A 72,089-nucleotide genomic window follows, 5' to 3' on the forward strand; every position below is an offset into this window, starting at 1 on the left:
GTTGAGTGGAGGTCCCAGGCTGAGTATCCAGCTCCATTCAGTGGGGCCTCCTGCAAGACTTTGAATGTTTGATGATTGACTATTTTAGATTTTATTTTGTTCATATTAGGAAACCATTTAAGATTTAAACAGTGGGATAATTTTTTTAAAGATTTATTTATTTATGCATACAAGAGCTGGGGAAGGTACAGGCCAGAGATGTGGAGGGTAGGAAGAGGGTTGAGAGGATTCACCAGAGATAGAGCAGGGAGCAGAACAGGCAGATTGACTGAAATGCACTGCTGAGGGGAGCAGCGGGCGAGACAGGAGAGGTCTGCTGCGCCATGTGGGTTGCTCCCTTGCCGGCCAGGTATTGAACTTGTGCTTCAGAGATTGTGGATTGCTTCTTAGTGCAATGCTTAACCCCTTGCACCACCAGGGAGGCCCCCCCACCAAGGAATAATATTCTTAAGGAAAATAACTGACCAGGACTGGGTTGGGAGGCACAGTGATGGTGTACTCATTTATCCACAGTTTGGTGAAGAGTTGAAGATTGCCTGTAATTCACTAGATGTGTATGTATCTGCAGGAGCAAAATAAGCAGCGCATCTTGATGCACAAAACCGCCTACCATATAGGCATATTTTTTTTTTTTTATCATTGAGCCAAATATTTGGCAGCCAAGTTATCTTTAAAGTAATAAGAGCAAAAGCTATTTGGAATAAATGTTTCAGAACCATTTGTTACTCTGCACAGACCTATGAGCAAATAGGATTGAGCTAAAAGCATTTACCATAGCATGTGGTTCTGCAGGGGCTGCCATGATATTATATATATTTTTATCTTGGCTAATCTCTAGCTGTTGCCTCCACTATTACTCAAAGACCTGAAGTGTCAACAAGATAATCGAAACAGTGAAGTGGGAGGCAGGAGTATTTCCTCCTGTTTCTTAGGAAGATTGTGTCCTTTATATTCCTAGAACTCCGAATATATAAGGCTCCCAAACATCTATTCTTTACTAGGTCAAACATTTCACTGAAATTATTTTCCAGTTGTCTTTCAGTGTAAGGCAAATTTTTCTGGGTTTGTCACATCCTGCCTCTTGAATCCACTTATATAAAAGAAACAAGACAAAAGCAAACTAAGTAACTATCCTATAATCCAAATATCTTGTCCTGGTGTAAAATTTCTAACATATCATGGTGGGAAAAGATTTTGAGTTACAGACCTAGTTTTGTGAATGAGTAGTTGGATGGTTTTTTAAAATCTCGTATTTAATGAAGAAGAATTAATATTTTTCTGTATGGTTTTCTGTACAGTCCAGTAATACCATTCATAATTATTTCTGGCTCAAGAGTCTAGAAAATGGGGAGATACAAGGTAAGATTATGGTCAATGATTTTAATGGAAATGATGCGTGTTACTTTTGGGTCAGAACATTTAATTCCAGTGTAAGGCTCCTCAGAATTCATTCTTTCTGCTATGATGATTTACAATTTTTCAGGTAGTGGTGGATTTATTAACTGAGATCCAGGGATGAGAACAGTGAGAAGTAGAAGTCCTAGTCAGCCCAAAAGGGGTATAGACAAAGAATCAGAAATAAACCCCTATCATTTTAAACCACTGAGATTTTGAGGGGGTTATTTATTACAATGAAATAATCCATTTAATTTTGATTGATCTGGTCTCCAAAGAGTAAAACTGTGTGAATGGGGGAAATTCCTGGGGTCCTTTCTTAAGGTAAATTTTTTCTATGATTTCTATAGATATATGTCAAATCAGATTTGGGCTTGCTGTGGTCATCCCCACTTGCCCTTGATTAGACAACCTGAGCTGGTAACATTGAAATGGTTTCCCCTTTGTTTTTTGAAGATTTATTTATTTATGCATACAAGAACTGGGGTATAGGCCAGAGGTGTGGGAGGTGAGAGGATTCACCAGAGAATCGTGGGGAGCAGAACAGGCCAATGTACTGAAATACACTGCTGAGGGGAGCAGCGGGCGAGACAGGAGGGTCTCCTGTGCCATGTGGATCTGCTCCCTGGCTGGCCAGTCATCGAATTTGTGCTGCTGAAGCTGCTCAGAGCTTCACAGTGCTTGCTTAACCCCTTGAGCTACCAGGAGGCCCTGATTTTCCTTTTCTGAAGAGAGGTTCAATTATTTGAGAAATTCAGCATCTTACAAACATGCTTTAGAATCACTTTCCTTGGAATGATGGAATTAGATTTCCTTTTTTTTTTTTTTAAAGATTTATTTGTTTTTATACAAGAACTGGGGTACAGGCCAGAGGCACACAAGGGTGAGAGGATTAACCAGAGACAGAGCAGGGAGCAGAACAGGCATTCTCACTATACAATTGTTGTGTAGAATTTAAATTTGTAAATTTTTATCACAGCATGTTTCTTAAAAATCCACCTTGTCCCTTCTTTTCTAGGATTTCTCTATGAAAAGGGAAGTTTTCATCTCATCAACAAATCCTCACAAGACTGCTCTTGTCCTGCCTTTGCTCTCCTTCTGTCTTTATGACATCTGCAACACCCTTTCTAATTTGGAGTCCACTGAGGATTTCTAATGTCCCCAGCGACTTCTGGGAATCCACCTCATCCCTGCACCTCTATCCTCCTACCAGATCACGGCCACTGCCTCAAAATGAGGTATCTCTAATTTTAAATTGCAATCAGGAGGGTCCAGATGGATTGCAACGGGTGTACATTTCAACCTGCAAGAAAGAATAAGACTGTTTTATAACTCCACTTAATTTGTATGTAAGCCTTCATCCCACTGGTGTCCTGGTTATATTGCTACCCGCTGCTGTTGGGAAATCATTCAGAGCAAAAGATTTGAGACTGGGGGACAGAGTATGGACCATTACTGGAGCACACAGCTGTGATGTTGAAGTCCAGCAGCTCAGTCAGTCGCCTTGCTTCCTTAGGTTTGGTGGCTCCTCCTGTGAGATGCCCAGGTTCCTTGATTCCTCTTGTCTGTGTCCTATGGCCGTCTCCTCTTAGAGTTTTGCCACATCTGCCCCTCCAGCTACACTGCAGGGTCCTTTTCTCCTACATGAGCCACAGAACTCTCTCTCTCTCTCTCTCGCTCTGACTTATCAGAACCTCTCAGTACTTTAAGGTTCAGAAGTGACTGCTTGATTTCAGCAGGATTAAAGAATTCCTGCTTGTCTTTGTGCTCAAGTATCTTCTCATTTCTCGGGAGTTTGGGGTTTTAGAAATAAAGGCCAAGGCTATCCATATGCTATTTGCTATTTTCAGTCCTTCTGTGCCCCTCCTCAGGCTTCTTCTTGAACGCTGAAGGGAAAGGATGGAATAGAAGTCAAAAAGAAATAAATTTAGACAGAGACAAATTAACATCTCCCCAAAATTCTGTCACCTATGGAAGATGTGGAGAAGGAATCATACTTGACAAGGGTGTGTGTACATTTGCAGGTCCACAGAATGCGCCAATGTCATTGCTGATGTCATCCCTGAGGTCAGAGAATGCTGCTGCGGGCCTGGTGACCTTTGAACCTTAACAGCCCTGCTCTGTAGTGACCACTGGGCGGTGCTGCTGCTTCCCTCAGTGATCTGAGTTCCTCAGCCATTTGGGAGACTTGACCATTTTCATTTGTATTGAATCATTTCAGCAGATTTCCTGAGAACCAGGGAGGGCAAAGGGAGAGAGCTGCAGCTTACGTGTCTTCTCAGGGACTCTGCTAGGGGGTCGTATGAAACGGCGACAAAAGAGGAAACATCTGGAAAATGAAGAATCCCAAGAAAGTGTCGAGAAGGGAGGAGGTAGGTGCTTGGCACGCATCTGGACACAAGGGTGCTGGCCAGTCTGAGGCTGGTCCAGGAAGGAGGATGAAGCCACCCTGCTGGAGGAGGGGGGACCGATATGGGCTGGAGGATCAGATCCACCCCAAGGGTCCCTGTGGGAAGGGCAGCACAGATGTTCTTTATGGGCAGAAAGTCTGCTGGCCGCGGGCTTCTCCCCTCAGCTGGTGGTCCCTGGAGCTCCGTTAGCCTCTGAGCAGGCGGCCTGCTGCTGTGTGGCCTTGGATGTGTAGCATTTCTCAGTCCCCTTCTTGCCCTCTGAGACCACATGGGTGGGACTGTGTGGTGACTGAATGCACGTAAACAAGTAGTTTGTGCTGAGAGAGGGCCTGGAAACATGGAAGAAAGGTGCCTACCCCAGATATACAGCCCACGGGTTCCCAAATTAGAGCTCCAGTTAGCACCCAGCAGTAGCAGGGGTCTGGGGTCCCCACCATCATGAGGTCGCCAGACACGTTCCAGGCACAATGGGCCAGAGCAGGAAAGACAGTGATGGCTCCTGCTCTTTGCACTTGAGAATATCTTTGTGTGTGTGTGGTGTGGGGGGAGCACTGGGGAGAAGGGTTTAGAGAGCTCACGAAGGGTGACACCCGCGTGGTCATGCTCCCATTGCTGTACCTGGGCCCGCGCCACTCAAGGTACAGGTAAGAGCATCTGTGGAATCTTTGTGGGAGTCTTTCCTGACGCAAACACCCTCATACCCACATATGCTCCGAAACAGAAAAAAAAATCACACACAACTTCTTTAATCACACAGGACCCATGTGGGCCTATCTATACATCACCCCTCTACTGTGTTCACACATGTGATACATATGTGGGCACCATAGTCTTCCTGCACCAAAGCCTGATATATATATATATATATATATATATATATATATATATACACATATATATATATCAAGGCTTGCCAGATAAAATGTAGGATATTCAGTTCAATTGAATTCAGGTAAACAATGGATACTTTTTTGCTATGAGTATGTCCCAAATATTGCATGGGAAGATTGGCACTAGAAAACTAATCCTGGTTTATCCGAAATTCAAATAAAATTTGACTTTATTTGAAATTCTGTATTTTGGTTTGCAAGACCTGGCAACCCCAATATTCTTTTTTTTTTTTTAGATTATTTATTTATATAGGAACTGGGGTACAGGCAGATGCATGGGAGGGTGAGAGGATTCACCAGAGACAGAACGGGGAACAGAACAGGCAGACTGACGAAATACACTGCTGAGGGGAGCAGTGGGCAAGACAGGAGAGGCCTGCCGTGCAATGTGGGACCCTCGCCGGCCAGCAGGGATTGAACCGGTGCTGCAGAGGCTGCTGACACCTTCACAGCACAGTGCTCAACCACCTGCTCCACCAGGGGAGGCCCTCAACCCTGATATTCTTACCCCCATCTGACCCTCCTGTTTGGTGTCTGTCTCCTTCTCCTAGATGGTTAAGCGTTATTGGAGCCTGAAATAGGGGAATAGTGCCTGACCCGGAGTAGATACTGACTGTTGTTGAACGAGTAAATGAATGAATTCCCACCACAAATACAAGACATGCCGTGTGATCAGGGGAAGTTACATGAGGCTTAATCCTGAGCTGTCCTCATAAATGCTGCTCGCCACACCAACACCACCAGCCCTGCCCTTATCAAAGGCTTAGCTGATTCGTATCCCTCTCACCCTTCAGACATATTCATTCTCCACTCATGCTGGCACTATTAACAAGACACTAATAAAATGGATATTGATTGAATTAAACACTGCTGGATCCACCAGGAAGCAGCCTGTAGGTCCTGTGTATTTGCTGCACCTCACATATGTCAGACGCTCAGTAAATTTTTGTTGGATGGATGAACGATGCACAAACATGCCCAGCCCATCTCTGAGGTTCTCCTTCCTCCCTCAGGAATCTCAAAGACACAAGAGGATGTCTCTCAGCCCGAATCCACCGGTGTGCCCAAAGGCTGTGGCCTAGGGGTAGGGGAGGTCTCTTCTGCTTCTGAATACTTCTCTTGTGTTTCTTCTCCACGCAAGTTCATCCATGTTGGTAAGGGGTGTGGGGTCCCTTGGGTGTGGGGCATGAGGCTGAGAGGAAACCAAATCAGACGGAGGTGATCAAGGCTCTGTGGAGGAGTCTGGCAGAATTGTTAGGAGGGCATGACCCCATGGGGGAGTTCATAATCAGGGGCCAGAAAGGTCTGGGTTTGAGATATAGGCAGAAGGCCAGATTAAGCACTTTTGGGGGAACTGTGTATGGTTGCCATTGCTTTACTTCCAGGTAGGGACAGAATTCCTCAGCACAGCCTCCGGCACTGGAGCAGGATACACAGCTCCAGCCTACACACCTAGCATAGCCAACTGCACTCCACACACATCTGTTCTCAGCATACACCCAAGCCCGCGCCCAGGATGCGCAGTGCCATCTTCCTACACCACAGTCCACATTCCACAAAAAGGCACACCAATGGCATCACACGCTCGCATCCGCCTCATAGCACACCTGCCCCATCAACCGCCCCCACTACAGCCCTCACCACCAGACAACATACCCCTCAACGCAGACACCCATCCAGAATTCCTGCTCACACATGTGAAGGACCATAGACGCAGCCTCTCATAAAATGAACAACAAACACCAGGCTCCTCACACAGCTACCCACACCACAATTCCCCTTCGAGGTGCCGCACGGATGAGCACTGTTCCTTCAGCTTCAGTCCTGCTTCTCAGCCCCACACCCCATTCTTTTTTTTTCGAAACTTTTTTCCTTAAAATTTTATTTATTTATGCATACAAGAACTGGGATACAGGCCAGTGGTGTGGGGTGGGGAGAGAGGATTCACCAGAGACAGAGTGGGGGACAGAACAGGCAGTCTGACGAAATACACTAATGAAGGGAGCAGTGGGTGAGACAGGAGAGGTCTGCTGCACCGTGTGGGTAGCTCCCTGGCCGGCCGGGAATCAAATCGGTGCTGCAGAGGCTGTGGACAGCTTCACAGCGCTGCACTCAACCCCTTGTGCTACCAGGGAGGCCCGCCCCAAGGCCCCCCACCACCATTTTTATGTCTCTAATTTCCTTTCCCAGGAATGCGGAGATTACATCGAGACAGTCCCCAGCCTAGATCTCCCCTAGTCCAGTTTCAGGAACAAGGGGAGTTGGCTCCCCCCTCACAGCATGTCTCCTTCTCGTCCCCTTCATCCTATAAGACCTGCGTGTCCTCTGTGTTTATAAGCAAAGAGGAAAGGGGCATGAAAATATACTACATGAAGGTACAAATGCAAAAAGGTGTGGCTGTCTCCTGGGAGACCAAAGAAACCTCCGAGTCACTAGAAAAAGAGCTGAAGATGGAAGAAGTGACCCTTCCCGAGAAAGTGCGGGTAGGTGCCCCCCCCTCTGATGTGTCCACCAGAAACCTCCTGTCTGACAGCGAGCCCGGCGGGGAGGAGAAAGAGCATGAGGAACGGGCAGAGCCAGACAGCCCACTGGGGTCCCCTGCAGTGGAGGAGAGACCCAGGGCCAAGACACCGGACTGGCTGGTGACCACAGAGACTGGCTTCAGGTGCATGGCCTGCTGCCGGGTCTTCTCCACCTTGGAGATCCTCCAGGAGCACGTGCGGTTTGGGATCAGGGAGGGCTTCAGCTGCCACGTCTTTCATCTGACCATGGCTCAGCTGGCAGGCAGTGTGGAATCAAGGAGCATCCAGGAGGAGGAGGAGGAGGAGGAGGATCAGGAGCAGGAACTGGAGCATGAGCAGGAGCAGGAACTGGAGCATGAGCAGGAGCAGGAACTGGAGCAGGAGCAGGAGCAGGAGCAGGAACGGGAACAGGAAAAGGAACAGGAACAGAAAAAGGATCAGGATCGTGAACAGGAGCAGGAGCAGGAGCAGAAGAAAGAGAAGCAAGAACAAAAGGAGAATGAGGATGAGCAGCCCATAGGGGAAGACCTTGGCATGAGGAGACCTTGGAGCCAGTGTCCTGGCTATGTGTTTCAATCTCCAAAGGACAGGAAGTGAGCAAGGGCTGGGTCCACTGAGGGACTGTGCCTTCTCCAAGCCAGTGCTATCTCTCCAGTCCAGGCTCATGCCTCCAGGAGGGAGATTTGGGAGCTTTGTCAGCTCAGGGGACAACTGAAGGGGGTGGGGGATAGACAGGCCCTTGCTTCTTGCCCAGGCATTCCATAAATCATGCCTGTAAGTGGAATTTTTTCCTGAGCTTTCAGCTCCTGCAAGAAGTTCTAAGAATTTCCAAGGGCTAACAGAACACTTCCTCTTTGACTAAGAAGTGTCTTTCTCTGTTTTGTTTTCCACACAGCAATTGAGTTACATGGCCCAGAAGATCCTGGAAGATGGTGTGGTCTTCTCTTGGGAGAGGTAAAGCCTGAGACTGGCACAGTCTTCTGAGTCTGCATCATGAGGGCCTAGAAGAATCTAAGGGCAGGGCTGGGAGCGCTGCAGCTGCATCAGCTTTGGCATACCCAACACTTTGGGGAATTGAACTCCATTTATTTGACTGAGAAAGTGAAGAGGTTGGACTCTTACTTTCTCAGTGTGTCCTTGATTGACCTCAACTCGAAGAGGAAATAGAGCCAGAAGCCCTTCTAGAGAGGTCAGCACAGTCTCAAGGGTCAGGAGCAGTGTGAAGAAAAGACAGGGAACTATTAGGACCAGAGGTGTGAGGTCTGAGAGCTTTCACCTGGGCTGGGATGACACTCTGGCCCATGTACATTGTCCTTGGAGAGAAAGGGACATTTGGAGAGGGGGGTCAACATGGAAATGAGGTCCCAAGGTATCTTGCAAGGTTCCATTTGCTGGAAACAAGCTCCTTATGTTGTGCCTGGCTTTGACCTTTGACACTAAAGTAAAGGGCAGTTGCCCAGCAGAGCTCATATCATTGTGTTTTTTTTTTTTTTTGTTTTCTGCTTCATTTGTTTCTCACTTCCAGGGAGAAGATAGAACCATGGAGATAGTGGCAGACAGAATGCCAGTGGTATGATGGAGGATGAAGGGACCAATACTCAGTGTTACATATAAGAGTCATATGCAATAAAGGCTATTTTCCAAACCTGTGTTGGATATAGTCTGTAATTAAATATATGTATGCATGTATGTATGTTTGTTTGTATATCTCCATGCATCCATCCCTCTCCATCCATCATCCATCCATCCATCATCCATCCATCCATCCATCCATCCATCATCCATCCATCCATCCATCCATCCATCCATCCATCCATCCATCCATCCATATTTGTCTATATCGTGGCTTGTGAATGAGTTTCCTCATAAGCACCAACGAGATGTACCAGCCTTACTAGAAGCAGAAGATCCCAAGCTCCTGGGGTTGACTAGGCTTTTGTGTGAACTGTTTTCCAAAACTGGATACCATATATCACATGAGACCATGCCAAGCTGCACTGCATTCAGATGAAGTGCCTGGGAAGCGCTATGGAAGCAGTGTCCAGTGGAATGGTGTCTGAAACCCTGAAAATGTCTCCCCAAGTCTGGCCTGGAAGAGGGGCTGTAAGTGGTGGCTTCACTTGGAAACACCAGGACAGAAGAGGACTTCCTGTTGTGAATATTTCCATAGAACAATTTCACCCTGCGGTGGTACGGCCTTGTTCCAGTGCTTAGAGAAGAGGCCATCTGATCACAGTCAGGAATTTCGGTAAGAAATAATTCTATTAGGAGTTTCACCCTAATAGGGGCTAATATTTCCAGTTTGACACTGGTATTTCAATTTTGAAATAAATTGGCATTTTAGTGTCTCAAGATTTGACCCTGACAACCTCATCCTTACACCATTGCTTCTACCCCCTAGACCCAAGGCATGTAGGAGAAAGGGTCATTTTGATGCATGAGGTTTTACATGGTCTTCAAGGTGACTGGGTGGGGGCATGTGTCTCCCTAGTCCAATCAGGAGGCCAAACCAGGCCTTTGAGGGGCTGATGGAATTAGAAGGAAATGATTTGATGTTCAGAGATTTTTTTTCAATCCAAGCAGAATAAGTTCTAATTACAATGTTCCGTGGATTAAATTTTTTTTTGACTCTGTAAGGGAACTTCCACATTGTTAATATTCTTTCAGTAATAAGTCAGCTTCCTTACTGGCTTCATATTCCCAGCCTCTCCTCCTGCAACGTCACCTGCATGGGCACATCCCTTGTCTCCAGATGCATAGTACCCCCTTCAGCTGTCACTCCAAACAATTAGGCATTTGGGGCTTATCCTCAAATTACCCTTCCATACTCACAACACTGTCTGGGGGGTCCACACTCTCTGACAACCTCTGTAGTGTTTCCCCTCTGCTCCTTTTTACCACGACTGAGCCCACCAGGAGTGGTCCCTCTCCCCTCTTTTCCCAGACTCGCATCATTTCCTGCCCTTTCCACTGACTGATTCAGACCACGAGGGCTTTTGCCACTGCTGTTTCTGCTGGAATAGCCAGAAAGTCCGGGGGCAGAGGAGGTAACATGAAGCCTGCAGGTTGATTGCGCATTGCTGGCTGCAGTTCTTGCTGAGTCACAGATGCTCACAGGGAAGCCCTGTGGCTTGAATGCTTCTCTGATGAAGACAAGTGCACACATCCGTCGCACCAGGTCCTCTTTGTGGGACCACTGACAAAACAGATTTTGAATGAGGCCCTGAGGACCTGCTGAGAGTAAGGTAACCTCAGAGCAGTTGGAAGCCATGCTCCAACTCCGCTTTTTAGCCAGTGGGGGAAAGTCTAGTAAAGTAGATGTAATTCACCTTTCTTCCTGAAATTCACTGGCATGTGAATTAGAACAGAACGTGAAATTATATAGGGATTTATCACAAATAGGGAGTGAGCACAACCTTTGCCCACAGACTGTGTGGGAGGTGTGGCCAAGTGTGACCCCCCTGATACTTTTGGGGGACAGGGTTCCAAGGAGGAGGAACTCAGTGTGGCCCCTGCTGTGTCAGAGGATCTCCTCTCTTCATGCCTCCCTGGTTGGTAGACTATTTAGTCAAGACTGCCTGGAATCTGGGGGCTAAAAAGATACAGGTTAAAGAACCCATATCCCCATTGCTGAGTCCTTTCTGGCTTTTTGAGGATGATAAATATTAAGATTCTGTGATTAGCATTTTCTTCAAAATTTCATTGATTTGCTATTCATTTACAAAAAGGTAATGGTTTGGCAGTGCAGAATAACCCGCAGCCTGTGCCACACTGACCTGTCCTCCACAGCTCCAGTGCCAACGTGACCTCACCCACGCCGCCCCTGCTGGTAAGCACCGTAGTTTTTAAACACTAAGTGGGTTTTGGTTGTGGTTGTATGAGGCCAATATCATCTAATTATCAATTAAAAAATTTTTTTTAAAGATCTACTTATTTATGCATACAAGATCTGGGGTACAGGCCAGACGTGTGTGTGTTGTGGGGTGAGAGGATTCACCAGAGACAGAGGGGGGAACAGAACAGGCAGACTGATGAAATACACTGCTGAGGGGAGCAGTAGGTGAGTCAGGAGAGGTCTGCTGCACAATGTGGGTAGCTCCCTGGCTGGGGATTGAACTCATGCTGCAGTGGCTGCAGACAGCGTCATAAGTTGTGTCTTAACCCCTTGTGCCACCAGGGAGGCCCCTCATTATCAATTTTTTCAAATCACTCTACATTACACCTTAAACATTATTTGCTTCTTTCCCACTAATACAGTGACAGAAATTTTCCCATGTTATCAGGACATGATTGAAAGTCTCTCAGCAGGTAAAAAGTATTTGCAGAAATTATCTTTCAATTTCATCAAAAATACATTGACTTTTAGATGGAGGGCGAGGTTTCTGTCCCAGCTTTGGAGCACAGGTGGAGAGATAACCACCTTGACACCAGCATTTTAGAGCATTCCCTTCTTCATCCCAAAGTCCCAGATATCAACACAGAGGACACTTGTCCTAAAGCTTAACTTGAAGCTGAATCTTTTTGCTGCGAAATATTTCAAACACAAGATTTTTGATAATAAAATAATACCTGCATACCTACCATCGGGCATAAGTAGGTCTTATGCCACATTTGCTTCAGATCACCTTAAAGTAAAAATGGCTACCAATATAACAAGGTGATTTTATTGCCTTACCTGTCCAGAACTTGTGGTTTATTAGTCCAATGCAGGTTTTGTGATGTTGTGATAGGGACATTTATAAGATGCATGTATGTATGTAGTGTTTTAAGTACTTCAAAAACATTTTACAAATAGTGTCATATTCCATGTTAATTTGCAACTCATTTTATTGTTCAAAATCATGTTTTTAAGATTATCCATGGTTTTGCATCTATCATTAATTTTATACATGCTCATCCATTTTTACTGTTGTATTATGGTCTATTCTATAAAAATGCCAGGTTTCTGTTATTCTGTTTTGAAGACAATTTTGCTTGTGCCCAAATTTTCTCTTTTACAAAAAGAATCAAGAGTCTTCCTCAAGAATAAATGCCCAAAATACACCGCTGGGTCAATGTCTATATTGTTACGTTTACATGTTACATCCCTCTCTTAATTTTCGTATAATACTTTGTTGTTCAGTAATGACTAATGTCTTTCTCTACGGTCAAGAAGGACTGGGCTGTTTGGAAAAATGGCTACTTGCTTTTACCTACCTCCCAACAGGCCATCTGCATCCAGCACTTGGAAGCCCAAGGTGAAACAAGAACTCTCTTAAATGGGGTGATCTAAGGCATTTTCCAGAAGGTAGACAGTTAATAGTAGTCGACTGGTTGGGACTCTGGGGGATTCTGGCATGGTCTGGGCCTTCTCCCACTCCAAGACAAATATAGAGGAAAAGAGAGTCCAAAAACTGTGAGTAAGACAGAGCAAGAGATGTCTGGGGTTTCTAAGTGGACTGTAAGTGGCAGAGTATCCAGATAGCCTGATGTTGCTGTCTCAGAACTTCTAAGAATCCTTGCAATTAAGATGATGCCAGACTCACACTGCTGACTTGGACCTCGCTGTCTCAGAAAGCTGCTGCTTTGTCAGCATCTCTTCTTGTTCACATGCTCTTGTCTCCAATTACTTGGTTAATGTCACTTGAAGCTTCACTGATGTGAACCACAGTAACTAGGGTGTTGGAGACACCAAAGCCCCACCTTGCTAAGCAGTCTTAGTTCACTGCTGAAGGGTGAGAAACGAGGCCAGATCTGCTCAAGAAGGAAAGATGGTGTTTGTAGAAGTCTGAGTTGAGGATATTTTCTCAAGTCTTGATGAATGGAATCTAGCTGCACTGCCAAATGATTTCCTGAAGTCCTGCTTGTTTTCAAGACTGCCCAGGGGGCTGGGTTCACTCAGGAAAGGAACCATGTACCTACTGTATTTTGTTGGTTGCTCACACTTTTCTCCCTCTGATATATACTCTGGAAGACTGACCTTCTTCTAAAAGCCTTTTCCACCTTAAGTGACAGCTCCTGAACATGACTACCCCTCCCCGACGCTCCCCTAAAATGCCATTGTGGTGAATTTGTCATTTGATCATCATACTTCCTATCATCCTATTCTCATCAGCTTCTCATAAATTTGATCCATTCTGTGCCATAGTTCTTAATTTTGTAACTGTGGGTTAGCCCATTAGAAATCTCTTCCCCTCCCCTGTTTTCTTTGGCAAGTTCTTTCTATCTTTTAAGGTGTTTTTTTGTTTTTTTTATTTTTTTGTTTTTCTTCCATCACGACCTTTTTTATTCCTGCTATTTCAGTAACCTTTCGATATCTTTCTCCAGTTTCCTCCCATTTAGAATTTAATCCTTGCAAATTAATTGATGTTTGAGGGTTGAAAAGGGATAATCTCCCTGGTGTGGTTACAATTATGGAGGCTTCCTGAAGAGCCACTCATATAGCGGGTCCACATAGGCCTGCAGTTGAGTTCTAAGCCCTTCCAAGAACAAAGAACAGACCGAGAACACCTCTCAGCAATTGGAGTCCCTGGACAACTGCCCGAACTCAGCTTGGAATTCACATCCAATTAAGATGATTTAGAGAAAACTTGTGGGGTAAATGTAGCCCCAGACCCACCTAAATAGAAAAAAAAAATACAAAAGCAAAAATTGGAAAGAAATCACGCAAAAAATGAATTAGGGAAAAGTACCATTTTACAAACTGTGAAGAATATCTGTTGCACAGTATAAAGGTTCCCTCTTCTTCATGTATACCAAGGGGTGTGTGTGTGTGTGTGTGTGTGTGTGTGTGAAAGAGAGAGAGAGAGAGAGAGAGAGACATATTAGGGAAAGGATATTAAGGTCTTTATGAACTCTTAAAGGCCTTATGAACTCTTCTTAGCCGTAAGATTCAGTGGATATTCTGTTGTCTTGTCTGCTGTAGTTGCACCAGGTCTCATAGGTTCCTGCTGTAGCTACCTTCCTTTCTGGGGCAACCTGTAAGGTCTGAGGCCAGGAGTTCCCTTCCCAATTTTCTGAGTCATTGCTCTTTTCTGCAATTTCCTGCCCTGGGGCCCTAGGACACCCTCTTCCTATTCCTACAAATGTTGTTCCTACTATCTTGGCCAAGCTCTTCCCTCTCTGAAATCCTTTATTTTTTCTGCAAAAGTTTTAAGCCCTTTGTTTTTTAATGAGTATCTTTTGATGGCGTGTTATGCCGAGAATCAGACTCATTATCAATAGGAAAATATCTCTAGTTTAACTTTTCTGAGGTGTTAAGAGAACTTAGTCTTTCAACTTCTTTAATAAGGAAGGGAGGGCCTCCCCAGTGGCGCAGCAGGTTGAGTGCCATGCTGTGAAGCTGTCTGTAGCCTCTGCAGCGCGGGTTCGATTCCCAGCCGGCCAGGGAGAAACCCACATGGCACGGCAGACCTCTCCTGTCTCACCCACTGCTCCCCTCAGCAGTGTGTTTTGGTCGGTCTGCCTGTTCTGCTTCCCAGTCTTTCTCTGGTGAATCCTCTCACCCTCCCATGCCTCTGACTGTACCCCAGTTCTTGTACATATAAATACATAAATTTTTAAAAAAATAAGGAAGGGAAATGGAATAATAGCATTAGCAAGCAATAATCGAGAAAGCTTCTGGAGCCAGGTACTCTTCCAAGGGTTTGTGTGGACTATTTAAGTAGCTTGCGGAATGGCCGCATGAGCAAGATGTCATTATCATATCATGGAGTACACCCCGTATGGTCTAAGGCAATGGAGTTGCAACTCCTAGACCCATCCAGGAACTTTGTTCTTGTTCTCAGCTGGGATCAGATCATACTCACTGGGGGCATATGAAGGGGCAACAGAAGAATTTCTTCATACCCAAGGTTATAGCACACTTCAATCATATCACATACTGCACAATCACAACATCACTGAGGGACACCAATTCAAATGATTCTGTGTGCAGAAATCCTCTGGCTTACAGGAGTTCAGATCTGGTCCTATTTGTTCCCACCAAATGCAGGTGCTGGTGCTTCCCTCCAAATCACCCCCTCCCTCCCTGTTGGCAGTGCTACCCCCCAACTCAGGGGTTTGAGTGTCCTGCCATTGTGGATACCTAAGTCATCTCCAGTGTCCTCTAATTCCGTGACTTACTTTCTCCCACCAACACTTCCACTGGTAAAGTGGTCCTTTTCATGGAGAAATATTTCAAATGGCTAATAGTTTATTTCTGTTGCATCGTTACTTTGTGAGACTCTTTTCTAGCTACTTAGTATGTAATTGTCAAATGTAAGTTTTTTCTTTTTTAAAGATTTACTTATCTATGCATCAATGACTGGGGTACAGGCCAGAGGTTTGGGGGGTGAGAGGATTCACCAGAAACAGAGTGGGGAGCAGAACAGGCAGATCAACTGAAATACACTGCTGAGGGGAGCAGTGGGCCAGTAAGGAGATGTCTGCTGTGCCCTGTGGTTATCTCCCTGCCCGGGGATTGAACTCATGCTGCAGTGGCGTGGATAGCTTCATAGATTGTGTCTGAACCCCTTGTGCCACCAGGGAGGCCCTCAAATTTAAGTTTCATAACGTATCTTTGGAGTTGGCACAGCCATAGACCCCATATGACAGATAACTGCAGATACGTGTACAGAGACCAAGTGACTTGCCCAAGACTTTGGAACAAGTTAAAATTCATGCCCTCAATCACTGCTTTATTGTGGGTCTCCATCTGGTAGCCTGGATGATTTTGCCACTAAACCTTGTAAGTATCTTTCCATCTCTAAAATATCTGTAAAGTATCTTTCCATCTCTAAAATAAGCTTGAAGTTGTTATATGGGATAACTACTATTTTTAAAAACCCTTATGCAGCTGAATGAAGGTAAGCCAGGGACTATCAGCTACAGATTCAAGACTTCCTACCAACCTCTAAAAATAGTTTCTGGAATACCATTTTATGTAATGTCAGGTCTAGAATGTAGTCCAAATAGTAACCAAAAAAGAAAATAAGTAGAAAAGTTCTTAAAGCTGACACGCACAAAGAGGGTAGTATGAATGGGACCAAGGTGGAGACCCATAGAAAAAAATGCTATTTCAGCCCCAGGAAGAGATCCATCAACTGCCAAGTCCTCCTGGGTAGTTATTTTGTTCACTTCTTTGATCTGAAGCATCCCCAATTTGATAGAAGTATAAAGAAGGCATAAATTTGCTTGGCAGTTCTACACTCTTGATGCAGTGATATTTTCAGAGTGTGGGAGGGTATCAAGCTATGAAAACATCCGTGGAGAGATTTGCTTATTAAGTTTGGCTCTTTCAATCTTCCTAATACTTACACTAAACACCAGGAGGTTCTCTTCACTTTTCAGACTCATGTTGTTTTTCCTTTGTCTCATAAACTTCCAAATACTTTTTGATGAGCAGCTGAGGTTGGAACAAAAATAAACAACTCTTTAAAATAAAGAAGACAGTGATGATGATGAACAGTACAGAAAGCCCTGATGTTTGGGACAGACCTCATTATAGTTGACTAATTGGGAATGCAAAGTTCGTGCTCACTCTTCTGAGTATATAAATAAAAGTCCAGAGTTCTCTAGGCCATCTCTGGGATCTGTTTGAGCTTCCACCTTTTGTGACCAGTAAGGTTGACCGATAACATATAGAATGTTTAGTTAAATTTGAATTTCAGAATGTCAGAAAACAGTGAATACATTTAGTGTATCCCAAACATTACATGAGCTGTACCTGTACTAAAGTTATTTTTTTGATTACATGAAATTCAGCTGGGTGTCCTGTATTTTACTGACTAAATCTGACAACTCTACTAATTGGGCACAGTGGAGGTAACTGATAAATAAATAGACAATTACAATGTAGCAAATAAGTCATTTGGTCTCAGTGGGGGCCAAAAAAGGGCCAATTAGCTAAGCCCAATGGTGGGACAGGGGACAGGGGATGCAGGAGGACCTCCAAGGAAATGACAGTGGAGATCTAGAGGATGAGTAAAAATTTTCTGGGACCTTCCGAGATAAAGAGGGCAAGCAAGAAAGCATCAGGCAGAGGAACTGGTTAACATCAATCCTTAAGATGAGGAGAATATTACATGTCCTTCAGTATGGCTGGCACATGAAAGCAATGAAGGGAACTTCAACTTTGTTCTGTGGACTGTGGGCTTCCACCGAAGGTATTAGGCTGAGGACTGACTCATCAGATGTGTGTTTTGCAAAAGTTGCATCAGTGACTGTTGAGGGGATTTAACTGGGCAACAGCAAGGGCCCTCTGCGAGGACCAGTGTCACGCTCGCTTCTGTCCAGGTCTCTGGTGTTCCTGTACAGTGTCTTGTTTTCCTTCATTCTATAAGGCTAGACCAGAGGCTGTGATGTCTTCATCAATTAAGAGCGACACGCATTCAGAGAACTAATCTAAGATTCTGAAAAGCAAATCATTCTTTCTAGGATTTTTAATTATGTTAAGTCCCCAAAGGGCCATCACTTTGGAAAAAAGGTCTGTCACATACAATGGCAATAACTGCTAGAGGAAAAAAAAAAAAAACAACCCAAGGAATTGAGGAATTCTAGGGCATAGTACTTGAGATAGCTAAAGATATTCCCAACTCACAGACTGTTCAAACTCTTCATCCTCTTTGTCTTCTTGTCTTCCCAACAAGCAGCCTCATGATACAACAAAGCATTCTATAGATGTTTGGTTGAATTCCTTGTTATGGAAACTTCCTGTACAGATAATAGCTTTTTGTTGTTGTTCTCTTGGGGAAAAAAAAGATGATAAAATGAGTTGTAAGATCTGAAATGTGTGCTACAGGTGGTAAGAGGTGAGGAACATACACTCCTTGTCAGTTTCTTCAAAGAAATCGCTCTAGTCTAAACCCAGGCTAGCTCACTATGCCGGGCTGTTTCCCTTAGAAGAGAGAGGGCCATCCCTTTTTAACTAGTCTCAACCAAGAGACAATAGAGTTGTGACTATACCTTATTACAGACCGCCATTTTTGCTTCAGAAGAAATTATAAAAATGCCAGAATATCCCTTTTTTCCTTTTTCTCTTCCACCAAAGTGTATGGGTGTGTGTGTGTGTGTGTGTGTGTGTGTCTTCTAGGTCTACACAGGTATTTAAGAAATAATCAAAATCAGAAAGACGTCTTTATATGAATAAATATAATGCTTATTTGTGTATAGAGTGATGTAAGTCTCTTGGCAGCCTCCAACATTTTCCCAGCTATTTATTTTAAAAAGAAAATTTCACCACTTTGCCTTGCTCAAAGGAGTATGCCACTCCTGGAAGCCTCTTTAGCTTCATTTTAAATTAAAACACAAATTTCTTTATTTCTTTTTATTATAAATATAGCCCATACACAAAGTAAAAATTTCCATTTCTAAAAGGAGTAAGTAAAAAGTAACACTCTTGCATCACAAACCAATGTCCCACAGCCTCTCATTTTATTTATTTATTTATTTATTTTTTTATTTTTAAAGATTTATTTATTTATTTATACAAGCACTGGGTACTGTCAGAAGCACGGGAGGGTGAGAGAATTCACCAGAGCCAGAGCAGGGAGCAGAGCAGGCAGAAGGACTGAAGTACACACTGCTGAGGGGAGCAGCGGGCGTCAGGAGAGGTCTGCGCGCCATGCGGGACCCTCTTCCGGTGTCCGGGAAGCAGCCGGGGATCGAACTGGAGCTGCAAAGGCTGCGGGCAGCTTCGCAACCCAGGGCTCAACCGCTGCACCACCGGGGAGGCCCCACAGCCTCTCATTTTAGAGGTAACCAATGTGCTCTTTTGTAAAAAAAAAAAAAAAAAGTGCTCTTTTGTTAAAAAAAAAATAGTATACACAAATTCTGTAAACAATAGTATACACAAATATACTTCAGAAGTATATTTGTGTATACTATTGTTTACAGAATTTGTGTATACTATTTTTTTTTTAACAAAAGAGCACATTTTTTTTTTGTTAAAAAAAAAATAGTATACACAAATTCTGTAAACAATAGTATACACAAATATACTTCTGAAAAATGCAAGGAACTTGTAAGACTAGAATGTTATCATACTAAGGATGAATTAACTTCTTGGTAATGCCACTCCAAATACAAACCATTTATTAATGTAAGAGATGGTCACATAACAAATGAATGATATATGCATTTATAATTCATTAATTTTGCTTTTGAGGAACTAGTTCCAGGATACACAGGAAGCTCTAGTTCCAGAACCAGAAAGACTGTTTGTTCTTTGGATCAGATACCCTAGGAAAGGTTACTTTTTCTCAGTGTGTGTGTGTGTGTGTCTATCTACAGTTATATTGAAGCTTAAGTATGTGTCACAAAGTTCAAGAAGGAAGCCTAACCTTGGCAGATGCCCTCAGCCCCCCTCCAGCACCCCATGGTTTGAAAGTAACGTAACTCCCTGAGTCCTGATATGCTGCTAATCTTCCTTATTTCACTTGGCACCATTTCTAAAGTCTAAGCAGCTACTATTTGTAGAACATACTTGCTTTTTATGAGTGTGTTTCATCACTATCCCTTTTATTTTGCAAATGTAATCTTTAACAAATCACCAATTACTGTGAAATGTCACTACAACAAAACATATTCGTATTCTCCATGGAATTTGTTGTATAAGGATTTAACCTTCATTGCTAATTCTTAAACTGTTTTCCCAGTTTTCGCTTATTTGGATTCATTCCTTATGCTTGTTGGCCACTTCAAAGCCATTTTCTAGAAATTAAGCTGGTCCCTTCTTGTGATACAAATAACTGAAAATGGGCTAGAAAAGTGTTAGAAGATTTAAAGTTTGGACATTTTAAGAATAATTTGGAGGATCAGAAGTAAAAAGGGATTAATGCATATAAGAATGAAATATTTTCTTTAAAATACTACTTAAGACTAGAATTTTGGTATGTCATAGAAAATGGTTATAATTTAGCTGTTAAAAGTTATAACCCTTAGATGTTCTTGGCACATCTGTTTTATAGTTCCAACTGGGGAGCTGAGAATAAAATTGCCACTGGGTAGAAAGTAGCATGTGAAGAGGTGAAAGAAAAGTCTGAGGGGAGGGCGGGATGAAAGAGAAACAGCCCTGTTTACGATAAGGCAGAGTGAATGACAGTCTCTCGGGAAGGGAAACAGATCAGAGATGGTTTGTAATTCAGGCGCAAGTGCCAGAAAGGCCAGGTGCAGAAGTCTTAGCAGGAGCTACTGGTCAGAGTCTATACTGCAGACATGAAGGGCCAGCTGGTTGGGAAATCTCTATTTTTCATACATAGCCTGAAATCTCAAAGATATGAAGACATGGGTCTTTCTCTGAAAATGGTAAACTCTGATTTATTATTTTTTTATAGAATTTCCAGAGTTAACTACATATCATTGTGAGCTAAGATCTGTCAATCTAGACATCTTTGAAAGCAAGGAGAGTCAAAAAGAGTGTATGCGTTGGGTTCTGAGAGAACTGGGTTGGAGTCTGTTACTTCAGTAAATTGGTTAATCCTTCCCTCTGAATCCTTCAGTCTTTTCTAGCCTCATCATCTGTAAATAATTGATGAAAACACTAGGACTGTGAACATTAAATGAGATCATGGGCATCGAGTACTCAGTGCACAACTTGGCTGACAGTTACTGTTTGATAGAAGATATGTACATATACACAATGGAATATTACTCAGCAATCAAAAAGATAAACTGATGCCATTTGCAGCAACACGGATGGAGCTGGAAGGGATCATGCTCAGTGAAATAAGCCAGAAAGAAAAAGAAAAATACCAGATGGTCTCACTCATAGCAGGAATGTAGAGGATCCAAATAAGGGATCAGGAAAAAAACTAATTATAATAAAGTAAAAATCAAAAGCAACAGACAACTATAAATCAGAGATACACTGCAAGAGGAAATAAGGGAGTAGGATCAAAACAAGAGTGGGAAGACATCAAGGGACTATGGTGATAGTTCATGGGTGAATGTGTGGTGGGAATTTTACAGGGACTATAGCCAAGATGAAAATACATGCATTGTACAAAAATGATGTAAACGATATATAAAACGATTTTAAAAATAAATTAAAAAAAAGATAACCAGCAGCCATGAATGATCAAAAATAGCAAATTTCATGCTCTCATTAAGAGAGATTTAGTATTATCTTTACTCAGTTGCTAGGATCATTTGTGAAACCCTCTGAATTTGCTTTCTCTATTTGTCTTCCATCTGCATTTTTTTTCACTGACTCCCTCATATCTCTGATACCTAGCATTTTGACCCACTAGTAGACTTCCAGCTTTGGGTGTCTGCTGTCTTCTGGCCCAAGAGCTTCTACTCTGCCTGTGATGACTGCACGGGGGAAATGAAGGGAATTCGTAGCTACCAGGAATAGCCTGCAACTGATCGATGGGAGTGGATCCATTGATACCCCAGCCTTCTTATCTTCAGGTAGGATAATTATTTCCAGAGTTTCTCTGTGAAGTAGGTCCTCTTATCGACACTACTACCTGGCTAATAACATATCCTTTAATACTGCCTTCCTCTTTCCTGTATCACTTCTTACTTCCTACTAGGGTTTCTTCCAAACTAACTATTTGGACCCACGTGTTTTTTTTACTGAGTTTGATTCTAGGAAAATAAATTTGAAGTCATTTCCTCAAAAAAACATTGTCGAGATTTTTGCCACCAAATGATGTTAAATAATAGAAAAAAAAAAAAGAAAATTGGGCCTCCCCTGGTGGTGCAGGTGGTTGAGCGCAGTGCTGTGAAGCTGTCCACAGCCTCTGCAGCACGGGTTCGATCCCGGACAGCTGGTGAGAATCCCACATGGCATGGCAGACCTCTCCTGTCTCGCCCGCTGCTCCCCTCAGCAGTGTTTTTCAGTCAGTCTGCTTGTTTTGCTTCCCGCTCTGTCTCTGGTGAATCCTCTCACCCTCCCACACATCTGGCCTGTACCCCGTTCTTGTATGCCTGGATAAATAAATCTTAAAAAAAATTATCTTTATGGTTAACTCATGTCCCAAACATATTATTTTGCTATGATACAGTGTAAATGATATAGAAAAATAATGATGCTATTGATTGTATAATGAAATGCATTCCCTTTAAGTATCTCAGGTATCAGTTGTGTGAAATGTTAAGGAAAAAATAACTGAGTTAAAGCAGTTAGTGATTTAAGAAAAATTACAGTGTCATTTGCAATAATTGAGTCCTATCCACACACAATAGAGATAGTTGTTACAAGAATACTAGATTAAGTTGACAGCTATTCACCAAGTTTAGAAGAATGAACTTGGGAGGAGGAAGGGTGATGAGTTCATATTCATTTACTTCTTAGTTTTTAAAAATGTATCCTAAAAAGTGCTACTCTCTACTTTTTTCACATTGCTACCTTATTTGAGGAACAAAAGGAAGAAAATAGAAACCAACTGTCAGTTCTTTCTTAATGAAAGGTACTTTATCGATATTCTTTTTTTTTTTTTCAAGATTTATTTATTTATTTATACAAGCACTGGGTACAGTCAGAAGTGCGGGAGGGTGAGAAGATTCACCAGAGACAGGGTGGGGAACAGAACAGGCAGGCTGATGAAACACACTGCTGAGGGGAGCAGTGGGCACGGCAGGAGAGGTCTGTCGTGCCATGTGGGACCCTTGCTGGTGGCCGGGGATCTAACCGGCGCTGCAGAGGCTGCGGGCAGCTTCGCAGTCCAGTGCTCAACTGCTGCACCACCATTATCGATATTCTTAATGACAACTTTTTGTTGGGAAGTCATAACTACATAACTTATAAGAAGAGCTTGGTTTTGAATTTGGAACCCGTCTTTAGGGTGCAAATGAATAGAGAAAAAAGGAAAAGAATTGAATGGGACAGTAAGTTAAGAGCATGGCTGGAATCTATAAGCAAGCCTCAAGCCTTAACAACTGCTTTAATTCCTTATTTTAAATATAAAAGCCAGGACAAAAGTACCCAAAACTTGCAATTAAACGTGGATAACCAGATATTATCTTCAGGAGACCTGTTTATATTCTCTGTGATGCAGACAAAACCCAAATTGCATGTCTTCCCAGTTTTACTTTTCTGTTGTCATATTCTGACCATGTATTTGATTTTGGAGCCTTCTGGGTGTCAGGTTGGCATGATGTTAGAATATTCCTCTCACTGGTGATTCTTAATCATAACTTGGACAAAATATAGCCCGGACTATGTATAGGCTGTTTTGCCTACTCACTAGGATAGTTTACTAATAATATCACTGATTATATGTTCAAATTATCAGTTTTCAGAATTTACCCCCCAGCAATTCATTCCCTTCTTTCAAATAGAACATTCTGTGGAACTCCAAAGTGTAAAAAAGATTATAAAAAAATACTAATATGAAAGACAAGTAGCTGAAAATGGTAACAGATTGCTGTATGCGCTTGATATATCTACAGTTATTATTTATCCAGAAGCCTAAGGGAGGTGTAGTGGGAAATTTCATACCAAAATGTAATCAACCTTTGGTGGTAGGCATGGTTTGATGACATAAATTTGTAGAGGTATAAACCTATACCTCTAAAACAAATACAAATTTATAAACCACCATTACCTCAAAAACATAAAAAATATTTAACCCCCCCAACCAAAATTGAACCACCAACAGTATCTATGTATGACTTGTATACTTTTTTTTTAAAGGAAAAGTACCAGATTTTTTTTTTTTTAAGATTTATTTTTATTTATGCATACAAGAACTGGAGTGTAGGTCAGAGGTGCTGGGGGTGAGAAGATTCACCAGAGACAGAGTAGGGAGCAGAACAGGTGGATCTACTGAAACACACTGCTGAGGGGAGCAGCAAGTGAAACAGGACAGGTCTGCTGCACCATGTGGGTTAGCTCACAAGCCAACGATCGAACTCAGATTGCAATGGCTGGCAAAAGCTTGATAGCACCTCAACTAACCCTGTGCCACCAGGGAGGCCCCTGACTTGTGTTTTTTATAAACATCGAAGCTAGACAGGAAGCCCAGAAAATTTCTAATAACTACCAAAAGATTTATAATTCAGTATTATTAAGACATGATCTATTAAAAATTAATTTGTTTTTAAATGACTGCCTGTGATATACTAAGCCTTTGTCCTAAGCAGAGGAGTCTGAATTTTACATAGTATTTAAAAGGGGGTGCATGTTATTGGTACTGGAAAACTGAATTCTCTTGTGTAAACTTACTGAAGATTTATTTTATTGTGATAAAGGATGTTGTACTTAGCAAATTATATAGAGGTGTTAGGCTAGGAATGTTTCAAGGATCTTAAATTCTCTATTCTCATCATTTCTACTGTCTAAGATCCCATCTGGTTGCTAAACACCCAGAGTGAGGTCTCATCTAACTCTGTATAATCCCAGTTTATCACCCCAAAAAATCCTGCATGATTCTTCAATTTGATTGCAAAATTTGTTGTTAACCAATTAGCCCTTGTAACTTGGATCTGCTAATCTCTTACTTATATCACTATCATCTTGCTACATTGCCCACAGGTTACACATTAAAGCCAGAAATTCCCATGCTCAATATGGACTGGTTTAGCACGCAGACCTTAACACACCCTTTCTTATATTTGGGGACTTGATTACACATCTTTAGAAATAAGAGAAAGCCAAGCACTAGCTTTACAAAAAAAAAAAAAAAAAGGCCAAGACTAATCTACATCTTTACTAATATATAGTATTATTAAAGGAATGTCATATTTAAAGGAATGTCATTTATTAATATCTGTATGGATTTGGGAGAATGAGCTTAATAATGAGGCTTGCATACATAAATGAGTTAACCATGCAAAATCTTGGAAGGCAGTTCACCAAAATGTGTTAAAATCTGATCTATATGTATTTGTGTATATATATTTGTTACTACACACACATACATATATATAGTGTACATGAATTGGTGGTTCCTACTATATTCTCACAGTATTAAAAGAGACATTAAAATTTTTGGACCAAATTATTTGTATGTACCATTTGAAAAAATGTGCAGGATTTTAAGGTTTCTAGAAGCATAGCTTGAAAATAAATCTGAAAATGAGGTCCCTAACTTGGAGAACTTGGATTGTTACCATTGAACAAATGGAGACAAAGCAAAAACATCAACCAAAATAAAAGGACAAAGCACCTCAAAAGGATTTCAGCTCATAGGCATGACTCCATTGTAACTTAGTTGCACAGCTGAAAACTCAAGCTTAGGTTTTTTTTCTGCTGAAGTTCAGGAACGTAATGAACACAACTTCCAGTAAATAGAGTAAAGCACTGAAGTTCCAGACTAGAGCTGTATTATTGAATTTGGTGTAAGATAAAAATTCATTTCATTCAAGTGGGAACTATTAGTGGCTCAAAAATCATTGTGGAATATAACTTCCTATTATTTTGACTTTAGTCCTTTTCCATGTCTAATGGTAATGATAAAAAATTAAAGCGTAAGGCCATGTGCAGGGATAATCATTAGGTATGAGGACAGGACCAGTAATAGGTAGGAATTGTAGGCCACTGTCTTACGCTATGAAGTCATCTATAATAATCTTCCTAATAGTTTTTGGGCCATCATGTTGTGCTGAATTCAAACATTAACTGACTCAGTTTGTAGGCTATAAAGTGTATGTAGGGAACAGAATGTCATTAGCTTTTCCCTAAAGTGATACTCAAGTACATTATCATTTTAAACGACCACCACTTAAGGAAATCCTTTTCTTCAAAGAGTAAAATTCAGAGCATTTCTCTAGACTGATATTTAGGTGATTTTTTGCTGGGAAGTTTTGATCTTTGCTCTCTGCCATCATGGGGAGTTAGAGGGATCCCAGACCAGGTGCTTGCCTTGGAAAGGGATGCCAAGGTTTGGGTAGTGAAGGAAGACATAGGGGTGAGAATTCACTATGTAGTTTGCTCATTCAAAGAGAAACTCGCTTTCTCCCAAAGGATGGGAAATTAACTACAAATGCGAGATAATCAAGAGTAGAAGTGGGACAGTGTGAGGTCTGGTTGATGTGGAACATGGAGGAGTCTACACTTTTCTGTTCATTTATTTGTTTTGAAGGGTAAGTGTGAACATATACATCTTGTGTGTTCAATCTTTTTTCCTTTTATTGAGACTCCCTGGTCAGGGTGGGATTTAGAGTGGGTGATAGTTGGTGGGTATGAATCAACAAAGGAGTAGATCTCAAGAAGGAATTCAATGAAAGAACTTGAATACTTACTAATGATTACATGAGAAGATAGAGCACATTTCAGCCAATGTATACAAACAAAGGAAACTATTGATGTGAAAAATACGCTCTTCGTGATACATGCTTGCACACATTGGGGGAATCTTGCATTTAGTCCTTTGCAGTTGTTCGGGTTGTTACAAGGTTTCTGCCACTTTGCCTGAAAAGACTTTTCTTACATTTTTCTTTTTGATAAGAATATATATAGACTGTGCAGTGTAGATATAGTGACCTAGGCTGTATATTCTCAGCAGATAAAATAAATTGTGTAGCTAAAGTATCTCACAGTGGTACAGGACCACAATGCATCATATTGTAACTGAGTATTCATTTAATTGCAAGGAGGATGTGGGGTAAATGACTCTGGGACAGATGTTGTTTAACAAGCTACCCTAGTAGAAGCAGAGACTTGCGGTGTCATTTCAGAAAGGATGTATGGACTGACACCGTCACTCTTGCTGGTGATGATCTTTCTTGTCACTTGCTATCGCCGAGATGGGAGGCATCTCTCACAAAGTTGTTCAGATGACAGATGCTTCTTGCATGGAAGCTCTGGGTTAACTATCTTTCTAGAGATTGTTCCTCAACTCAAGCTGGGGTGACAGAAGCTATTCGGCAAATGAACATGGACTGGACCAGCTGTTCTATCTACAACACACCGAGACTCTTCAGCTTGTCTGAAGCCTGGTACAATTTGTCTGAACAGGTGCTGCAGGTGGAAAGCTATTAAATTTTCATTTATGCTGGCATTTCACTAAAGGCAGTCAAGTCTCCCAGAGATGGAAAGGGCTGAACTCTTAAATGCTATAATTCAAAGAAAGTTTAAACCTTATGCAGAGAAGCAGGAGCAGGCAGGCAATGACCCTGATTGTTCGTAATGTCTTCTTGGCTTCTGAACTCATGCCATGTCTTGTCCTCACCAACCCCTCCAAATGCCGGTGTGCCAAATTCATTAACTGGCTAACCCTCACTTTCCTTTTCATGTCAAAAGATTTCTAATGTTGAAGTAATAAACATGGGTCTCACTGATCTGCTGCTAACCCTGGGCTGGTCATGAATTTGCCGGTTGGCTGCAAATTTGTTCTTCAAGCCTTACCCCAAGTCATCATTCTGCAATGGAATATGAAGAAAAGGATTAGAAATGGCCCCAAAGAATAGACCAACTTGCAAATGGATGATTTTTTTTCCCTCCTAAATACAGATAGAAAGGAGAAGATGGAAAAATATATCTGATTGGCATAGCATGTCTAAAGTGAGAAAGGGAGACAAATATGGAAATCCTCTAGCCCTGAGGTTGGAAATTCAAGGGGGTGATGAAAGAAAGGACATCTTTAAAACCTTTCAATTTATTTGTTTAAGAAGTGCTTTTGTCCTTGCATCTGAATGTGTCTCAACACAAACCCAGGTTAAAAACAATGAAACTTACAGGACTTCTGATGTGGTGGCAGATTATTCTGCCACTTTAAGAGATGGCTCCATAAGATCAGTTTTCTTAATTGTTTTTTTTTTTTATTGGAAACAATGTTCAGATCAGGCACTTGTAATAGAGTTTGTGTTCCTTCTCCTCTTTTTTCTTTCTCTCCCAATTCTCCTCACAACATAGAGAACACAGGAATTCCCTAAACTCCTTTTTCTTTCAGTTTTAAAAATAGTTACCATGTGTCTGACCCCGTGCAAGCATAGAGGTTTCTTCCCCTTGTTTAATGCCCCCAGGAGCAGCAGAGGTAACCACATCAGCATCAGCACACAGAGGGGAGACTGAGGGGTCAGACAGGTGAAGAAACCCATGTCAGCTGATGGCAGTGATAGAGCTGAAGTCCAGGTTTATGTCTCATTACAAAAGTCACCCACCCTCACGTGTCTGATCTGCATTAACTCTGAATCCATATTTGTTTTTCTTTTAAAAGTTTTGTTTTCAAAAGAGAATAAGTCCTTGAGTCAGGTCACAAAAAAATTTCACAGGCCTGAATCTCAAAATGCTTTAAAATTAATGAAATCAGAAACAGTAAGTGCTGGTGTTCTCAGCGACTAGAATTGTTGTCATTCCTATCGTCTTATATCTGTTTCATTCAAGATGAGTTGATTATGTTTCGATAGAAAAGACCACTGGAACATAAAGCTGGAAAATTTTAAATCATTTGAGGGTTGACAGTCAGTGAATGTTTTATTTTCTTCTCTTGCTATGTCATAGGGCAAATATAGATCTGATTACAAAATGTGGTTTTATTCCGTAGAAAATGCATTAAGCTGTGGTGACCTCTGCTAAAAAGAAACATGGTTGGTAAGTCACAGTCAGGGAGAGCAATTGCTCACCCAGGAAGCACTGGTGCTTGCACTGCAAGACATCTTTTGGATAAAATGTCACAGCTGTCTAGGAGGTCTTAGGAAGGTTGAGAAATAATAGTTGAGTGGGTTTTGTGGGTGGCGGTTGTGCTGCCGCTTATTATTAAGGTAGGGATTTGTTTAAATCCCATTCAAATAGCCATTTCTGTGACATGGAATGCAGCTGCTATCATGTGACTGTTCAGTCACTGGAGGCCAGGAGGAGTTGCCCACCTACCCTCAAGCAAGCTTAGCTTGTCTTTGGACACAGCACATCCTTCTGGTGCGTGCTTTGGGCCTATGGTTTAGTTACTACACTGCCAGTGAATTTGGGGGGGCTGCTTATGTTTCTTCCTGATGTTCTGAGTGCCCCCCACCCATAAATCTTCTGTCTTGACTGCTCAACTCAGTATAGCAGGGGCTGGGAACCCCTGGTCGTACCATGATCTTGAGAGCTTCACATCTCATTTCAAGGGTAGACAATTTTTCATCAAAAGCTTAATTAGCACAGTGTTTCTTGAAAATGTCTCTTCACTTGCAAATTGGTTCTTTTAGCTTTCCCCACCTTATTTTGGTGGAAATTTCTTATTCGTTATGAATTTGCTAACAATTCTTAATTTATGAGAGTATCAATTTTGGTGTGCCCTTGATTCACTGCGTGTTTTACATAACTCACTATTCACTGACACGGAAAAGGCTTTAAGCAGACTGGATGATGGCATTGGCCATCGCAAGCAAGTTTGAGGCTCTCTGAGTCCTCTGAAGGGGGAGGATGAAAAGACAAAATGAGAATCTGCATTTTCAGAGAAGTGGAGGACAGACTTTCAGTATTCCAAAATGGGTAAAATTATTGCGATCCAAAATCACAAGATAGTTTAAGCATCCCATGAGGCAGCTTTGTGTATTTTGGAAGGATAATGTTTAGTTTCTCTCCATTGTACATGGAGTGTCTGATACATGGCCCCTAGTGCTTGTACATCTGTACTTAGTACTCTAAAGACTTCAGTCTCACAGATGGCACCAGCTGACTTTAATCTCTTTTATTATATGTGGTTTGGTGCCCAGTATAAGTATCAAAGAAAATGTGCAAGAATCATCTGGTCCACTAAAATTCTTTTGGCCTGAAAAATTTTCAGATCCTACTCACCTCGCTGTGCTCAACTAGTCCTTCTAAGCTCTCTTTCTTGTTTCCACTGATTTTTCTCCATCCCTTTCCCTGTTGAGAGTTCCTGTGACCATAGGATGTAGCAGGTGCTCCGAGGTCAACCTGATGGATCACAGATTTTCATGTTTACCAAGTGAAGGGGGAAGATACTGTGAAAAGAAAATATGTTGGGTCCATCTGGCTGGCATCTCTTGAGACTCACTTGGCATACAGGCCAATATGCTTTCACAATTTTCATAGTTTTTGTCCTTTAAAATAATTTTTAAAATTGTTGTGGGACACATAGAACACTTAGTTTACTGCTTTAACTATTTGAGGAAAAGGTACACAGTTCAGTGACATTCATGTTGTGGGGCAACCATCACCACTATCCATCTCTAGAACTTTTTTATTTTTTATTTTTTTTTAATTAATAAATTTTATTTTTATATTCCCCATACAATTGCAATCCCCCCATTCTGACCCCAATCCCTCCCCTCCCGCCCCCCACCCCCCAAAAAGTGTCTCTGGTTCATAGTTTTTGTTGATTTTGATTTTCACTTTCTTATAGTTATTCATTTTCCTGGTCCCTTATTTAAGTTTTCTAGATTCCTGCTATGAGTGAGACCATCCGGTATTTTTCTTTTTCTTTTTGGCTTATTTCGCTGAGCATGATCCCTTCCAGCGCCATCCATGTTGCTGCAAATTGCATGTGTTTATCTTTTTTGAATGCTGAGTAATATTCCATGGTATATATGTACCACATCTTCTTGATCCAGTCATCTATTTTTGGGCATTTGGGCTGTTTCCAAAGCTTAGCTATTGTAAACAGTGCTGCTATAAACATAGGGGTGCAGGTGTTCTTTGGAATTGATGTTTCTGTGTCCTTTGGGTAAAGACCTAGGAGTGGAATTGCTGGTTCCTGTGGAAGCTCTATGTTTAGTAGGTCCAGAAATCTCCACACAGCTCTCCATAGTGGTTGGACCAGTTTGCACTCCCACCAACAGTGCAGAAGAGTTCCTTTTTCTCCACACCCTCGCCAGCATTTGTTGTTGCTAGTTTTTTTAATATGTGCCATTCTCACTGGTGTCAGATGGTATCTCATGGTAGTTTTGATTTGCATTTCCTTGATGGCAAGTGATGTTGAACATTTTTTCATATGCCTGTTGGCCATTTGCATTTCCTCTTCAGAGAAGTTTCTTTTTAGCTCTTCTGCCCATTTTTTGACTGGATTATTTTCTTTGTTGTTGAGTCTCATCAGCTCTTTGCAGATTTTTGTGATCAGTCCTTTATCATTAGTGTTGTATGCAAAAATGTTCTCCCAGTCGGTGGGGTTTCTCTTTGTTTTTGTTATTGTCTCTTTTGCTGTGCAGAAGCTCTTTAATTTGATGTAGTCCCAGCTGTTTATCTTTGCCTTCACTATCACTGCTTTGGGTGATGTGTCTGTAAAGATGTCTTTGATGGGCAAATCCCGTAGTGTTTCGCCTATATTTCCTTCTATGTATTTTATGGTTTCAGGTCTTATGTCTAGTTCTTTAATCCATTTTGAGTTGATTTTTGTATATGGTGTGCATCTCCAGAACTTTATTCATCTTAAAAAAACAGAAGCTAAAGCTCTAAACAAGATTCCTCTTTCCTCTTTTCCCCCAAATTTTTGCGACTATCCTTCTATTCTGTTTTTATGAATTTGACTATTGTAGGTCAATATTCATGCAATTCATGCAATCTTTGTCCTCAGTGATTGGTTTCTTTCACTTGATAGTAGGTCTTCAGTATCATCCATGTTATTGTCAGTGTTAGGATTTCCTTTCTTTTTAAGGCTGTATAATATTCTATTGTGCGGATGGACAGCCACCTTGGGTTTACCCATTTTTCCACTGATGGCTGCTTTGGTTGTTCCCACCTTTTGTCATTCTAAATGATACTGCAGGAAACACGAATATAAGCTTCTTTTTTGTATTTTCTGAAAACTGCTATACCGTTTGCCAGAGTGGCTGCACTGTTTTGTGTGTCCATCAGCAGGTACAAGAGTTTGATTTATTCACATCTTCACAACACTTATTTTCTGAGTTTTTTTTTAATTCTTTGATGTTAGCAGTTTTAATGTATGTAAAGCAGTTTCTCATCATGGTTTTAATGTATATTAAATTAATTGGTGATTAATGATGATACATTGCATGTCTGTTGTCTTTGGAGAAATCCCTTCTATTTAAATCCTCTGCCAGGTTACTTAGCTTTGTGTTGTTGTGCTGTTGGACTTGTTTATATATTGTAGATATTAACCTTTTTGCAAACATTTTCTTCCATTCCATGGGTTGCCTTTTCACTTTATTGATAGTATCCTTTGATGCACAAGAGTTTTTGATTTTGATATACCCAATTTATCTATTTTTTCCCTTTGTTCCCTTTGTAGTTCCCTTTTGATATACCCAATTTATCTATTTTTTCCCTTTGTTCCCTTTGTAGTCCCTAAATCTCTTCATCGTGTTTTTATTCTGACGGAATAATCGTGGTGAATTTACTCTCTCATCAAGCTTCATGTTATAGGCCTTCAGTTAGCCTTGCTGCTAAATGTGCTTTTAACTCCCACAGTTCCCGAAGACTTACCTGGCCATGGGGCTCAGAGACCTTGCATCCCCATCCTAACTTCTACCTAAGATTCTTCTGAAATTGGAGTTCTCTTCTAAACAACACAATTCTATTTGGTTTGCCCAAGAGCCTCACCATTCCACTTTCTTTTTTCTATATAGTCTTCCCTTTCCTCCCCCTGTGCTTGTATTTTCTATTTGTGCAATCTATTTCATCTCTATTGGTGTCATCTGAAAAATGAATGGGTCCGGGCCTCCCCTGGTGGCATAGCCGTTGAATGCCAAGCTGCGAAGCTGCCTCAGCCTCTGCAGCTCCGGTTCAATCCCCAGCCACCAGCGAGGGTCCCACATGGCGCACAGACCTCTCCTGCCACCCGCTGCTCCCCTCAGCAGTGTATTTCGTCAGTCTGCCTGTTCTGTTCCCTGCCCTGGTGAATCCTCTCACCCTCCCGCGCTTCTGACTATACCCAGTGCTTGTATAAATAAATAACTAAATCTTTAAAAAAAAAATGAATGGGCCCACTAGACACCCTAATTTAGGCCTGGGTTTATTTTTGTTTGTTTGTTTGTTTAATGTCCTTCTTTAAAGCAGTTGAATCCCAATTTTGAACAAAAACTTAAGTGGCTTCTCACACAGCAGATGAGAGCAGGGATGCTGAGTTTGAAGCAGGGGATGAAGAGGCTCCGCCTGCTGTGTCCCTTTCTGTAGTCCCCTAAGCTTTCCCCTCAACCTGGATGGAGGCTTTGTGGAGTCTGCTGAGGACAGAAAAGCCTGCTGATGGGGTGGGAATCATGAACCTTCGTCCCCTCCCCCCATCCTGCTTATATCAAAGCAATTCAGTGTTTGTGTGTTCAGTGTATTTAGGAGCTCATGGCAAAGGCAACTTACACAACAGGATTTGGGACCTAAAATAGCAGTTCAAAGATCCCTGATCTAGTTTACTGGCCCTACTGCTACCACACATGGAACTGCAGACAGGTAACTGTGATCCACCTCTTGTGACATCCTAATGGCAACAATGACCCAGTTTATTTATGAGTAATTCACACAGGGAAGACTCAGCAGCCAGAGGAGAGTCATTTGTGAGGAGGCCAGCTACTGAGACACAGAAAACTTAATTCAGTCTACAGAAATTTAAATGAGAAGGGAAATCAGGGATCATTATCAGACCAGAGTTTGCAAATGATGTGTTAGGTTTGCATTGCAGTTGAAAAATTAGTGGCCAGCATTAAAAAAAAAAGAAAATCAGAAATGGTTATAGAAGCGGCCGAAATAGCTTAGCCGGGAGAGCGTTAGACTGAAGAAATGGTTATAGAAAAATCCTGATTCTAGCTTCTTGAAAACTATGATCATTTGGGAATCTCATGAAAGTCATGGACTCTCTCTAGGGGAAGCTCATAGAACATTATGGAAATTGTTTCAGTGTTTTCATTGAGCTCCCTGAAATTCATTCTAGGGTCCTTTAAGAACAGTTAACCTTTGATGTTTGATTACCATGCTAACCATTCTGCAAGTCATCTCAATCCACTCAATGACTGGATGAGACAGGTTCTACTTTGCACTGATTCTATAGATGAGGAAATAGAGACAGAGAGATTCAGCAATAGGTTACTCAGCATGTTAGCAGCGGGGCTGGGATTAGGATTGAGGCAGTCAGATGCCAGAACAGGAGCCCTACGGACTCTGGTTTGAGAACCCTGGAGGATTTTTGGAGGATTTGACTTGGTCAGAGACTGAACGCTAATGTGAAGGGACATCAGGGATATTGGACAATTATCAGGGTTCTGAATCTTCAAGGACTCTAGACTGTGGTCCATGGATCAGCAGCATGACACCACCTGAGAACCTGGTAGAAATGCAGAATCTCAGCTCCCACCCAAGAACTTCAGAATTTTTATAAGATTCTCCTGGAGGTTTTTTTTTTTTTGTTATAAATTTTATTGTTATATTCCCCATACAATTGCAGCCCCCCATTCTGACCCCAATCCCTCCCCTCCCACCCCCGCCCCCCTAAAAGTGTCTCTGGTTCATAGTTTTTTGTTGATTTTGATTTTCACTTTCTTATATTCATTTTCCTGGTCCCTTATTTAAGTTTTCTAGATTCCTGCTATGAGTGAGACCATCCGGTATTTTTCTTTTTCTTTTTGGCTTATTTCGCTGAGCATGATCCCTTCCAGCGCCATCCATGTTGCTGCAAATTGCATGTGTTTATCTTTTTTGAATGCTGAGTAATATTCCATGGTATATATGTACCACATCTTCTTGATCCAGGGACACAAGGATGGTTTAACATCCGAAAATCAATCAACGTTATCCAACACATCAACAAAAAGAAATATAAAAACCATATGATAATCTCAATAGATGCTGAGAAAGCTTTCGACAAAGTGCAACACCCATTCATGATAAAAGCCCTTGAAATTCTTGGGATACAAGGAACATACCTCAACATCGTAAAGGCCATCTATGACAAGCCAACAGCCAGTATCATTCTCAATGGTGAAAAGCTGAAAGCAATTCCATTAAGATCTGGAACAAGACAAGGATGTCCACTCTCACCATTGCTTTTCAATATAATACTGGAAGTCCTAGCCAGGGCAATAAGACAAGAGAAAGACATCCAAGGAATCCAAATAGGAAAAGAAGAAGTCAAACTATCACTATTTGCAGACGATATGATATTATACATAGAGAACCCCAAAAACTCCACAGAAAAGCTAATTCAACTCATCAATCAGTTCAGTAAAGTGGCAGGATACAAAATCAACACGCAAAAGTCAGTAGCCTTCCTATACACAAACAATAAATCTGAAGAAGAAGAAATCAAAAAGACCATCCCTTTTGTTATTGAAACAAAAAAAATCAAATATTTGGGAATAAATCTAACAAAAGAGGTAAAGGACCTATACAAAGAAAACTATAAAACACTGTTAAAAGAAATAGAAGAAGACACAAAGAAATGGAGAGACATCCCCTGCTCATGGATTGGAAGAATAAACATTATTAAAATGGCCATCCTTCCAAAAGCAATATACAGATTCAATGCTATTCCAATCAAAATTTCAATGTCATTCTTCAAAGAAATAGAACAATTATTGATGAAATTCATATGGAATCACAAAAAACCCCGAATAGCCAAAGCTCTCCTGAAAAAAAAAGAAGGGAATGGAGGCATCACACTCCCAGACTCCTGGAGGTTTGTATGCATATTAAAGTTTGTGAAGCATTGCTTGAATTGCTTAGCATCAGCAACTTTGACACCCTTTGAAACAATTTTGAGTGTAAGATTAAAATTTGGGTGACTTTTATTAATATTGCTGATGGTTTCCAATCATATGATTGGTAGTGATGGTGGCACTGGGGGGAAGTTGGTATAGGGAGAGATGGAGTCAGCACTAAGTGACTAGAACAACATATTGGCACCTCACAGGTTGCTCTGAGGTAATGGAAGGTCTATTTAGGATGCTGCCTAGACTTGCAGAAACAAATTTATAAAAATGCCACTTTCACTTGTTAACTGATTGGTTTCTGGCATGGTGGGTAGTACGTCACTATGGATAGTCAGAAAACTTCAGAAAGGAAAGCCTTAATGTCCCTTGAATGTATCCTGCCAGATACCTTTGCCAGGGTAGTGGCCATGGGGATGTGTTTTACCTGGCGAGCATTAGATCTCTGTGCTCATTACCTACTGTGCCCATTCCAGAGACCTGCTTTATGACTTTGTATCTGACCTCAAATATTGGCTACTCTCTTAGTTCCCATGTAGCTGTGGTGCCAGTGCCTCCTTTGGATTGAATTTCCTTGAATTGTTACCATCTGAAATTGGGTTTTGCAAGTAAACCTTATTTTTGATTTACAGTTAATTGGACTTCCCAGTGCTAAGCAATGGTATATGCCTGAGCTGGATCTGGATCATGCAGTAGTTCTTATTCTTAGATCTCTTTTCTTCTAGGACTCTCTTTGTTATTGCCAACGGTCATTATAATTAATTCACAGGATCACAGGAGAGGACCCTTTTAATCTTTTTAGGTACATTCTGGAAGATAAGAGCATTCTATAGAATAGCGGGATAACATGAGTAAAATGCTTTCACAGATAAACTTTTTCTGTGAGAATTTGACACCAGCAAAGATTTTGTAGTTAATCAAATAGATTCTGGGATGGGTGTTGGAGTTTGATGATGATAACTGAAGAGATTGTTATTTGAATGTTGAGAGAGTTGTGTGTGTTTTTCTCTTTGAGCAGGAAGCGTGAAATCTATTTAGAGATGTAACCATCAGCCAAAAGTGAAGAGTCTCTTGAAACAAGCAAAAATGACACTGATAATAATTTTTATTCCTGTACGAAGAGTGCTTTATAAAATTGGTGCTAAAAATTGCACTCTTAAAAAAACCCTATCGCGTATTTTAAATTATGGTACAACATCTTCAAATACTAAAACTGAAGGGTATGATGTTTCAGCATTTTAACACGGGAGCTACCTTTGAGTTAACTAAACTGAAAACAAACCTGGCAAGATGAAATTTATGGATATCTATATGATTACACTGAGACATCAAATTGATGTTTATTTATCATGAGAATAATATCTCCCCACTTGTCAGCAAATGCACATCATTGACATTCAATAGATACATCTCTCATTTAATATGGAGGGCCCAGGAGCCCTAGACTTTAGCTTTACCTTTCCTTACTCTTTGAAACCAATGATAACTGAAGGAGGAAACAATGTGTAAGTGCTTCAAGTAAGGGGTTAATTCCATGTGAGATTTCTTAAGGTTTCTTGATAATGGACTAATTTTTTTAATGAATTACCCATTGTCTAAATATGAGAGCAAACAACTCTTTGCCACAGGAATGGAGTAACAACTGCAAAGGTGTCGACCACCTTAAAAAGAGAATTCAGGGGGCCTCCCTGGTGGTGCAAGGGGTTAAGACGCAACCTATGAGGCTGTCTGCAGCCACTGCAGCACGAGTTCGATCCCCAGCCTGCCAGGGAGCTACCCACATGGAGAGCAGACCTCTCCTGTCTCGCCTGCTGCTCCCCTCAGCAGTGTATTTCAGTCAGTCTGCCTGTGCTGTTCCCCACTCCGTCTCTGGTGAATCCTCTCACCCCTTGCATCTCTGGCCTGTACCCCAGCTCTTGTATGCACAAATTTAAAAAAAGAGAATTCAATTGGAGATCTTAAATTTCCTGGGAATGTCTCCTCTTCGGGAAATTTATACTCTGCCTAGTTGCAGTGAAGAGTCAAGTGCTCTAAGTATCACTTTCCCAAAACTTAGGCTAATTAAAATTGCCTAGAGAGATGGAGGGCATCAGTTGGGGAAACAGCCATGTGTCATAGGCTCAAATTTCCTGAGCGATCACCAGCATCATTCAGATTTCCATAAGTAATATCCTTCCATAAACAGAAAAAAATCCAGTCCAAAGTTCCACTTGTCTCGGCTGTGGTGAAAAATATAGTCATCAGAGAAGCTGTCAGATGCCTTAATTAATATTCCCTGTGGGACTATTTTGCATATGCAAATTATCCTCAGTGGTATCATTTATGAGGAAAGGCTAAGGTGAGTTAGCATTTACACTATTAATTTAAGAGAAAGATAAGATCTTGCTTTTGCTTGTGGCTCAGATTGTAGGCAGCACAGTGCAGCCAAGGAGATCCTTTAGCTTGATCCCTTTAGATCCCAGAGAAGCCTCCATTTACATATAGAAGGGTCTGACAGATACTCCTGATTACATCTGTACCTTTATTAGGGGGTATTTTATTGCAAATACCACAAAAGTGTTTATTCTGGTGACGTTCTGAAGAGAATGTCATGAAAATAAACTATCTCTGATGTTTCTCATGCTGATCTGTCAGCAGCCTTGAATTGAGAAAAATAGCTTGGAAAGGAAGATATGGGAGAAGTTGGGGAAGATGATTGGGAACCAGGAACAAGGGAGAGATAAAACATCAACAAGTCAGAGTGATGGAAGGGCAGTAAAATTTTAATGGAAGAGATTCTGAGAAAAGGAGAAATTAGAGAAATGAAGATAAATGGAGAGAAAAAGAATATTTGTTGTAAATTTTTTATCAGGAGTCAAACTTTTTTAAAAAGTGTTTTTCTTTTCTTATTTTAGCCAATGTTTGCAGTCATTTCCCATGCACTGATATTATACCAAAGGCTGTGTGCTCATTTGATTGTTACATTTTATTATCACAACTCTGTGGAGAAGTAAAGATAATAAATAGTGTTTAAATACATGAACTTGATTGCCTGGGGTGGTAATCTCTGATGTGTGGCTTACTGGCTCTGTGATCTTGGGCAGAGCAATCTCTCTGAACATCAGTTTCTTCATTTCTAAAATGGTGATAATACTGCTATATAGCTCATCAGGTGATGGTGAGGATTTAGTAGATACATATATAATATGTATGGTATACATATGGGATTTTTAACAGAGTCTGAGCATGGAAGCACTCAATAAAAGTTGGCCATTGCTATTACTATTGTTATTAAATCACCACTTAATAGTTGAGGCTCAGAAAACTCCATTCTCAAGATACCTGAGCTAGTTTCAAATTCAGGTGAATCTAACTTAAGTATCTATGCTTTTAATTCATTTCCACAAGGAGATAAAACACTTCATTTCTGATTCCAACATTCACTGACTCTTTTATAATTTGTTTTTATAAGTTATTTAAACTTTGATTTTCCCACAGAGCAACTCCTGTGATAGGGTTTGATGGATGGTTTTCAGGGAATGCAGCTTTACTTGATGTGGCTATTAGCTATTATTAATTAACTACTGAAATCAAGCCCGATAAAGCAGAACAGGCATGGTGAATTGGGGAATAAAACAAGTTGATGGAAGGATGTGTTTTAAAAAGGTGACTGGGGCAGCTGGACTTCGATCCTGCCAGGACCTCACTGGTGTTGTAGAGAATGTACCTCAAAACTGTCTACCAGGGCTGAGGCGGGAGAGGACTTATTTGCTAGACCCTATCCCTTATTGCTCAAGGATTGCTCCAGGGGTGTTAATACCCTTGCACATCCACATTTGCACATGGCTCAGCATAGCCCAGAGTCTCAGTGGACAGAGAAACCTGGGGCAGAAAGCCAGAGAGAGGCAGCACAGCTGTGGTGTTTCTTTTTGTAAAGGTTGTATCTGTGGCAGGCATAGTTGGTTGAAGCAGTAATAGTATGAGCAAAATAATAGGCCAAGGGGTTGCGAAAAGGTATTTGACATATTGTTGAATTGCATAAGATACTTGCTCTATACGTGTGTATGTCAATTTTCTATCATTAGCACTGGGTTAATCGGGAGATTAAATGAGATGTGTGTGAAGTGCTCTGGAGACTACAAATCATGGAGGGTATAATACTACACATTATATTGAGATCTCCAAAGTTAGAGTTCAAACAGTGGTTGAGCAAATTTTATAACCTATGCAGCTATGGAAAATTTTGAAATCAATACCTGTATTTTCACTATGTCAATGTGTAACTGTGTCTGGATTTCAGTAGAAGAAAATTAGCTTGATAAACCATCAGGGTGTAGATGGCCAATTCCAAGTTGATAGTTTGGAATATGATTCCTTGGATTAGAAAAGTTCAGATAGGGCCTCCCTGGTAGCCTAAGGGTTAAATCTCAGTGCTATCACAGTCACAGCCTGAGTTCAATCCCCAGCCAGGGAGCTAACCCACATATGGCACAGCAGACCTCTCTGTCTTGCTGGCTGCTCCCCTCAGCAGTGTGTTTCAGTAGATCCTCCTGTTCTGCTCCCCACTCAGTCTCTGATGAATCGTCTCACCTGCCCCCTTCTCTGCACCTCTAGCCTATAGCCCAGTTCTATGCACAAATAAATAACAAAAAAACAAAAGTCCAAATAATCCATCTATTGAATGCCAAGATATTAGGCTTCTTGTATCTTGGAGACTACATTCCTGATATTCTGGGGTAAAAATGAAATAAAATGGAATAAAAGTACATGATGAGTAGATTCGAATCTGAGCCAGTTTGGTACTTCCTGTCTTTAGTGAAAATCAGTCTGTGTTCTATTCTCGTAAGGAAATAAAATAGTTTTAAAATGTTTAATTTTCAACGTTCCTGCTTTATGTGTGAACCCTCCCTCCTTCCCTTACCCACTGTGGGATGTTGGTATCATTATTTATCTCCCTGAGCTTCAATGTTGTCATTGTGAAATTGGAATAATATGCATATGTAACGCAATGGACCTTTGTAAAGATGACATTAATGTGTTTGGAAAAGTTCCCTTATCATAAAGGAATGCAATAAGTGTTAGCTGCTATTATCATTGTTAATTATCATTATTTGTTTTGATCAGGATCTGTGGCTTTATTTCTGCATGTTTCAACGTAATGGTTATTTCTATTAATTCAATTTAATGATGAGCTGCTCTAATCTAACATTTCACAGAATATACAAAAGCTCTGAGGATCGTCTAAATGTCTTGGCTCAGAGATAAGTTTAAAATCTTTTGACCCTCTGAGGAGACCTCTGACATCATGAAAGCACATAGCCTTTCAAAAGTTGATTTTCTAAACAGAAAATTGATAGTCTTGTTCATAACTGATTTAGAAACAATTTGAAAATGTCAAGTACCTTGGAAAGGAAAAGCGAATTTGTTGATAATGCTGTGTATTTATAGGGCTTCTTTCCCTTCAAAGAACTTGAAATATCTTGGATTCTTTTTCCATGTGTTTTGCCTGCTCTCTCTAAGGAGAGGGGGCCTCACACAGTGTCTGTGCAACACATTTCTAGCTCAGAGACTTAGAGAAAAAAGAATCTAAGTGTAGCCCAGTGTAATGCAGAGTCTGACTATTTCTTGAGGTTTAACTGCTAATATCATCAGCCTCACTTCTTATTCTTTCCCCTCTGACCCCCTCCCCCTGGGAAAGCTGGCAAGAGTGTCCTTAGGTGCTGGTGGGAAGATGAAACCCCACAAACTCCTCCCTGTGCACAGGTGCCCTCATGTCAACCTTCAGAAAAATCCCATGCCAGTTTCCTTTTCCTGCTGTGAAGAGCAGTTTTGAAAACAACTAAGGTGATTAGTGGGTGTCATCAGTCCTGAGGTTCCATCCAAATTTGGGGCGGGAATCCATTCTGTTCCTTCAGAGAGGTCACACCATTGGCTTGGACCAAAAGGACCCAGGTCTCCTTAGAGAAATGCTTGATTTCAGGTCTGGGGCAAGGAAAAGACAGGATTAGTCTGGGATATTTTTTCATGTCCTGAAGTAAGGAAGTGCTCAAAGACTAAGCCCTCTGGAGAGCAGACATTGTGATAAGCTAGTGTTACCTCAATAAAAGGATAATGTAATAAAATAATAAAACAAGATATTTAACTTTCGTGTTTTTAAAAAAGACTAATAAGATCATGTCAAAAGAATAACAAAATCCAGGTTAAAGGGATTTCCACTTGCCAAAATGGATTAGTTGAGCATTGAAAAGAATGAGGATGATGGGCCTCCCCGGTGGTGCAGTGGTTGAGCAATGGGTTGTGAAGTTGCCCGCGGCCTCTGCGGCGCAAGTTCGATCCCCGGCTGCTCCCCGGCCACCAGAGGAGGGTCCCGCATGGCGCGCAGACCTCTCCTGCCACCCGCTGCTCCCCTCAGCAGTGTACTTCGGTCCTTCTGCCTGCTCTGCTCCCCGCTCTGGCTCTGGTGAATTCTCTCACCCTCCCGCGCTTCTGACTGTACCCAGTGCATGTATAAAACAAAACAAAACAAACAAACAAATAAATAAATAAATAAAAACATGCCTCTATTAAAAAAAAAGATGAAGTTATATCATATTGAATATAAATCTTTAATGATACAGATAAAGAAGGGAGAGAAAGAGAGATCTCTATCTAGAAGATTATTCACTAATAAATATAGAAAAAAGGGAGAACATTAAAAAAAATCACCATTTTGTACTCAAATGTGGTTAAAGAATTCTAACTTTCGAGTAATATGTTATAATAGAATATTCATATGCATTCAAAGTATTATTTGGCAGATTGTGTATTTTAACTTGGGTGTAGTGGTGAAGGACATTCAAGGAGTGTGGGACATAATAAATGACATAATAATAATAAATAATAACAACAACAACAATAATAATATTAATAATAAATGACAACTGTCCTGAGTTTCCCAGTGTAAAAATAAAAGCATGAACAAAAAGCGCAGTGCTCTTCTACAAGAGAGCACAGATATTCAACAGACAAAACTAAATGCAATATATGAACTTTGAGTCTATATTGGAAAAAGTCAAATAATTTAAAAAGACAGACTTGGCCCATTGGGACAATTGCATGTGGACATATGAGCGGGATATTCCGGTTTTATAGGAGGGATCGATTATTGTTAGGTGTAAGGTATTTAGGGATGAAGTGTCATAGTGTTTGTAACTTACTTTTAAATGGTTCAGCACAAAAAGCACATGTTTTTATGTAAAAGAATATAATGGCCAAGATATAGAAATAAAGGAAGGGAGGTAAGAAGAAAGGAAAAGGGGATTAAAATGAGAGTGAAAATGTAAGCAATGTGATGAATTTAGATAAGTAGCACTTACTATTCTCTTCTTTCAGTTTTTGTGGGTTTCAAAATTTTTCAGTACAAAAATGAAGCCTAAAAGCCCACAGTGAACAGCACTTAAAAAAAAGAAGTTCGGAGGCGTGCTGATACCACCAAAATTCCCGTGAGCCTCTGAAAGCTTAATAGATTTGAACAGGTCATATCTGCACCTGATAATTATTCTTAACTTACAAAATAAATAGCGATTATCACCAAGTCGAAAAGCCTACTGCACTGCAATACGCGTTCATGAATCAGTGCTCTCCTCCACTCTCTCTGGCATCTGTTTGAATTATTTGGTCCTGACAAAAGAGTAAATATGTGCTCTCTGCCAACTAGGACAAATAGACAACTGACTTGGAAATCAAAAGATGTATGGTTGCTGCAGATCGTATCGTGGTGGCTTGTTAATATCAGATTTGATTTGAGGGCATCATGCCTGAACTGCAAATGAACCCTGGCTTGTGTGATTGGCGAACCAGTGGCAAGACTCACCTGTGATTAACACCTCTTTGTTCAAATAAGAACAACTTGCTTGAGAGGGACATTTCTGAATGTTCAGCTTGTCGTTATTACATCTGAAAACAGCAGTAATTCCTTGTCCTGCTCCTGTGCCCTGAGAAAATAATTGGCATACTCATTATCTTTTGAGAGCCTGGAGGAATTTTTTCTATTAAGATTGTGGGCAAATGCCTAGTTACCCAGCTTACTTTCTTTGACTTTGTAATGCCTTTCTGCAACTTGTTATTGTGCTGCCTTTTGCCAAATCTTTTCCCTTCTCTGTAGTATTGTGTGTGTGTGTGTGTGTGTGCTGACACCTTATTTTTCTATTCCTGTTGACACCTTATTTTTTTATTCCTTTGCTCAAAGACTCTATGCAGGAAGAGGCATTGCTAGTCCATGTAGTATTATGAACTCAGGGTAAAATGCAATTGTAAGAGAGTTTTCTGCATTAGGTATTCCTTCCTCGCCCCTGTGAGATGCACCTCTTAAAATCATATTCTGTATTTGTTCCCATTTATAAGATAGCTTTTTTTTCTGTACTTTCTTGTTTGTTTGTTTGACGTTCCTTGGATTTCAGTCTTCATTTTACAACAAATCATTTCTCCATGGTAGAGAACAGGGTTTGCTCTACATAAAAATGAAAACCTATAAGCCAGTTAAATGTACTCAGTGAATTGAAGCAATATGAGTTTTGGTAAAAGCGAAACTTTCTTATAAAATGATTATTCGTCTCTGAAAATTGGAAAATTCCTGTTGAATGCACACTTTCAAAATGAAACTAAATGGTTACTCAATATTATATGAGTGTTTCCAGATTTCTAAACGAGAGAGAAGACTAAAATCAAGAATCAGAGAGCTCAGGTTTCATTCCTGACTTTCCAACTAGCTCTTTGGAGCATTTGCACAAATTGCCAGGTTTCCGTGAACCAGTTTTCTGAAATGAGTACAGTAATTCCTACTGCATAGGGACATTCTAAGGGTTAAATCATTATACCCATCTATCATAACCCTCAAATTATTTGGCATCCAATATATGTTGGTTGAATTTAAGTTTGTTGGGAATGCATAATATACAAATAGCGAATATGGAAGGAAATCCACATCTTGAAAAAATGAAGCTAAACAAGTGGTTTTATCTTTATTCCATGGAAAGACTAGAGGTAGGTGCTGCTCTTGGTTCAAGGGTTCAGCAATGAGGACTGGGTGGTATCTCTGTAGATGACCTGACTTTTCATTACTAGTCCTCCTGAGATGAGGCTGCATCTCCCATCATCGAATCTGTGATCCTCGCAGGAAGGGGAGGGAAAGAGCAGTGACTCATGTTTGTCCCTTCACTCATGAAAATGGATTTTCCAGATGCCACAGTCAACTTCTGCTTATACTTCTCTGGCCATGACTATATTTTGTGGCCCGTGCTGGAAAGGGAGGGTTTAGCTTTTCCATCCTCTGCCATGGAGTGTGCAAGGGAGGGGTGATGGGAATGGATTGAAGTTAATTAAAAGATGTACTTGCCACGTGGGTTTATTTGAGGAGGAACAGAGACTTAGAAGGACCTGGGCTTTAGGTGGATTTGATTAACTTTACCGGTTACCACCTAGTAACCTTGAGTGGTTTATTTAATACCTCTAATCACCAGCTTCCTTATCTATATTTTATCTATCTCCTGTATTTATAGTGATTGATTGCGATCTTGATCTTATTTATAGTGATTAATAATCATCTTTCAGGGTTTCCGTGAAGATTATAATATATGTTGTATACACACCACACATAATAGCTATATTTTGTTTATGTATGTATAGGTGTATTATGTACACACACACAGGATATTACATGGTTACAATGTACCAGTACTGGCAAATGATATAATAAGTAATGAGTAAACTTTCTCATAGCGACTTAAATGTGTAAAATTAAGCAACATTAGGAGTGGAGAAAAACTTCCTAAGAGAGTCTGAAAATCCCAAAAATCTAAGGGAAAAAGTGAACATCGTTGACAAATTTGAAGAAGTGATATTGGAAGTTTCCCCTTAGACAGAAATCTTCATATTGGATCTTTCAAAGGGTGATTTTGAGACTTTATTCACCTGTTTGATAATAGCGAATTGTTTTAAAAGGATAGCTTGAGTCATGTGTTAGTTGGTGTAGTTTTGTGTTTAATTGATTTAAGAGAGTGCATATTTTAAGGTGTTGGAGAATTAAATGCTTGAAGCATTTTAAATAATTATAAAGATATTTGAAATAAAAGTCTTGATACCTTCCCATTATTTGGAGCAACATTTATCCAACTTTTGGAATAGTGCTTGTCAGTAAAAGATATGGTATAGATTTTATACCTTTTGGAATAGGGATGGGTTACCACCAAAAAGTTCTTGCAAGCAGGGTCACTTGGTTTTTAGCAAATGAGCCTTCATTTTAAGCTAGGACTGACAGAAAAAGTATAGGATGGGCAGTCAAATTTTTATTTCAGATAAATGATAGGTACATTTTTTTTCTTAAGCATGACAAATATTCCAACAGGACATAGGCTCAAATAGTATCCACTGCTTATTCAGAGTTCAAATTTAACTGTGCAGCCTCTCTATTTATTTGATAATCTGGCAACTCTATGCAAATAGAACTTAAAAATATGCTTAAGTCAGTTATAGGCTTCTGACAATGTCCTCCAGAGTGCAGGAAGAAAACAGTATTCCTGATGAGTAACCATGGAATTGGAAAAAAAAAGAGCTATTTTTTGGAGGCAAGGATTCACTACAAATAGTGGTGTGATTTTTGTACAATGTGTTTACCTTTTATGTATATATTTTCTTAAATATATAGTATAATGGCCATAACACTTACCTTATAGGATGTTTTTTAGAAGAGAAGGAAAAATATCAATATATATTATTTATTTTTAAAAGTTTTTATTGAGGTAACAATCATTTATAATGCTGTTTGTAATTTAGAGGTATAGGATTTCCCTCTTAAGGTGTCACTGAGGGAGAGAACCTCATAGGATTTTAATTAACATGAAGTCGTTTATGTGCACAGCATAAGTATAAGCTTTATTACAAGTCAGAAACTAAAAGTAGGATCAAACTCAAGAGAAGTATTTGTAAAATTAAGGCTAACTTTGTCATTTATTTATATTCTGTATCTTTTAAAATGTATTTGTGAGGAGTATACTACTATGCATCAATTGCTGATATTATGATTGCCTACCAAGAAGAACTATTAGACTACAGAGACAAACTGTTAGAGTCTATATGAGTTTATCAAAGTTGCTGAATACAATATCAATCTATAAAAATTAAAACATTTTTTCTATAGCAGCAATAATCAGTTAGAAAAGCTGAAGGAGTCAGAGTTCATTTTTAACTGCAATAAAACTATAAGCATTCCAAGCTCTAGTGCATGTAAGACCTTTATGGAGAAACTTGCCAAGTTGTCATTTTCAAAAACATAAAATCATGACTTTCAAACAAATATAAAATGAACACATGCCGATGATTTTAAATTCTTTAATTAATAAGGGAACCAGTAAGATGCTACAGTCACTTCAAGGAATACTTAAGACCCCAAGGATTTATAGGCAATTTAACAGAAATATAAGGATAAGATTCCTGAATTACTTAAGAAAATAATGTCCCACAAATCGTGAATCTTGGAAGCTATATCTTTCATCAGACACAAAAATATTTGCATCTGCTGGACAAAATTATAGAGGTTAACATTTTTAACATGCAATCTTGTTAAATCTGAGACCTTTTTATTAATAGAAGACAATGAGATAAATTAAATACATTTCTTTGCAGTCCTTTGTACTTTGTCCCCACATGATGTCGAAAGGATGTGCCACCTACCTTTTGGGCTTTTTCCCAAGTTTCAAATAATTTTCCTGATATACTTTAAAATTCTAGTAAAAGAACATAAAAGATGATCTGATTAAATAGAGTGAAATTTCCTGCACTTGGATAGAATGATTTCATATTATAAAGATGCAGAAATTCTTCAGTTCCATATATGTGTATTTAAATCAAAATTCCAGTTAGATATTTTAGAGAAACTGCTAAACTTGAAGGAAAATTTGTAGAGAGGACTAAAAGTCCATGGTTCATTGTTGCTTCAATAAAATTCATAAAGATGAAGTGCTTGCTCTGTCAGATACTACAACTCGCTACAAGGCTGAAGTAATAAAAAGCAATGTGCTATTGGTGGGATCATATAAACAGGTAAATGGAAGAAAATAATCCACTCAGAAAGAGACTTGTGTAGCTATGGGAATTTAATAAACTTTAAAAGAATTACCATGAATCAATGGAAAGTGCTCAGTTGAAGTTTTTGGGAAAATTGAGTCCCTTTTGGTGAGAAATTAAATTGAGTCCCTTTCCCTGTGTTCTGGAAATTCTTCACCTCATGAACCCACTCTTCACTGATCTCTACCTAACCCTATAGAAGTGGCGGTGGCCTCCAGATAGATTCCAATTGGGAAATATATCTATAAAGGTGATAAAAGAGAATGTATAAGACAATCTTTGAATCTATAATGGCGGAACACTAAAAAAATTTCTAAAGGAAAAAACAAAGCAAAAGTTGGATAAACATAATTATATCCAAATGAAGGCTTTCCATTCATGAAGACTCATAGATTGAATTAATAGATGAGTAAGTAGGAGAAGGTACTTTCAATGTTTAAAGCTGACAAGGGATTAACAATAGGCAAGAAACTTCTGAAAAGTGACAAGATTCCTACTGCAGTGGGAAAACAGGTGAAGAATGAGACTAGGTGAGTTACAGAAAAGAAACCTCTGGAATCCGACAAGTACCTATAGACATGCTGAAGGCAAAAATAAGAGATATAGTTCATGAAGTCAACAATGTTAAATTGGCCAAAATTAGAAAACTGGATGATGCTGAGTGTTGTCAGGGATGTGGGGAGAGTAGAAGGTATAGTTATGCTGAAGGACAATCTCCCTCAGTGTAGGCAAATGATACCTATATATGATGGCCCAGCAATTCTTTTCCTGAGTATTGGAGTATTAATTCCTGCCGCTTCTCTCCCTGTTGCCCTCCACACCCCCACCCCAGCTTCATACATGTTTATAGCATGAAGTAGATAAAATTATTTGCTGCAGAGTTGTTCACAATGTGGGGGTTGATGGCAGTTTGGGTGCAGGAGATGGGCAAGATGTGGAGAATAGGTACCAAGATTATGATGCCCCCTCCAAAGGAGAACATGTGTTGTGTGCGTGGAAAGAGTACTGGATCTTATAAAAACAGAGAAAAGTTCAGAAAAGCAAGTCACTGAACGAGATTGATAAGGATTTTCATGGTTTGAAAGAAATGCCAACAAAATCATGCATCGAATTTTTAGGCACTTAAAGAAGGAATAAACACAACAGTATGCTGATCTCAGAGATGGAATAGATGAAATAGAATAAATGTTAGAAAAGGAAACTGTTAGATGGATCCATGATAATGTGTCTTCAACTGAGGAGTATTATCAATTCAACCCTGCATAGCTGAATAGCAAATAAAATAAAACCTAATGGGCATTGGAGGAACCTAAGCATTCACTGCTCTTGAAGAGGCTGCCTTACTCCTTTACACCATGACTGCCTTCAGGACGTGGTCCACCTGGGAAGCTGCTATTGCAGATTCCGGATCCTCATTGGGTCTGAGGTCAGCACAGGAAATGCTGAAAGAAGGCTCACAGCACAAGCAAAAAAGCGTTCTGATCTCTATACTCGTGTGCATATTATTAAACTGCAAAGCTTTGGATATTGCTTTTGCTAACAAATACCCCAATATTACTGCATTTCCCCCATATTTGTTTAGTAAATCTTTTTCATGTTTAATCACAACTTATACTTCTATGGTTCCAGTATGCAAACTTCACCACAGCTCAGCTGGAGGCCCTATCATGCTTCTTTGCAAAAGCTGAGAGAGACCAAATAACTTTCAAAATGTCATATATCTTGGAAGTGAAGGAAACAACCTAACATCTAGTCTCTTAGCGCCAAATCCTATTTTTTGTATCTGCTTTGGGTAGCTTTGATGCAGAGACATCTTCAATTCTAACTAAATTTCAAGTAAGTAATTGATAAAAATATTAATCATGATTTTATAGCATTCTCTCTTGCCATTTATGCAGAAATTAGGAGTTAGTTGGTGAGGACTCAGCAGATATGACAACCAGAGAAAGGCAATTTTCAGGTGGAAGTCTGAAAAGCAGAGATAAATAATATAATTCCCTGGTCACTCACTACTGTTTGGAAACCACAATGCATTTATAATAAGTTCTGAATTTCAAGGAATTTCCACTTGTCCAAATGCATTAGGTTAAGAATTGCAAGTATTTTGTAGTGTCATCCCACATGCAGTTTCCGTAACAGGAATAGTTATGGTATTAAAGTTCTCAAAATTGGGAAATTTTTTAGACACATAAAATAATTTAATTTTGCAAAATAATGGATGCAGGAAAATTGATTAAAATAGAAAGTACATGCTGAAGAAAAAGCAACAAAATATACTTATAAAGTGGCCTGTGGACTTTCTGCAATGTTTTATACGAGTTGAGACTACTCGCACTATTTGTCAGACAATAATTAGAATGATCTGATTATTTTAGAGTTCTCTTGCACGCCCCTCCACATTTGCTTTCTGAATGAAGACATGGAAAATGCCCAATCTTGCCCCTTTGACTATTCAAACCTTTTTTACAACCCTGTCTTCCAACCAAGACTTAATCTAGAATAGATCTATATTTCTACCTCAACTGTCTGTGCCCCCCCCCCCCCATCAGTGGTCCTATGCATATGGACTTTTCCGGATTGAATGTTCTGGAATGTTCTTTTTTGCTTAACTCTCATTCTTTCCTCAGATCTCAGATCAGAAATCATTACCTCAAGTTGCCTTCTGCATCCACAGGTCACGTCAGTCCTGTCAATATGGGTTCTTAGAGTGCCAGCTCTTTCTCTTTTTGTAGCTCTTATCCAGTTGGTAGTTACACATTTATCAGTGTGATACTTTGTGTCCTGTCTTCCACCAAACTATAAATTCTATTAAGACTTTGTTCCTAGCCATGTTTGATTGTTTTCATTTTTCCTCACTGGACTTTACTTTCACCCTTCAGCATTTTTGCACACCTTTCCCTGTGTTCTGGAAATTCTTCACCTCATGAACCCACTCTTCACAGTGGCAGGACCCAGAAAATGACCCTTTTGCTGGCCCAGCCTGGTAGTTATTTTGGAAGACTGGTCATCAAGCCTGACTCTATGGCTTTCCCAGAGATTTTGAGAGTTATATCCTTTGATCAAGTACTTTCTTCTGCTGTAATGAGCTAGAACAATTTCTTTGGTTTGCAACTAAGAGTCCTGAAAAGAATGCGTGAATAATGGAATCTCTGCTGCCAACACAAATTGGATGTTTTGATGTCTGTGCTCTTCTCTGAAGTTATTGCAAAAGGGACTTAAATTATAGAAATGATTTGAGTGTTGTCTAGAAACTTGTTATGGCCCAGTATATTTCAACTGAAGGAGGCAGCAAATGTTCTTAGATTCATGTAAATATATGCATTCCTTTCTAATATCTATTGCTTAAAATCCTCTGACAAGAATTTTGGAGTTCTGTGTGATCAATTTCCAAACAATCCTACTCTTAATTCTTGCTGTTTGCTCTTCTTCCATGTATTGCTAAGCCGAAATTTGTTAGATACTTTGTGTATCTAACAATGTTAGATACTTTTGTGTCAGGATTTGTAAGTACTCCATCCATTGTCCTATGCTCAAAAGAGATACTTCAAATTAAACAGGTAAACTGAAAAAATGATCTATGTATGCTGTGATTCTGTGAATTACACAGAAAAAGATTCTGGGAATATATGTATCCTAGAAGGGAACAATTGTGACTACATGTTCTTCTGGTAATGAACTTTGGATTCCTGTATGAAAGGCCTGGGAGAGCAAGAACAATCAGCTTGCTTGTTAAATGTGTTCATTTAACATAAAACTAACCTCAAAGCTTAATTGGTCTCTCCCTGAACTATGTAGCAGGGGGCCCACCTAGAATTCATTTATATAGCAGAGCCTTTCAAGTTCATTTGTCATGGAGACACAAACATGGGAAACACAGCTGCTACATGGCACTTGGGAAGGTGGTGACTGAGAAGAACTGGAGCGTGTAAACCGTTCAAAGGTAAGCTAGATTGTGGAGGAGGATCATGGATGCTGTGTGGTAGGTGTGGTGTGGTAACGTACATTTGAAGTAGCGTGAACCTATACCCCTGAGTTGCATACAGTTTTGTAAAACAGCATTGCTGCCATATAAAATAATATAATTTAAAAAATAAACAAAAGGTAAACTCAAGCATATTAGAAATTTTAAGAGTTTATCTGAACAAACATGCATTGGACTTGGGCAGCCACAAAGCAGAAGTGATAAGGAAAGGGCTCAGGGAGAGGATTTTATAGAGAAGAGGCAGAAACAAAGTAAGAAAACAACTGATTGGCTATAGCTTAAAGTCTGGTTGGCTGTTTGATTGTCTTTTGTGTTTTGATTTTGCAATATTGAGGCTTTGTTTTGGTTTGCTTTATTAATTTAAGAGCCCTCCCTTTTCATACATACACGCTACCTTCCTCAGTTTTTGGTCAGCACCCCTCATGGCTGCAAGCTGACAGTGACAGCTCCAGACATCACATTCGTGTGCCCAAACCCAGACACATAAAAGGAATGGCCACTTGGGCCACCCAGTTGAGTGCAGCGGGTTGAGCGCACCGCTATGAAGCTGTCCGCGGCCTCTGCAGCGCAGGTTTGATCCCGGCCGGCCGGTGAGATACCCAGGGACATACTCACCTCTCCTGTCGTGCCCGCTGCTCTCCTCAGCAGTGTTTTCCATCCATTGGCCTGTTCTGCTCCCCACTCTGTCTCTGGTGAATTCTCTCACCCTCCCGCGCCTCCGGCCTGTACCCCAGTTCTTGTATAAAGAAATAAAATAAGTCTTTAAAAAAAAAAAAGGAGGGCCTCCCTGGTGGCGCAGGCGGTTGAGTGCCATGCTGTGAAGCTGTCTGCCGCCTCTGCAGTGCTGGTTCGATCCCCGTCGGCGTGGAGATACCCACATGGCGAGCAGACCTCTCCTGTCATGCCTGCTGCTCCCCTCAGCAGTGTGTTTCGTCAGTCTGCCTGTTCTGTTCCCCGCTCTGTCTTTGGTGAATCCTCTCACCCTCCTGCACATCTGGCCTATACTCCGGTTCTTGTATAAATAAATAAATGTTAAAAAAAAAAAAAGGGAATGGCCTCTTTCCCTAGTAGTTCCTGCCTGGTTCACAGTCACCTTCTGTTTATATTCCGTTGGCCAATACTAGGTCAGAAATGTCTTTTCCTCAACCAGTCTTCATTAAATTTTAACTTGTGTTGTGGATTATCAAGTTCCAGCCTCTAGATTTGAGATAAAAGGAATTTCTATTGTAATTCCTGTTCTCAAGAGTCTGACTGAAGTGGGGTGGACTGTGAGGTCAGGGAGCGTTGGAGGAAGGTGGTCCAAGTTACAAACTTCCAGTTATAAGACAATTAAGTATTGGCGATCTAATGTAAATCATGATGACTATAGTTAACCCTGCTATATGGGTACATTTGGAAGTAGTTAAGAGAGTAAATCCTAAGAGTGCTCGTAATAAGAAAAAAACTTTTTTTCGTTTTTTTGGTTATGTGTATGAGAAGATGGATAATAACTAAATTTACTGTGATAATCATTTCACAATATACATAAGTCAAATCATTCTGCTGAATACCTTAAACTCATACAGTGCTGTGCATTAACTGCATCTCAAACTGGAAAGAGAATCTGACTGAGAGTTCTGTCAATGACAACAATCACTGACCACTGCTTTTAAAAAAAAAAAAAAAATCTATTTTGAGAAGGGCGGAGCAACATGGCGGCGAGGAGACGCTGCGAGTAAGATCTCCCATTAAAAAAAGTTAATAGGGAGGAAAAGCGGCAGGTCCCAGTGAGAACTGGGACACGGAAGATAAACGGACGACTCCAGCAAACTGCCCGAAGAAGAAAGTTGCCATAAAAAAGAGGACGAGAAGGGAGGGAAGCGCAGAACCCTGCTCCCCTCCCCCGCCCACAAAGTCGGCACTCTCCGACCGGCAGAGAGGAGGGAAACAACAAACCAAAACGCCCAACAAGAAAAACGGATGCAGCAAGCGGGACTGTGAGTGGAAAGGAACTATTTCAGCCACCACACCCCGTGAACGGGAGCTGAGGCGAACCCTGCAGGATCCACCGCGGAGGTGAGCTCCACGCGCCATTAAAGAGAGCCCCGCCCCCCAGGAGGAGACCAGCACCAGCACACAGCCCCGGCCGCCCGGTAAGCTTGCGCGAAAGCGGCGCTCGGATTGCAGCTGCCCAGGTCCCCGCGCCTGCGACCTAGGCTTGCGGGGAGACGCGGAGGCCCTCCCTGAGTGAGCAGGAACAAGGCGCCCAGGCAGGGGAGCGGGATTCAAAAGGCGCCATTCCCGCGCCACTGATCTGGGCTACAGCCCGTGTCCTGGAACTGAGGGCTTTGGAACTGAGACCCTGGCGGAGGCCCTCCCTGAGTGAGCAGGAACAAGGCGCCCAGGCAGGGGAGCGGGATTCAAAAGGCGCCATTCCCGCGCCACTGATCTGGGCTACAGCCCGCGTCCTGGAACTGAGGGCTTTGGAACTGAGACCCGGGCGGAGGCCCTCCCTGAGTGAGCAGGAACAAGGCGCCCAGGCAGGGGAGCGGGATTCAAAAGGCGCCATTCCCGCGCCACTATCTGGGCTACAGCCCGCGTCCTGGAACTGAGGGCTTTGGAACTGAGACCCGGGGCACGAAATTAGGGGCGTGGGTTCCCCACGACGGTGGGGCACAAGGCAGACACAGCACCCCAAAGCCGTTGAGGTGTACCCTACCATCCCCGCTCTGCTCCCTGTCCCACGGGGTGGAAAATCAGCTCCCCAAGGGCTCTAGGAGAGATCTCTGGTGCCACCTAGCGACTTGACCCCAGCACAGGCTACTGAAGGAGCTAGTGGCCAGCTGGGGAGTTAGCCCACACCGGGCCCCTTCTGAACAAGTAGTCTGAGCCCACAGGGAGAGCGAGCACCCACAGCCGGGGCAGACCAGGCGCGCAGAAGAGTGTGCCTGAGACCAGAAGCGCAGGGAGTGTGTCCCACATCACCATTTTAGAACAGGGACATTTCTTCAGTAAAGACTACCTGCAGAAGGCTTCCTCAGGAGCCAGAGGTGAGCGGGGGAAGTTCGCCCACGCCAGACCCCCTCTGGCCTGCAGTCCAAGCCCAGAGGGGAGCAGGAACCCACCTCCGGGGCAGACCAGGCGCACAGGGGAGTGTGTCCCCACATCGGCATTTTAGAACAGGGACCTTTCTCCAGTAAAGGCTGCTTGAAACTGACAGATGACTCCTGGAAGAACCAGAGGGGAACAGAGAAGCCCACCCAAGATGCCGGCAAGTCCCAACAACACAGTGTCCCAACGCATACGGCAAATTAGAAAACAGACAGTAGGGAGGAGAAGAACCACACGCAACCTAGCAACTCTCCAGAGAAAAAGCACACCACAAAAAGAAAGCCAGCCCCCAGATTGCAACGACAATAACTTGGAAGAATTTCTGAGCCTTCCAGAAAGAGAATTTAAAATTGCCGTGATTAAAAAACTGACAGAAGTCATAAAGGAAAACAATGATAAGGGAAAAATAATCAACGATCAGAAGAATGCAATTGAGTCCCTAGAGAGGGAAAACAATGGTCAAAAGAAAGAAATTGAGTCCCTAAAGAGGGAAGTAAAAGAAATGCAGGAGATCAAAGAATTAATGGAAGAACTAAAGAATTCTGGGAAAAGCAATGAAAGCAGAATAGATGAAATGGAAGAACGAATAAGTAATCTTGAAGACACAGAAATAAAAAGAACCAAAACAGAAAAGGAAAGAGAAGTACGAAGGAAAAAGAACGAGGAAAGACTTCGGGAACTATCTGACTCCATGAGGAAAGGAAATATAAGAGTTATAGGAATACCAGAAGGAGAGGAGAGAGATGTAGGAACAGAGAAAATATTCAAAGAGATAATTGAAGAGAACTTCCCAAATGTGAAGAAGGAGCTGAAAATTGATATACAAGAAGCAAGAAGAACACCAAACTTCCACGACGAAAGGAAAAATACAGCAAGACACATAATAGTAAAGCTCCCAAGAATCCAGGACAAGGAAAAAATAATGAAGCTGGCAAGAGGGAAGAAACAGATAACATTCAAAGGAAAACCAATCAGGCTGACATCAGACTTCTCCGAAGAAACACTACGGGCAAGGAGAGAGTGGAGGGACATAGTCAACAGACTCCAAGAAAACAGATGCCAACCAAGAATACTCTATCCCGCAAAGCTCTCCTTCCTCTTTGAAGAAAGAATATGGACCTTCCCAGACAAACAGAAACTCCGGAATTTCATTGCAACTAAACCCCCACTCCAAAAAATACTACAAGGAGTCCTAAAGCCAGAACCTCAGAGCGACGAATAACAATGAAAGAAGGCCAAAAAAAAAAAGTTATTAAAAGAATAAATAAATAAAATCAAAGGAAAGACAAACACAATGGCAAATACAGATGTTAACATATCAATATTAACTCTAAATGTAAATGGACTAAACTCTTCAATAAAAAGACACAGAGTTGCAGCCTGGATTAAGAAACAAAACCCAACCTTTTGCTGTCTCCAGGAAACACATTTAGCTACAAAAGATAAAAATAGGCTCAAAGTTAAAGGATGGAAAACAATCCTACAAGCAAATGGACCAAAAAAGAAAGCAGGAACAGCTATACTTATATCAGATAAAACAGATTTCAAACTCAAAAAGATAAAAAGAGACCCCAATGGTCACTACATTATGATCAAGGGGACAATACTTCAAGAAGAAATAACACTCATTAACATATACTCACCAAACGAAGGAGCACCAAAATATATCAGACAACTGTTGTCCTCTCTGAAAACAGACATCAGAGAAAACACATACGTAGTGGGAGACTTCAACACACCACTATCAACAATGGATAGATCAACAAGACAAAAAATAAGTAAAGAAACCAAAGCTCTAAATAAGGACCTAGAGCAATTGGGCTTAACAGACATCTATAGAACACTAAACCCCAAAAAAACGGAGTACACATTTTTCTCAAGCGCACACGGATCATTCTCCAGGATCGATCACATACTGGGGCACAAGACAAACATCAACAGATACACCAAGATTGAAATCATATCAACCATCTTTTCTGACCATGAAGGCATCAAACTAGAAATAAACCATAAAAAGAAGGCAAGGAACTTTCCTACCTCATGGAGATTAAAAACCACACTACTGGAAGACCATTGGACTAATGAGGAGATCAAAGAAGAAATTAAAAAATTTTTTGAATTGTACGACAAGGAGGACACCAATATCCTAAATGTATGGGATGCAGCAAAAGCAGTAATAAGAGGAAAATATATAGCAATAGAAGCTCACATCAAGAAACAAGAAAGAACGCAAAGAAACAACCTAATCTCGAAGCTCAAAGATCTAGAAAAAGAACAACAAAAAAACCCCAAAACCAGTAGAAGAAAAGAAATAATAAAAACCAAAGCAGAAATAAATGAAATTGAAACTAAAAAAACAATCCAAAAGATCAATGAAACCAAGAGCTGGTTCTTTGAAAAAATCAATAAAATAGACAAACCCCTAGCCAGGCTCACAAAGGAAAAAAGGGAGAAAGCACAAATAAACAGGATCATCAATGAAAGAGGAGAAATCACAACGGACACAGCAGAAATCAAAAGAATAATCAGTAACTACTATGAACAGTTATATGGAAACAAGTTTAACAATCTAGAGGAGATGGACAAATTCCTACAACTCTACAATCACCCAAAGCTAGATAAAGAAGAAATAGAACACCTAAACAGACCAATTACAATTAGCGAAATTGAAATGGTAATCAAAAACCTCCCCAAAAACAAAAGCCCAGGACCTGATGGATTTACAAATGAATTCTACCAAACATTCAGAGACGAATTAGTGCCTATCCTTCACAAACTCTTCCAAAAAATTGAGAAGGAAGGGACAATACCAAACACGTTCTATGAAGCCAACATTACACTAATACCAAAACCGAACAAGGACAACACAAAAAAGGAAAACTACAGGCCAATCTCCCTAATGAACACTGATGCAAAAATCCTCAATAAAATTTTAGCTATCAGAATCCAACAATGTATCCATAAGATAATTCACCACGACCAAGTTGGATTCATTCCAGGGGCACAAGGATGGTTTAACATCCGAAAATCAATCAACGTTATCCAACACATCAACAAAAAGAAATATAAAAACCATATGATAATATCAATAGATGCTGAGAAAGCTTTCGACAAAGTGCAACACCCATTCATGATAAAAGCCCTTGAAATTCTTGGGATACAAGGAACATACCTCAACATCATAAAGGCCATCTATGACAAGCCAACAGCCAGTATCATTCTCAATGGTGAAAAGCTGAAAGCAATTCCATTAAGATCTGGAACAAGACAAGGATGTCCACTCTCACCATTGCTTTTCAATATAATACTGGAAGTCCTAGCCAGGGCAATAAGACAAGAGAAAGACATCCAAGGAATCCAAATAGGAAAAGAAGAAGTCAAACTATCACTATTTGCAGACAATATGATATTATACATAGAGAACCCCAAAAACTCCACAGAAAAGCTAATTCAACTCATCAATCAGTTCAGTAAAGTGGCAGGATACAAAATCAACACGCAAAAGTCAGTAGCCTTCCTATACACAAACAATAAATTTGAAGAAGAAGAAATCAAAAAGACCATCCCTTTTGTTATTGAAACAAAAAAAATCAAATATTTGGGAATAAATCTAACAAAAGAGGTAAAGGACCTATACAAAGAAAACTATAAAACACTGTTAAAAGAAATAGAAGAAGATACAAAGAAATGGAGAGACATCCCCTGCTCATGGATTGGAAGAATAAACATTATTAAAATGGCCATCCTTCCAAAAGCAATATACAGATTCAATGCTATTCCAATCAAAATTTCAATGTCATTCTTCAAAGAAATAGAACAATTATTGATGAAATTCATATGGAATCACAAAAAACCCCGAATAGCCAAAGCTCTCCTGAAAAAAAAAGAAGGGAATGGAGGCATCAGACTCCCAGACTTCAAACTATACTACAAAGCCATAATCATCAAAACTGCATGGTATTGGAACAAGAACAGACATACAGACCAATGGAATAGAATAGAAAATCCAGAAATAAACCCACAGATTTATGGTCAACTAATCTTTGACAAAGGAGCAAAGACTATGCATTGGAGCAAAGAAAGTTTGTTCAATAAATGGTGCTGGGAAAACTGGGTCGCTACATGCAAAAGAATGAAGCTTGACCACCACCTCACACCATACACAAAAATCAACTCAAAATGGATTAAAGAACTAGACATAAGACCTGAAACCATAAAATATATAGAAGGAAATATAGGCGAAACACTACGTGATTTGCACATCAAAGACATCTTTACAGACACATCACCCAAAGCAGTGATAGTGAAGGCAAAGATAAACAGTTGGGACTACATCAAATTAAAGAGCTTTTGCACAGCAAAAGAGACAATAACAAAAACAAAGAGAAACCCCACCAACTGGGAGAACATTTTTGCACCCAACACTAATGATAAAGGACTGATCACAAAAATCTGCAAAGAGCTGATGAGACTCAACAACAACAAAGAAAATAATCCAGTCAAAAAATGGGCAGAAGAGCTTAAAAGAAACTTCTCTGAAGAGGAAATGCAAATGGCCAACAGGCATATGAAAAAATGTTCAACATCACTTGTCATCAGGGAAATGCAAATCAAAACTACCATGAGATACCATCTTACACCAGTGAGAATGGCACATATTAAAACAACTAGCAACAACAAATGTTGGCGAGGGTGTGGAGAAAAAGGAACTCTTCTGCACTGTTGGTGGGAGTGCAAACTGGTCCAACCACTGTGGAAAGCTGTGTGGAGATTTCTGGACCTACTAAACATAGAGCTTCCATATGACCCAGCAATTCCACTCCTAGGTATTTACCCAAAGGACACAGAAACATCAATTCCAAAGAACACCTGCACCCCTATGTTTATAGCAGCACTGTTTACAATAGCTAAGCTTTGGAAACAACCCAAATGCCCAAAAATAGATGACTGGATCAAGAAGATGTGGTACATATATACCATGGAATATTACTCAGCATTCAAAAAAGATAAACACATGCAATTTGCAGCAACATGGATGGCGCTGGAAGGGATCATGCTCAGCGAAATAAGCCAAAAAGAAAAAGAAAAATACCGGATGGTCTCACTCATAGCAGGAATCTAGAAAACTTAAATAAGGGACCAGGAAAATGAATAACTATAAGAAAGTGAAAATCAAAATCAACAAAAAACTATGAACCAGAGACACTTTTAGGGGGGTGGGGGCGGGAGGGGAGGGATTGGGGTCAGAATGGGGGGGCTGCAATTGTATGGGGAATATAACAATAAAATTTATAATAAAAAAAAAAATCTATTTTGGGGCTTCCCAGGTGGTGCAGCAGGTTGAGCGCAGCACTGTGAAGCTGTCAGCAGCCTTTGCAGCGCTGGTTCAATTCCTGGCCAGCCAAGGAGATACCCACATGGCGTGGCAGACCTCTGCTGTCACGCCCGCTGCTCCCTTCAGCAGTGTATTTCAATCGTCTGCCTGTTCTGTTCCCCACTCTGTTTCTGGTGAACTCTCTCACCCTCCCACGTCTCTGGCCTGTACCCCAGCTCTTGTATAAAAATAAATCGTAAAAAAAAATCTATTTTGGTCACCTGTTGTTGTCACAAACTCCCCACAATACTTTCTTCTACTCTTTGTCATTTCATGCCCAGGAAACTTTGGTCTTTGAAATGCCTTTTGCAATTTTAAGAACTTCCATCAATCCTTGATTAATGGTGATTTCTTTCATGCTTTTGCCCATTTTTGTGGTCACATTCACTATTTTGTCATCTCCCTTGTGTCCCTCTCTCTGGTCCTTGTTGTTTGGCTCTCTAGTCCTGTCATCTTCATGCTGGTCAGCAGTTATTTCTCACAGCCATCCACTGGAATGTCAATTAATGGCAGAAGGAAGGAGTAATAGAGCTGACTATTCAATGTGGTAAAAAATAATTTTTTTCAATTGAGGTCACTTATGTTTACAACTCTGTATATGATTCAGAAATATAGGCTCACACCTCTTGGGATGTATGCTACCAAATCACACCTCATGTGGTGAAAATGTAAAGGGCACTATTTTATATATGTTGAAATAGGAGGAGGTGTGAGGTTTTTGCTTATGGTGTAACTGGAGATAGGGTGTGATAATTTCTACTTCCCTACCCCGGCAATCATGATGGTCCACTGGACTGGAGTTGAGGGGATCTAAGTGGATTCTGTCAAGTGAAACAGAGAGACTTGACCTGTAGTTGGACTGGGCAAACATTGCAATGTGCAGGGCAGTATCGGATGGACCACCCCTTCTGTTTCAGATCATATGCAAACATAGCAGATTCCACCCCTATTCACACATGTCTGCCTAATGCATACTTGCAAGTGTGAATGAATTTTGTGAAATTAGAATTAGAGTAAAGAGAGGAAAACAAAGACCCTAGGGCAGTGGAGAAGTTAGAATTGTGATTAAGGAAATAATAGCTGTGTTTGACTGAATATTGACTAAAGGGATTCATTTCCATGAAAATGAAAGTGACTTGAATACTTAGGCGTGTCAGCCTTGGCTTCCATGGCCAAGTGGCAAAGTGGAGTCTACATGGAAATTCTTTTAGAAAATGAGCGTTTCAATTTTCCATGCATAGAATTTAAAATTTTTCTATTCAGAGTTTTGTGTATTCATGATAAGATCGTAACAGCAGACATCTTATGGGTTTGCCGATGTGTTTAATCACCAGTTTCTTCATAACTAGACTCTGCAGCCTCTGATTTCTTTTCACCATTCTCATTTATATTCTTCGAGTGAATCTCAGGAATTGAACCTAGGTCAAAGGAAGTTCTGAGTATTGAATTTCTCTGGCCACTTTGAAGGGCTCTTGTGATCATATTATTTAGTTAAAGCAAATAAAAAAATAGCATTTGCTGGCGAGAGCCTTGTTCTTTCCCACTGGACTCTAGATTAAGGGATTCATGGCTAATTGCTGTCCTCTTGCCCTCTCCTGATGTCAGAGGTTAAATGCTGTGCAGAAAAAGCAAGGAAAGGGATAGATGTTGCGTGATAATTGCACCTGAGTTCTAAATCCATACTTAAATGCATCCTTTTCTTGGGCCTGCAATTTTATGTGCCAAAATTCCTTTTGGTTTAAGTCATTTTCTATGTCTTAAAACCAAAAAAATGTCAAGTGATAGTGACCTTAGCAGCTTATTTTCAAGGCTAGTAGATCCATAATATGATAAATGTCCAGACTTTCGCCCTTCTCTTTCCTGTCTTTCTGGGGAACCTCAGTTTACATAAAATGTTTGCCAGTGTTTGTACCTCTCCTCCAGCTGTCTCTCCAGGATGTTGTTTTCATAAAACATGTTCTGGTGCTGATATCTGAACTGGCCTGTGGTGCCCCTGCTCTCCCTTCTGTGTACCTATCTAGAGGCCCACCCTTGACCTCTCAAGTCTCCTGTGGCCTCCTCTTTCTATGAAGCCAGAACTAGGAGCTTTTTAACCATTTTTCCCTGTGAAACTCCTACATTCATTCCTTCCTCTGGCCAATAGGAAATACTTACACTTTGTGTTTCTGCTCTTTATTTTTTTGTGGTGGTAGAAGGGGAATCTACTGCAGGAGTCTTAACACTTTAGTAATATCTTTTTTTTTTTTTTTAAAGATTTATTTATTTATTTATGCAAGCACTGGGTATAGTCAGAAGCGCAGACAGGTGAGAGGTTTCACCAGAGCCAGAGCAGGGAACAGAACAGGCAGACTGATGAAATACACTGCTGAGGGGAGCAGCGGGCGAGGCAGGAGAGGTCTGTGCACCATGTGGGACTCTTGCCGGTGGCCGGGGATCGAACCAGCGCTGCAGAGGCTAGGGGCAGCTTTGCAGCCCAGTGCTCAACCACTGCGCCACCAGGAGAGGCCCAGTAATATAATATCATTTTTTAAGGCTTACTTGTCCTCCCTCATGAGAGGGCTGGTGTGGATAAATTGAAGTTCAGCCTTCAGATCCTTTCGATGCACAGCTGATACAACCGGGTGAATAATACTAATGACCCTCTAAGAATATGGCACACCCTGTTCACAGAGACATCCTGGTGATAATAATCTGAGAGCACAGTGTTACAACTTAATGAGGTTTTGTTTAGTGCTGGCTACATAAGGTGAGGATAACTATACTATATATACTGAGCAGGATTGTCTAGTGGCAAGAGTCATCTTGTGTTTTCTCCTGCAGGGTGAATGTCTAAATGACTGCTTTAGAACATTCAGTCCATAAAAATCATCCAAATGAAAGGAAGCATACCAGCACATCTTTTGCTCCTTTTGTTCTGGTAACAGACTTTCTCACGAATCTGCAGCTTTCCTTTTAGGCCCTGGGGAAACACTGCCTCTGACTCCATCAGAGAGAGATGAGTGCCATCAAACAGCTAGACCCAACCTCCCACACCAGGATAAAATGCTATTGACCCTAAATTCATTGGAAGTAGGGGCCTTTGCTTGCTTGTCTGAAGGTGCTTCTCTTTCTAAAACTGGTAAGATCATAAAAACAACTGGTAATATTTTTCTAACCTCTCTCCCCTCCAAGGCTTAGGACTGAGAATTGTTTTGTTTTGAATCATGATAAAATATGACAATGTCTTGTTTCTCAGCCCTTGTTTCTTTTATGATGCCCAATATTTCCCAAGTTCTGGTCCTTTATCAAGGTGAACCTGACTGATGAGCTATATTGAAGCTAATGCTTTTCTTCTGAAAGCAGAAACAATATATTGCAAATGGCCATACTGACTGTTTTTTTTTTTTTTTGAAAACTCCTAACTGCCTCAAGAAAAATGACATTCATCATAAGTGTCTGTTTTATGCCTATGGAAACATCTTTATTCTTTACAGGAAAAAATATCTAAGGTTTGTTTTACTTTTTACCTTTATACTTTTTGTTATGATGGCAGATGTGTTGAATAGTAGGCTACAGTTTCTAAATTTAAAAAATGTTTTTTTTAACTTCTTGCTCATATAGGTGGATTTTCATAATGTGATGGTTTCTTTCTTTATTTCTTCTTTGTCGTTGTCTTTTTTTTTTTTTTTTTTTTTGGCCAACTTGGCTTAGCTACATCCCCAGTTATTCAAATACTAATCTGGGTATTGCTGTTAAGAGAATTTGCAGATGTAATTGAAGTACTTGTTCAGTTGTCTTGAACTGTGGGAGATTATCCTGGTTAATGTAGAACATGATTAAAGTAGTTGAAAAACCTTAAAGTCAGTGGTGAAGAGTGTGTGGTGTGTGTGTGTGTGTATGAGAGAGAGAGAGAGAGAGAGAGAGAGAGAGAGAGAGAGAGAGAGAGAGAGAGAGAGAGAGAGAGAGAGAACTCTGCTTATGCTTGACATTTTTTTCTAGCTTTTTTTCAGATATAGCTGACATATAACATTATATAGGTTTAAGGCATGGGAGATAATTTGTTGAACATATAGGTTGCAAAATGATTACCATAATAAGGTTAATTAATACATCCTTCACCTGGCATAGATACAATTACTTTTCTTTGGTAGTGAGAATTTCCAATATTTACTCTCAGCAATTTTTAAGTATACAATACAGCACTGTTAACTACCATCATCATGCTGTGCATTAAATCCCAAGAACCTAATCATCTTATAACTGGAAGTTTGCACTCTGACCATCTGCATCCATTTCCTCTTTCCCTATTCCTGGCAGCTACCAATCTATTCTCTATTTCTATGGGTTCACAGGTTTTATATCCTACCTATAAGTGGGTTATACAATATTGGTCATTCTTTATCTGAGTTATTTACTTAGCGCAATGTCCTCAAGTGTTATCTGTGTTATTGCAAATGACAGATTTCTTTTTTTTAATGGAATAACAATAGATGGCAAAGCTGTAGAAAAAGGCTAACTATTGTGTATCATTGGTGGAAATTATATATTTCGTCACATTTTCTTTATTCATTCATCTGTCAGTGGACACTTGAGGTGTTCCCAAGGCTTGCCTGCTGTGAATAATGCTGCAGTGAACATGGGGGTACAGATATATCTTTGGTATAGTGATTCATTTCCTTTGGATATATAGTGCCAAGTGAGATCACTGGATCATATGGTAGTTCTATTTTTAATTTTTTGAAGTGGCTCCATATTGTTTTCCATAGTGATGATATTAATTTACATTCTCACTTACAGAGGACAGGGGCTCCTCCTTTTGTCCACATCCTTGTCAACCCTTATCTCCTGTATTTTTAGTCATTCTAATATGTCGGACATAATTATTCATTATGGTTTGGATTTGTTTTTCCCTGTTCATTGGTGATATTGAATACATTTTCAATTATTTGGTGATATGACTCTTTCTGGAAAACTGCCTGCTTATTTTTTTTATTGGTTTTTTCCTCCTCTTCTTTGGCCTCCTCATTCTGCTAGTGATTGTATGAGTTTCTTATGTATTTCGGCATTGACCTTTTATCAGGTATGAGATTCATAAATATTTTCATCCATTCCATTGTACGCAAAATTGTACACACTAATTCCTTGTTTAAATCAACTCTCTTAATGTCTGTCTACATCTATTTATGTATCTCATTATCATCATCTATTGATATCCTAGTGGAATGCAAAATAGAGAAAATATCATTACTTATAGCCTTGCAGGTATTTTCTTATCTTGGACTGATTTCTGTTACGCAAGTTAGTTAGCTTGAATATCTTGAATATCTTCTTCCATAAGTTACTTGTCTTTAGCTGTTTGATCCACGCTGTACATTGGAAAATCCATTTAAGAGGCTATCTGTAAGCACAACAAAGAAGAAGTTTCACTCCTAGTGTTTTCTGCTCATCCTCTCCCACTTTTATCAGGAAATAATTATGGGAGGCTTGATAATTGCATCTAAAGATATATAAAGTTATGCAACTGTTTATACACAAAGGAAGTTTAAAATTGATTATTTCTTAAATTAGCAAATTATTGTAATGATTTGATAAGATCAGAGAATAAGTGTTAATAGGAGAAAAAATATTTCAAATAAGTAAATGTATTAAAAATTGTCTTTGATATATTATGGAAATATATGACTATCTATGTCCACATATTACATACATATGTATCTATGTCACATGCATGCATACATATGCATATATTGTGTGTAAATATACCTATTTCTCTCAATTCATTGTCACAGTACAGTTATGCATATAAACAAACAATTTTTTGGGGAGTGGATAATATAAAAGACAATGTTTTACTAGGAGGCTAGCTATGTATATCAGAGGCTATTTTCTAAGATTCCAGAGTACATTTCTAAATCATTGTAGAACACATCAGAACTTCTACTAGATTATACTCTTCTTACAAATAGGGCTTCTTTAATTTTGGTAGGTACATGATAAACAAATATTATGAGTTTTCATTTGGAAAAGAAACAGAAGGTTTGATAAAGAGTCACGCTGGTTTCTCTGAACTCAAGATAAAATGGCAGAGGATGGTTTGTTTCTGTAAAATTAAGCCCGGAAGGCTGAATCAGGCCCTCAGGGGTGGCAGTGGCAGGGATCTCTTGCCCTATGGTCCAGAGGCAGATGTGTAGCTGAATACAAGTAGTTTATCTCAGATAACACAGGAAATAGCAGAGTTCTGTGCCAGTTTTGGAAAATTCATTTCTTTATTTGAAAAAAGAAAACTGCATCACTTTAGCCACTTACTGGGGTCTGCAAGAAGTCTGCATGAAGTGACTCTGATCTCAGGGGTACACAGCACAGTCAGCTTCCTATCATGGCTGATTATGGCTGGCAGCCCAGGGGTGTGGATGTGGATGTGAAGGAAACCCTTATGTTTCATCTTCAAAACTGAGGGTGGAATGTGATGCTGTTCAAAGCAGAGCTGCAGGTAGAAATGCATATCCTCTGGGGAAAGAAAATCACAAGTTATCAGCACAGCTACAGAAGTTTCTATCACGCTACAAGTTACCATAAGCCCTGAGCCAGGACTCTAAGGACTACGAATGATATAACTTGCAAATGTACTTCTGCATGTGATTTGATCATAAGTTGAAAAGGAAATTTTGTATTAATTCTTAGTACTTTTTTTTAACCAAAAGAAATACTAAGTTGGCCTGAGGGGAAGTCCTTCTATGGGAATTCTGCTCATTAGAGATAGTTGAATAGTGGGTTTTTTAATGTATTCAGAGCTATCATGTCTGTATGCTGGGTTTCTTTGCCCAAAATGTATCTCTTCTCTACTGGAGAAATTACCCCAATTTTCCTTTGAGAAACTAGTTTCCTTGTTTCCTGGCCAATTGTCCAGATGGGGTGCTACAGTATGAAGACTGTGACCCTGATTTCCCAGGACACCATGTTGTTTCAAAGAAGGACACAAGACCTAAGTGTGCCAATAGAAGTGAATTCTTTAGGTTGTAAATTGAACTTTCTAGAAGGAATGCTCTGTGTCTTCTGTTAGACTGGAACAGATGTGTGGGCTAACTTCTCTTGAGTCTGTGTGGAACATGGAAATAAATGTTCACATTAGGGAATAGGACAGAGAGAAGGAGAAAGGCTGGTTTTGCTGACATAGTTTGAACCCTGGGCTTGAACTTTATAGAAATTTTCAATCCATGCTATCTAATAAATCCCTTGATTTGTCAAGTTAGCAAGGTGTGCGTTATGCAACAACAAATGATTTAATGAAAATGTTAACTGAATAAAAAGCAGGCTCCTGTTTGCATGTTTCTTTAACAGATGTGGTATTTATACAGAAAAACTAAAAGAAAGGAATCAGTTTACTATGTCTCAGAAACTGAAAAGTTCACACAAGTGTAAATTTGCCCTGAATGTTGATGCTGATAAAAAATGAAATAAAAGATTAGATACAGAATTCTAGATTGAAATTAATTTCTTCTCTTTATTTTGGAGCTATTCATTAACCTCCAGCTTTTGATTGTATTGCTGAGAAATAAAATGACCTTTTTTAAAGATTTATTTATTAATGCATACAAGAACTGGGGTAGAGGCCAGAAGTGAAGGGGGGTGAGGGGATTCACCAGAGACAGAGTGGTCAACAGAACAGGTGGGTTGATTGAAATATACTGCTGAGGGGAGCAGCGGGAGAGTCAGGAGAGGTCTGCTGCGCCATGTGGGTAGCTCTCTGGGTGGGGATCGAACTTATGCTGCAGCCACTTTGGACAGCTTCATAGATTGCCTCTTAACCCCTCATGCCACCAGGGAGGCCTGTACAATGCTATTCTTAAACCCAGCCCCCAGCTTGCACCTTCACTCTGTCCCTCTGTATTCATAGTGACTAAGACCAGACTTAGGCTATTCTGAGTCTTCCTTTTGACAATATCTCACCTTTGACCTCTGCCATTGACCCGTTTATTCCAATTTTAGCAAGAATTCTGCTGGGTCAATTAGTGGAATCCCTTCTCTTGATATCTGATCTAATTACTTATCCCTACTCACAATAGCTTATCATCCTGGTCAGTCATCAAAAAAAAACTGCCAGGTCAGTCTAGCTGGAATCTCTTTTACACCTGTTATTTCCTCTTAGTAATTTCCCATTCACTGACCCCACTCTGCTCCTTGGCTATAAATTCCTAGTTTTCCTTGTATTTGGAGTTGAGTCCATTCTCTCTTCCTTACCAGAAAACCCAGTAGTCTCCCTGATATTCAGCCTTACCCTATTAACAAATGCCATGGTAATTTTCTCTTTAACAATAGACATTCTCTTAATCCCCCTTTACAATAGCACTGTATTCTCACCCTGCTGAGCTGGGTACTTAAAGTCCCCAGTCTTCTGCACTCAGTTTCTCTAGGGAGTCCCTCTTCTCTCTTCTTGAAGGGATAGGGGAAGGAGAACTCACCTGGCACCCAGGAGAGGGGACTGTTAGTGTCTCTGAATCTTGTGACACTCCAATCCCTACCTCTGTGTTCTCACCATATTCCTATAAATTACTTAACATGAGCTAAGAGCTGAGTGGTGTGTGTGTGCATGCGTGAATGTGTGTGCATTTGTCTGAGCTAGAAACACGGCATATTCCTTACCTACTAGTGACTCGTTTTCTATTTGGAGCAACAAAATTTCCACTGTAGAATGTTGAAATACAACATGATAATAAGATAACAGTAGCATAGAAATGAGAGATGACACAGGTAGAGTAACTGAGAGATTAGAGTTTGCTTTCAGAGACTGGACAGATCTTCTTTCTGAACCTTTCATAAGAAGGTTGGATTTGAATGAAACCTTGATGGATGTATAGATTTAAAATTATTTAAATTCTAATCTGATGTGTCAAAGATAGTCACATGTTCCTGAAATTCAGTTTCCTAATCTTTTCATTTTCTATCCTGCATTGATGGTTGGACTATTTTTCTGAGTTTGGTGGGTGTAAGAATTGGTGATACCTCACCATGTGATACTTCACCATTTCTTACCCTCCAAGATTGTAGACAGTCCTTGCATTCCCATTTCTGTCCATCTTGATGTATGGTTAGCAACCTTCTTGTGCTACTCTCTTTTTCTGGTACTAATCTTGTGTTTTCTTGCCACATCCTGGTTTCCTTACCTCATTGCCCCAGGTCATGGCCTGACACAAATTGAATTGGAAGCTGGAGCAAAATGATCAGCTGTCCGGTAGACTCCAGTAGACACTTGGCATGTGGGCATTCCTGCACAAAGCTGGAGCTGCAAATTGATTTCCACTTTGGACAGCTTTCTGAATTTTGATTCCTGAACCTACTTACATGGTTCCAGAAAGGGCAGTTTACACTGACTTTGATGATCATCATTTGATTGAAGTGAAATACTGGATTGCTGAGCCAAGTGCTGTTCTGTGGAGGGAAATTTCATTCCTTCTACAAATCTTAAGTGTTTTAGCACTCAACAACTGTATGAGCCCATGCAGATTTTAAATACCTTGGACAAATGCTTTGGCTGCAAGCGTTTTGTTCCCTTCCTAAGACTGACTATACTGTGTCAACATCTGAGTCCCTTATGATATCAGGTAGCTGCATAGCAAATCATATCTGTGTAATGGGTATGAAAAATTTGATGGAATAAACTTTAAAACAAAACATTTGTAAGCCATGCCCCAAACTCAGGTTCTCCCTGCTTAATGGAAGTATTTGCTAATGAGTACATGAAGAGAATGGGGTTAATGTCATTTCTTTCACAATACCTGCTCTATTTTTGCCAGTCAGCTGTGTATAACTCCTAATTCAATGATTTGTCTTCATCAAAATTAGCTCCCGCCTATTAAGTTTTCTTATCTCCCAATCATGACTAAAACTTCATCCTGTCTTTTCACTGTGTGAAGTTCAGAAGAGTCCCATCATGGACTACATCGTCAATCCACTCTGCACAGATTGCATTCAATGACAGGCAAACCCAAGGGCTGTAGTTAGAGCTGCAGGGAAAAAAACAAGGGCCTTTTGAATATTGCATAAGCACATATGGGATTCTCTGCATTAGCATCCTATGAGAATGAGGGTGATCAGATTGTTTTCAAGGAAACAAATTATAGGAAAGCTTTTGCCAGAATCCATTGAAATCATCTTCTGTTACCCGGGGACTACTTTTTTTTTTATTCCAGATGCTTGGAATTAATTCCATATTCAAAGACTGTGTTCTACAGGAAAAAAGATAGATGTCTTTCTAATTTTTTTGAAGGGTTAAAGGTGGAAAAGTTTCTTAATTTATTTTCTTGAGAAAACAAACTATAGCAAGGCAGCATTGTAATCCCTTTTAAGGATTTATTGAAATGTCAAACTCTGGGGGACTGAAGATGTATGAGGAAAATGAGTAAACAGCAGATTAGCATTTAGACAATATTCTTTCATTGTTTGACTCTAGAAAAATAATGCTGAATAGAATTAATTTGTAATTTGTCAGGAATTTGAATAATAGAGGTAAAACATGCAAATAATTGAGTAAAGTTGAATCTTGTAGGAACATTTATTGGAATAAATTAAGGAATAGCATGATGACAAAGATTCTTTTGGAGGCCCTAAGTACAAAAACCCAAGAAAGAAAGATATTTATATTTACTCGAATAGGGAGGTTTATTTTCCTTTTAAATCAGATTTCTTAGTATCAGAATTCAGAAATAAAATCCATCATTGGTCATGATCATTGAAAAGGATAATGTGTTGGTGAATTTTCCAGGTTAGAAGAAAAATGATTTCAAGCCATGCCTCCCCATTTTCTGTCAAGGAAACAGGCAGTTACTTGGAATGTTTGGAGTGCTTTAGATTAAAAAATAAAAGGGTATATCATTTTTAATAGAAATCTTTCTTCTAGAGGACCTATTCAGACAATTTAATTACTATAGTTTATTGGGCATAAAGAGTGGACATCTCAGCTATTTTCCATTGTCATTTAGATCTAATTAGAACTAGATGGCCAAATTAAATGTGTGTGTACCGAAAATACTTACATTTAATGGAGAAACTTAAAATAGCCTAATTAGCAGACCATTTGTTTTACTGGTGTAGACTCCAAATGTGCCATCACTTGATCAGATCATGCAAGAAAATGGAATTAATTGACTTCATTCTCCTTCCTGTACTGTAGGACCTTCTGGGACATTGTTGGAAAAGCTCCTTCTTTACATGTCTCGAGATGCCTAAATCTATTATCGCTCTTAGTGTAGAAAAGTCATGCATTTCCTCTCATCCTGTTCCCCTCCACCCCTCATATATTCTATCTAATAGAAAATTCTGGAGAGAAAGGAGGTGAGACTGTGCTGAAGCCCTGAATTCCTAATTAATCAGGGGTAATTACAAGGCTAAAGGGCTTATAAGGACAGTCTGCCCAAGTGGGCAGTGATAGGAAAAACTGCACTGCCCAGAAGGTTGTTTAGATGAGAGGTCAATTTTTACATCACATTGCTCTTCTTTGCATTCTTTTCTCTCCACACCTATTACTTGCAGTAGACATCTGGGATGAGGATAAAAGGAAACCAAAAGAAGCAGGTTTGGGATCACAGGAGGCTGGGCACCTAGCCTGTGGATGGTTAACTGAGAGCAATCAAGTTTCACTGATGACGTCCTCCCTGGTAGCACAAGGAGTTAAGACACAACCTGTGAAGCTATCTGCAGCCACTGAGGCACAAGTTCAATCCCCTGCCCGGGAGCTACCCACATGGTGTGGCAGACCTCTCCTGACTCACCCGCTGCTCCCCTCAGCAGTGTGTTTCAGCATATCTGCCTGTTCTGCTCCCCACTCTGTTTCTGGTGGATCCTTTCACCCACCGCACTTCTGGCCTGTACCCCAGTTCTTGTATGTATAAATAAATAAATTTTTTTTAAAAAGTGTCACTGATGGAAGTGACC

General features: G+C 40.4%; 1 protein-coding gene across 2 annotated transcripts; it reads left to right on the forward strand.

Moving 5' to 3' along the window:
• Window positions 1-3,697: 3,697 nt before the first annotated feature.
• On the forward strand, window positions 3,698-7,815 carry FAM170A (family with sequence similarity 170 member A; the record flags this gene model as incomplete). 2 transcript variants are annotated; one of them, XM_084251953.1, is made up of 4 exons in its annotated part: window positions 3,698-3,767; window positions 5,710-5,850; window positions 6,887-7,542; window positions 7,690-7,815. In XM_084251953.1, the coding sequence occupies 4 exons, from the start codon at window positions 3,698-3,700 to the stop codon at window positions 7,813-7,815; spliced, it is 993 nt and encodes a 330-aa protein (XP_084108079.1). The 2 variants fall into 2 exon arrangements, with proteins under 2 accessions (XP_084108079.1, XP_084108080.1); XM_084251954.1 differs by lacking the exon at window positions 5,710-5,850.
• Between the last annotated feature and the right edge of the window lie 64,274 nt (window positions 7,816-72,089).

The sequence above is a fragment of the Talpa europaea genome, assembly GCF_964194135.1.
Source record: "Talpa europaea genome assembly, chromosome: 13".
Classification (NCBI taxonomy): Eukaryota; Metazoa; Chordata; class Mammalia; order Eulipotyphla; family Talpidae; genus Talpa; species Talpa europaea.